The sequence below is a fragment of the Dermochelys coriacea genome, chromosome 15, assembly GCF_009764565.3.
Source record: "Dermochelys coriacea isolate rDerCor1 chromosome 15, rDerCor1.pri.v4, whole genome shotgun sequence".
Lineage (NCBI taxonomy): Eukaryota > Metazoa > Chordata > Testudines > Dermochelyidae > Dermochelys > Dermochelys coriacea.
In genome coordinates, this window is record NC_050082.1 from 7,338,000 (window position 1) to 7,410,088 (window position 72,089).

At 43.2% G+C, this 72,089-nt stretch overlaps 1 long non-coding RNA gene across 1 annotated transcript in view; it reads right to left on the reverse strand.

Moving 5' to 3' along the window:
- Positions 1 to 1,759, reverse strand: part of LOC122456808 — a 9,502-nt gene extending 7,743 nt beyond the window's left edge. The window contains exons 1-2 of the long non-coding RNA XR_006275887.1: positions 1,680 to 1,759; positions 1,244 to 1,374 (exon numbers count right to left, since the gene is read on the reverse strand). This is a non-coding gene — a long non-coding RNA (uncharacterized LOC122456808). The remainder of the gene's footprint in view (positions 1 to 1,243; positions 1,375 to 1,679) is intronic.
- Positions 1,760 to 72,089: the final 70,330 nt, after the last annotated feature.

The following is a 72,089-nucleotide window of genomic DNA, read 5'->3' on the forward strand; positions in this document are numbered from 1 at the left end:
AGACTGGACACGAAAAATATTTCCTCCTTTACAAGGGGGACAATAGACAGGTCACAATATCATTGCTTGGTTAGTTGTGAATGTAACCAAGTGCCAATGGGTTTTAATGACTGCCAGAGAGTAGAAGTTAAGCATAGTCTCATCCAGATGACGAGAACTCAATGAGCTGCTACCCAGCAGCCTGCTTTATCAGCGCCGACTTTCCCACTCAATCACTAACACCATTTCCCACAGCACCTGATCTTTCTATGGAGGCCTCATGTACCACTGCTGCTCAGGCCTGATCCTATTTAGCCATAAGATCAGATACTATCACAACCCAAGATGGCCTGACTGCCGGCTTGCTGGGCCTTCCCTGGCCTAACAGGGAACAGATTTACCAGCAAATGGCCCAATTTCCACTTTTACTTATGAATAAAAAACCAAAAACACCTGAGCAGCTGGAATAACTCAGCAGAACGGGACAGTCAGCATGATTGTGTCCTCTAGGATGGCATGTAAAACAAGAAAGCTAAGTTAGCACAGATAGAAGAGGGGACAGAAAATTCCCCCAGCTTTGGGTTCAACCCAGTCTTATGAACCTGGGCAGGGAGCCCAGTTTCCCTTAAGACATCCTGGCCCCTCCGTTTCCGAAACAGCCAGTCACAGCCTCTCTCTTGAGCCTCTGGAGAAAATGGTCCTTCTGTTAACCCCTTTTACACCAGTGTTTCTGCTCCATCACTGCAATAACTCATTGCAGCATATCTGCAGCAAGATTCTAGTCAAGAGGAATATGCTGCATTAGTGGGTGAAAATAGCACTGTTCCTGCCAGCACTACTGTATGCTTTGCCCCAGTAAGCATGCTCTGTCTCTCTTGGTCACAGGCACTCAACCCAAAAGGAAAGAGTTACTCAGAGGGTGAAACTGTGACTGCCACACCATCAGCATTACACAATAGTCTTCTGAAGATAGAAATCTTATAGATGTTCAACTGGGGGCAGGGAAGGGGGGAGATGAAATTCAACTATAATATCATGAAATACTCAAAGCCATGGCTATACACTGCACAGAGCAGTGTCCCATGCCACGGAGCTAGGAAATGCAGTGAACAGTTGAACTAGGATTTCTTTCTTTGCAGTGCATCTACCTTCAGTGAGTGCTTGTTACAGTAAGAGCGAGAATGAAAGAATACTTTTAACTCCTTGTCAAGCCAGATTCAAATACAAAGCCCTTATTTGAACTTGTAACAGTTCATAGACTCACTGTTCCAGAGCGCTTCCTCGTGACAAACTCCAGCATCATAGCCCCTCTGCTTCCTCCTCTGGACCTCAGTGTTTGTGTAGTGACTTGTCCCTCTAGCAAGGTCAAACAGTGCCACCCCTTCCAGGGTAACTCTGTTTCAATTCAAAAGAAAAAGATCTCTTCCACTCTCTGTCTTCTTCACCTTTCTCCCAGGCTCTACAGAGTTCTTTCTCACACCATTACAGAACACATCGCCTTCCCAGGGCTTTCCCCCTAGAGAGCCCATCTCCTGCCACGCTGCTGATCCTCAGGGCTTCTTTCCTGGAGCCTCTCTTCCCTCTGGTTTGGTTTAGAAGTCACCTGCTTCCCTCTCCCTTCAGGACTGTCCCAGTGTACAAACTCCTTCTTGCAGGCCCATCCATGTTTCCTTTCCCAGAGAGAGGAAACTCACAATTACCTCTTTTCCTGGGTCTCCCCCACCAGTGCACTACAGTCCTAGGAACCATCCAATCTGGTTCTCCCCAGCTCCATCTGATCCTTAATTACCTGTCTCCCCTTCAGGTGCCACAGAATGGACTAACTGATCTCTCCAGCTCCCCTTAACCTTTTCAGTACCAGAGTGGCATTTAAATACCCCAGAACAACATCTGCAGAGGAAGTAAATCCAGCAACAGAATAAACATGCTCCCAAGATGGCCTGTTAATGTCACGAAGTCCTGAGTCACAAAGAGGGATTAATCAAGGCCCTGTTGTTTGAGCTAAAGAGTGGTCCAACTTTTTTTTGCTGTGGGCCAGATGGAGGTGGGTGGGGCCCCTCCATGGGCCACATACAGAAAGATATGCTCTACAAAATGGTGTCCTCCATGCAGTGTGACCTTGCACGTGCAGTGCATGTGAGCTCACGCTGTGCAGAAAATGCCATTTTGTAGAGCAGGTCTGCTGGGGAAGTGGATGAATCCAGGGGTCAGGCAAAGGACAAAAGAAAAGAATTGAGGGTGATGTTTTCAAAACACCTAAGTGACTAAGGAGCCTTAGATACTTAGGAGCCTAAATGAGAGCTTTCAATGAGACCTAAACTATGTCATTTTTGATAATGGGACTGAGGATCCTAAGTAACCCCTAAGCACTTTTGAAAATGTTACCCCAAGTCTGTTAGCTGCAAGAATAATCAATTCTTCGGTTCAGTAACCAAACCAAAGCACTTGAAAAAAAATTCATTTTGGGCCCAACAAAATATTTTGTTTTGTTTTCAAGGTTTTTGTTTTGGGTTGGTTTTGGGTTTTTTTTAACTTTTTCTAAAAATAAAATTCAAGTGAAATTGAAAATGTAAAGCTGTTTCAGAAACAAACACAAAAATTGCAAAGTTTCCTTTTAAAAAATGTTGAAACAAAAATTTAGATTTTTTTCTGAATTTTTTTTGGGGGGGAGGGAGTTTCTGTCTGATATAATTCAGTGCATTTTAATCTTTCAGTGCAACTCCTAATGCAACCCATCTCCTGCTTCCCGTTCACAAACTCCCAAACACACACACACACACACACACACAAACATGCATATTCACAAACACACTGTCAGATCTTTTTTTCAAAGGAAAAAAAAACCCTGCAAATGAAGCTCAGATATATCCTAAACACTTTCCATTTCTCAAGGAGGAAAAACATGACAACACTCTTTAATAAATGCTCCATATTCAGTTAAACGATACAGGATGATGCCAGGCCTATGTAAACGTAATTACCTTGACAAGAGGAGCCATAAAGCCAACAAGAGCCAGCTTATGATGGACAGAGTCAATCACACATCTGAAAGCTTCCTAAACCACTAGCAAAACAAATGCTCAGGGAAAGAATATATGCAATTTGCAATGACAAACTCTGATGTCTCAAATTGGGCCTGCTAAGTACATGCTCAGAAGACAACTTGTGCCGCAAATGCAGTTGTCTTTTGATAGGAATGAAAACACTGAGCTTGGATTTGCTCTGCTGATGAAGTATCTGGTTTTCTTAGAATGTCTATTCCCCACAGCACCTTCTCTGACAAATAGTTCTGATAACTCCATAGAGTCTGTAGCTGACATTTATGGATTGTCCCCTAGTGAGTCCCAGGCAAAAAACTATAGCCATTTGATGTTGTTCTGGGAGTTTTAAGGCACATTGCCCTCGTGCCTCAACATTGCACAGGTGCACAAGGCACTGAGAGGGAACAAAAAATCTACCACACCTTGGTCCCCTGAGACTAAAACTGTGCAAAGCTAGCAATACTACCAGCCATAGCATCTCTAGAGTGGGCAGAGAAAGAGGAGGGTTCATGTGGACCCACACCACACCAATCAACAGAGTTGTCTGGGGAAGAAAGGGTGTATATACTAAATCCCAGCAACAAAGCATTCGTGAGCAACCGCAGAGGCAGTTCAACAGTAATCATAACCCCTTTGACTCGCTTTCCACAAACATTTGTGCCTGCCTCATTTTGTTTGTGGGAAAAGAAAATGCTCTGAGGAGTAAGGCAAATATGTCATTCCACAAGTATTTGCACTGTGCGTGTTCATGTGGCCTTACTAAAAGCACTTTGTAGGCTTGGGAGCCATACAGTCATGGAGCAGAAATAATAGTGACTTAGAAGGCCAGACACCTATCAAAGTATGAATACTGAATGAAGAAGTCCAGCAAAGTGTTAGTAGACAACCTGCAGACTGGCATGGTTTACATAAATAATGTAAATAATTTCCAGTCATGAACAAATTCCTACAAATCAAAATCTGTTCCTGAATTATTTGTAAACAAAAGGGGCTAGGTTTATCAAGTAGTTCTCCCAGTCAATTTGAAGCTAAATTACACTAATAATACATTATCTCCTTGTGTTTATTTGATTACTTAAGGACAGGGAAGTGAAAAATGTTCGGATTCAGAAAGTTTCTAGGTAACTCGTCACCCAGCATCCTGCTGATATGAAGAGGATAGTTTCTTCCAATCCTACCTGCTGATTATATCTATTCTCCAGGGAGTCTCTTGTTTAATGGCCCATGGGTCATTCCTCCTTTGTACAGATGTTGCTGGGGTCAGTAAGAGAAATTAAATGCCCCATTTGGACAGTTAATTAAACTCTAAAGGGGGCCAGCGTGTGTTAGAAAAGTGCTGAGTAGCAACCTCTGGAGAAAGAGGGACAAGCACACAGGAAAAAGGAGTGAAACAAGAAAAAGAAAGAACAAAAAAACCACCTTAAATGTGATTTTCCTTCAGTCATTGCCCAGGTTCTTCAGAAAGGAATACACATTTCAATCAAATAACATTTGAACAAAGAGTGTATTTTTGTTACAATCAACGCTTCAGTTCCCTCAGATCTGGAGGGCAATACTTCCTCTTTCAGAAGTGCCTCCCATTGATTCATAACAGATAATTCCCTCCTTTTGGAGGTGAGTCCTCGCTTTGAAGAAGAATGAGGTGAAGGTTTTTGGTTCTTGTTTGGCTTCCCTGACAATGCTCGGGGGGGGGGGGGGGGAGGGGGCTTGTGCAAAGTACATTCCTATGTGAAATAAGATTTTGTCACAACTGCAGTTTAAATGTGCTAATGGAAATGCTGGAAAAAAAACACAACTTGTACAGCTGCAGCTGCTTCTAAAATAAAACAATGTAACTTCTTCTGTAGGAGTTTGCAGGGTGAGAGGTTGTTTGCTTTTTTCCTCCCTTTGCTTTCAGGTGCTTAAGAAATCAAGTGCCTGTTTCGTGATTCAATGCACCAGCTGGGAACTTGAAGGGATCAGATAGTACAGACTCTGCCCTTTGGGCCTTTATAATCCAAAACAAGTTTTCCTTTTTCACAGTATGAAACAAACATTTTGTGGAAGCACAAATAGCCCTTTTGTGGCTCTCCCGAAAACAACACTTTTATACCTGCTTCCACTCATATGCTTTAGTTAGGGTGGGGAATGGGTCTGAAGTTCAAGTGTTCAGATTCAGGGGTTTGGTTCCAGCCCACCTCTACAGTCCTTAGAGGCTCTGGCTATGCCTGGCTGCCGTGTCTAAACCTTACCCAGCGAAGGCCCATGAAGGCTCCCGGCTAGCATTTCCAGTGCTGCTCAGCACTCATGGAGACACCAAAGTAAGCAACTAGCTTTTCAAAAGAGCTCAGCATATTGCCCCTGAACTCTCTGGAAAATCTGAGCAGAAGTGCCACAGTGAGAGCTGCAGGGTGCAGATCTGTTTGAAAATCTGGCCCAACATCTGTCAACTAAAAACACTGCAGAGGTCCTGTGGTTTTCATACTCTTTTAGCACCTTACTAAAGAACCATATTTCAACATGGTCCTAAGGAACCCAGAGCAAACTCTCTGTAGACCAGGCTTATTTATCCTGTCAAACAGTTGACAATAGCATCTATTGTATCCTCTAATTATAACTACAAGTTATAACTGATCATCCGCTTGGATCAAGACGGTGCTTTGCATGATGGGACTTGTAGTCCTTGAGAGCTCTGTGTTCATCTTAAAGGTAAGGCGGCCAAAGGGTGGGACTGTCAGAAAAACTCAGTTCCCATTTAGGCACCCAGTCTGAGTGGTCAGATTTTGAAATAAGCGCAGCCTGTAGGATGCACGTTGGATGCTGAGCAATTTTGAAAATCTGGCCCTTATTTAGCTGCCTACTTGGGAGCTGAAGCCTTTAGAAAAATGGGTCTCCTGACACCAGAAAGTAGTCCCGATGGACAAATCAGGTGCTGTTTTCTCCAAAGATAAAAGATCTCCTCCATGCTTAGTTTAGCTGAACCAGAATTCTCAGGTGAACTCTGCAGAGTAGGCTGATTGCTGTTAAAAATGTGTTATTAGGAGCATTACTTCCAGTGTCATTGCAAAGTTCTAGTTTTGTAATTACATTCTACCACCCTAAATTACCTTTGTAGTTTCTAATGGATACAGGGTTGTCCTTCACTTCCTGTCCTGAACTGTTGTGTAGTTTTTCTGGGCGCTGTTCATCTACTATGTGTTACCTCAGGGCTGGTTGCATTTTACTGGTGGAAGAAGTGGTCCTTTAATGGTTGCATTCTGTTTATAGTGGCACATGCTGTGGTACCTCCCCTGGAAGGATGAATCATGCAGGCAAAGCTCAGCAAGTGTCATCTCTGCCTCTCATGAGGGGAGAGTATGGGACAGAACAGGTAAGGGAGCATGACTGGTGAAATCTGATGATCCAAAAGGAAGTCTGCACCAACTGCTACCCATCCTGGTGGACAGTGGATCCCTTTCCCTCCCATAGCCTGGGTCTGTTAGTAACTGTGAATCCCTGTGAATGGCTGCAGTTCCCATGCCTTCACACTCTCTGAGACCCAGAGGAGAGTCCTTGCTGGCACTTTCAGCAGTAACGGCCATGCAGATTTCCAGCAGATATTTGGGCAGCACATGGAAGAGCATGTCATAGAAAGTAGCTATTTACCCTGCATTGCGGCCTCTTCTATCCATCCCCACTCCCCCCAACACCCAATGGACATGCTCTCTCCATTCCCACACAGCTTCACACAAACAGACTTCTGCTGTCCCTGGGGTCGGGCACTGCTTCCCACCATCCACATGTCAGGGTGCTTTTTCTGCTCTGTTTGATTCCCCTCCACAACACAAAGCAGAGAGGAGCATGAAGCCTTTAGGGCCCAATCCCGCAAAGGTTTTCTATAAATACTCGTGCTTATTAGTATGAGGAGTCCCACTGAAGTCAGTGGGGTTACTCACAATAGGAAACACTATGACCAGCAGCATGGTTTTTTTTTCATAATTGGTCCAATCGTTTGTAAATCACTTCTGAAGGAAAAGTGCTATATTCAATTATCGTTATTATTGTTTTGTTTTATTTGATGCTACAGACACTGAAAAAGGTATGTATCCTTTCCCTGTCTATTTTCAGACATTCTGTGTCAGAGTTGTAAACTTGAGAGTTGTTCTAGATTTTTTAAAAAATATGTATAAATAAAATAATATCATTAATAATAAACCATGTGAAACTTCATGTATACACAGTCTTAATTCGAGCACAGTTGTGGGCACAAAAGGGACTTTCTGAGATTTGTTATGTTTCGACACATACTGCACTGCTGGACAAGGATAAAGAAAGCAAGCTATTTCCAGTACCAGCAGCATGTAGAAATTAACGTGTGTATATGTGCACAAGCACAAGATTTTCAAAAGTGACTAATGATTTTTGGTGCTGAACTAGATACTTTAAAGGGGCCTCATTTTCAGAGACTGGGTGCTTAGCACTTGCTGAAAATCAAAACTTTTAAAGATGTCTCAGGTTGGCCACCCAAAATCACTAGCCCGTTTTTGAAAATCAAAGCATATATGTCTGTGTGCATGTATGTATTCATGTAATTTTGAGTATGTGCTATGCGTTCTATCTAGTCTCTATATATCATTTTAGTTCTACATCACACTGGACATGTTTCTCTTACTATGTGTCATTTTTCATTAATTACTAAATACTAAAACAACAGTCTATTTAGAAAGAAGCATCTGCCAAAAGAAAATATAATGGAAAAAGAAAAACAAGATTTTTATTTCAGGAGAAAAATTAAACGACACATATTTCACAAAATTTGTTTTCAGCAAATCTCAAGGTGGTAGTGTTGCTGTTTTTCCTTTTATCCCTTCTTTTTTTAGATATATATTTAAGTGATTCTTCCTACAAAACATCCTGGTTTCTGTGTTGTCTTTCATCATGTATTTCTCCAAGATTTGCAAAGTGTCAGGAACGATTTGAAAGGAAAAAGAGAATTTGCAATGCAAATGTTGTTTTAAATCAATCAAACTGGATATCTGAGTAGATACAGAAGCATTTTGCTCAGCAAATAAATATTGAAATTGCTCTAAATAGTCCTGTGTATATTTATTTTCAAATATATTTATATGGGATGTATATATTTTATAAACACACGACATGATCTTGCTCCCACTTACTTCCATAGGAGCAGCATCAGGCTCATTTACGAGCTAACAATAGATAGTCAGGATGGATTTTTAGTCCGTATTTATTTGTATTTATTTTTGCATATTGTAAACAGTGATGCTATTTTTGAATTTGATTTTCTTTCTTTTGCTTGCTTTTATCTGAGAGAGAGGAATATGATTCCATGTCTCTTGTGTACTTTCATGATCCCCAACCCTCACAGATGGGAGATACATGGAGGCAAAGGGTCTGCTTAATAGGAAATGATTCCCTACTATTTTCTACCCAGCTTGGATTTCCTTTCTGTCTAGTATTTTTAGTTTCTGAGATTAAAAAAAAAATCTTGGTTTATTTGTGTTGTAAGACTATCCACCAAATAAAGCTCATTGGGAGACTTTCTTCAATGAAAGCTCCAGTTTAACTGGTTCACTCTGAATTTAATGAATGACTCTTTCCCTCCGACAGCCATAGATATTGTAAAAGATAGAAAAGTCAATACTGGAATGCTTTCTTTCTTTCTTTCTTTCTTTCTTTCTTTCTTTCTTTCTTTCTTTCTTTCTTTCTAGTTTAGTTAGTTTCTTCTCTTAAAACATTTGTTTTTAACTTGAAATGTTCAAAGCAAAACTTGTAGACAGCAGATCCTTCCTTTAGAACTACAAAAGTGTTTATAAACTCATGGCAAAGACACCCTAATTAAATGCATTCATTAATGCTAGTTCTGAATTCAGTGTCTAAAATGCTGTTATTTGATTAAGCCTTAAAATTAAATCTTTATCATATATTGAATTTCTTTCTTTCTCTCCACAGAAAGCTGTGAAATCCACACTGCTTCTCTGCTGCTGTGATATATTGGGCTTCTTACTAAATCTCAGTACAATTTTCTGCCCCGTTTGAAAGCATTTCAACATAAAACACAACCATTTCATGCTATCAGTTGCTGCCTACAGTTTCAGTCCAACTGGTATTTCCTCCCATCCTCATCCTCCAAAATTAAAATGCAAACAGAGCAGACAGCATAATAAAAAGGGAAGGGGAAGAAAATAAAAGAAACAGGCCACCTAATATTTCCAGAATTATTTCTTTAAAAAAACATTTGCAGTGACAACAAGAAGGAAAAATTAATATTTTGTTTTCTGCCTTTCTAGTGGATTATCCTGGTTTGAAATAAAAGATTATAAATGGAAAACAAGCTTGTTTGGTTTACCTCACTCATTTTCTTTGCTGAAATACTAGTTTGGAACAGCTGAAGGGAAAAAGGGTAGCAAAGCTTGATTTTTGTTGTTTAAATGATGAATTAAATTAACCACCAGCATTTGTAGGAGTTTGTGGTGTAACAGCGCCCCCTGAAGATCAGAACAGTTCTGCCTTTCTTTTACTTTGCAGTGTTGTAGCCTTGTTGGTCCCAGGATATTAGAAGGACAAGGGGGTGAGATAATATCTTTTATTGGACCAACTTCTGTTGATGAAGGAGACAAGCTTTCGAATTTACACAGAGCTCTGGTCCAATAAAAGATATTACCTCAACCACTTTATCTTTCTGTGACTTCTCATTCTTCTTTAATTTTAGTTTTCTTATAGCTTTTCAGAGAGAGGAGAGAGAGAAAAGGAACTTTTCAAACATTCTCAGGACATCTGCTGCTCAATGCAGGCCTGGGAAGAGGAGGTTGCAAGAATAACTTCTTAGTTATTTCAGATAGTTTAAAAAAAAACTTCCACTTTTTTCACTTAATCCCACTTTAGTTGAGGTCTGACCTTGGATACTTCCAAAAGACTAATCTCCAGTATGCCTAAATTGCTAAGGGGAATTTATGTTGTGTGTGTGTTTGCGAGTAAGGGAGGGAGAGAAAGAGAGCTGTTTAGAGTTGTTTAAATAGTTATGAACAATTTGGACTTTCCTGATTGTAACCATCTTATTACAGGCTTGCTGTAATTTTTAAAACATTTCATTTTTCTGCAGACAAGTAAATCCATTCATTAAAACTCAGTCAAGGGAACTGCGTGCCATGTAATGAACAGTGCCTGCCACAAGCCGGAATGTGTTGCTTTGAAACAGAATTTAATATTTTTATGTAATCTTCACTTTTAAAAAGTAGTGAGAAACAAACTAATGATCATATTCTGCTCTAGTTACATTGCTATAACTCTGTGGACTTCAGTGGAATTTCAATGTTGTAAGAGAGAGTTCGGGGGGGGGGGGGGGGGTTATCCTAATCGAATTTCTCAAGTTTGTGAAACTGTAATATTCCAGTTTATTGCTTCATTAAAACCAGTCTGCTATTTAAATATCAGAGAGGAATGCAGACAATCTGAGTATGATTCATTTAGAGAAGTGTACATGCATTGAGACTGCTTATTATATCTGATGAAAAGTGACACAAAAATACAAATAATTAATTTACTATTATAAATTTATTATAATTCATTATAATTTATCATTACTGGGTCAAATTTATGATCCATTAATACTGTAGAATGTGTCCCATTATTATTACTATTTGAGCTACTGTTTGCTTAACATTGTGTCAGTTCTTCCTTTACAAACCCCATTTTTTTTGTGTGAGTCTAACTAGATGGTAAAAGTTCACTCCAGCCTGAAATGTGACATTTAAAGTCTTGTAGCTAGTGCATGTGTATTTATAACTAATGGTAAAAGAGAACATTGGCTTGGCAGTTCTTAAGTTATTCTTGTAAAATGTTTATTCTGCTTTTTATTTTATTTTGTTGCTTCTGGGCACTTTTTTTCTCCATGTGTATCACTCAAGAATGACTTTTACAAAAAATGAAATATGTCAAGTGATTCTAATTCTTTGCAGTTTGATTTTTTTTTAATTTCATCACCCTGCCCAAAACATATCTAACAAACTCAATATAAACAAAATATAATGGCTCAGAAGGGGAATTAGTACAAATAACCTAGATGTTCAATGCTGAAATATATGACTATTACTGAGCAATAACAGCATGGTGCAAAACAAAGAGAAAGACACAGTCCTTGCCCTCAAGGGGTTAAAAGTAGCTTCTTGCACTAATGATTTTTCTAATCAGTTTTCAGGAAGCTTTCTAATGAGAATTTATTATGTGATCAGAGGGAATAGCTCCCTTGTAAGTACATAAGAAGTGTTTCAAAATCCTGGAAAGGCATACATAGAAACCAATTTCAAATGTAAACCAATTTCAAATTCTTATTGTGGAAATTATGTTAGATGCAGCAAAGTGACTTATGACTATCAGACAACAGCAGCTGTGATGTATAGATCACACACACATACACAAAGATTAGGCAGCCCAAAGATATTAACTAAAATATTATTTCACACTATATACAGAATTAGAGCCCAGTTCTTCATTCTTTACAACACTGGGTCCTTAGCCAATGTCCATGAGAGTCTTCTTATTTATTTTAATAAGAGTTGGATCCCTAATCATTACTCCTATGAGTAGGCAGAGGGTCTAATTCTGAGCTCACTTACACATATTTTACACCAGTTGCCTCCACTGACTTCAAGTGCGTTATGCTTGGTTCACTCCAGTGTGAGACCAGAATCTAATCTACTGACTGCAATGGGAGTAGAATCAGGCTCTGAAATGCTAAACTGTCAGTGCATTTGAAAAACTAATCTGACCATGTGTTTAGCCCAGAGACTGCTCTATTTTGGGTGGAAATATTCCTTAGTTCAAAGCAACTACCTAGATAATATTGGTCGGAAATTATAAACCAAAATAGGTTTATTTGAAGCTGCCTGGAAACTACAGGAGGTTTTCCTAAGAAAAACTCTACCCAAATTCAAGCTGTATTTCCCCATGTTCTGGCAGGCAGAGATAAATAATATTTGTGCATTTTTACACATTCTGGGAAAGATATTTTCCTTTCTTTAAAAGGACATTAAACACAATTTTTTAATATTGTGACACAAACCAACAAAAGCCAGGAAATGGAGACTTAGGCTGGACACTCCATCCTTGCCTCTCTCATCATTGTGCTTTTTCCCACAAACATATTCACAATAGTGAGAGGCAAAGAAGGAATATCAGCCCCTAACTTACATTTCCTGACTTCTGTCAGCTGATGTCCGAAATCTTATTGTTATTTAATCATAGGCTGGGTTGTTTTGTTTTTCTGGTGTGTTTGAACATAACATACATATAATTATGAACAGGATTGTAAAATACTGGCAAAGCGATCAGCCTTGCATAGTTAAAATAGAAAAATAATGTTTTTATTTCTATGTTAAGAATGCAGGAACAACTAACAGGACTGGAACAGAAAGAGAGAAAAGGAGAGCGAGAAAGATTGTTTTCTGTCATTAATACTATATAATATCTTGTATTATTTAAAACACTCGCACAAAGCATTTTGGTTACATGGTGTGCAAAGGACATGCTATATAAATATAAAGGCATCAATCCTGCAAAGACTTCAGCATGTAAGTAACTTTATTCAAATGCATAGCTTCATTTATAGCTTCTGGACTGAAAATAGTACTAAGAAAGAAAGAAAGAAAGAAAGAAAGAAAGAAAGAAAGAAAGAAAGAAAGAAAGTGGTTCTGGACAGTTTGCAATCTTCTGGTCATTAATTTAGTGCCAAACTTTTCACAATGACTAAGTAATGAGAAATTGAACATACAGGTTTGGTCCATGTTGATTGCAAGTTCTTTGTGCACTTTCTGAAGCTAAGTGTTTAAACTTTACCTGTATTTCAGCATCTGAGGCATGGTGCTTGTACGTGCTCCCAGCATGTAAGCAGTCAGTCATTAAAACAGGCTTTATTGGCACTCACAATTTATTTTTGCATTTTTTTTAAATGCAAGCAAAGAGCTGCTTTCTAAATGCATTTCCTTTGGGGTTCATTGAATCTCCTGTACACCTTGACATCTGGGTGCTTTAGCCAGAGGTTTCTGCACTGGAGAAAAGAAGCTCTTTTTTGAAAGAGAGGTTTAAAGAAAAAAAATCCTTTTAAAAAGGGCTTAGGAGGGCTGGGGGTGGGGGAGAGGGAGAGAGACTATTTTCTAAAGCTCAAATTCCAAAGGAGGAAGACGGGAGAAATAGGAACTGAAACTAATTTACCTGCATTCCTTTGTCACTGCTTGGCCCTTGACTAGTAAATGATTCCTTTCACTAGCCAATAAAACCAAATCAAAAGCAGGCTTAGGGAGCAAGGGGGGTAGGGAAGAGGGGGAATCAACTTAAAGCCTGACAAAAAAGCAAACCCACTGCTCTCTGCCTGGCAGGAGCTCACGGCAGCCTCACATCTACCCCATTCTGCTAACTGCCTGGCATTAGCACAGTGCAGACACTACCTGCTGCCTTGCACAGGGCAGAGGCCATGCCACTGCTGTACATTATCAGGGATAGATCCCGGCTCCCCTCAGGGATCTCCACTTTAATGGCTGTCCCAGAAGTCCTGCTGATTTAGCTATAAGCATCAGCCACATGTGGCTGAGTAAGAGCTGGAGTCTATTGGAGAACTTTTCTTATTCCAGCAGTTAGGCTGCCTTGCCAGTATAAACCAGAGATCTAGTTGACAGTACCCTGGAATCACAGACATGAGATACAGAAAAGGATGATTACTATTATTGTTATTATCACAGAAGTGTCCAAATGACACTAAACTGTCTCCTAAGTGGCTTCAGAGTGTAAATCCTTTTGAAAGTAAGAGGGTCCTAAGTCACAGAACCTAGATCTCCTGAGCCTAAATCACAAGACCAGATCTCGTGAAGTGCTGAGTACACTCCCCCCAGCCCCGCCACTGACTTCAGCAGGAGTTGAGGACACTCAGGATTTTCAGGATTAGCCTCTGGAATTGTTACTTACAAAGTATTTGATAGTATACTATTGCCACAGGGATCTATGCCCTGAAAGCAGTATACCGAATGAGGCCAATAAAGAGTTAGATGGACAATAAAATCAGTTCCTTATTTTCCAGGTGAAGTGTGTGACTCTGGGTCTAGCCAGGTGCTTCCAGGGAAGCCAAGCTATGGATGGTCCATGGGACTTAGAGCAAGAAACAAGTGTGCTCTCCTTCCAGCTCGTGTGACCTTGAAGCATTCACTTAGCACTCATAGCAGAAGTGACGACAAATGGAGAAGAGAGCTCTCCCCATGCAAAACTTTGGCAGAACATGGTAGGTCTGGCCAGCCCCTTAGAGTGGAGGGTGCAGTAGCTCTGGAAGCAAAGGCAACACTGAAGATGAAGTAGTAACTACAGCACAGCTCTGCGGCCACTCCATATCTTATGGGTAGAGGCAGCATTGTGACCGACACTGCACACCCCAAACTTTCCCTGTGTATGGCCCTTCATGTTAGCCATGCACAAGCACCAGGATGTAGCCCATCAGAATGCTGACATTTTCAGTACAACCTCAGCTTGTTTATTTGCTTCTCAGAGCCAACTTGTTTAGAGAACCCTTTCCTTACACTCTTTAGCACAGATCTTTTCTCCTGTTACATCAGCTAATACCCTGGAGATCCCATGGGGTTGTGATATTCCCTTCAGAACGAAGCCTTGGCACTTTCCAGATCATTATTTCCTTCCATTGGTTTGTCCTTAGTGAAATGAATGGCAGCTTCTTTCCAGCAAGGGTTATTTTCCCATTCCCCCAGTGGTGAAGGAAATACCTCAGGAAGGAAGTTAACTGCATAGGCCTATATGCTTGTGGAAGTCTCTCATTGCCATGACCTGGAGTTCTCCAGGCAGATCTAGTGCAGTACACAGTCATTAACAGCTCAGTAACAGCCTCTAGCTGATTTTCCCTCTTCCATATCTTCAGCTGTATTGGCAGGACATAACATTCTGTATTCTGTATGTATGAGGGTCCCATTTCTTACATAGATAGATGATAGATTAGATTACACATTGATTGATCTATTACCCTGCAACCACAGTGTACCCATAATCCTCCAAGGCAGACATGCCATTATATACACTATTTTACTAATGCTGAATACTAGAGAACTTGAATAGAACGCAGATAATATTATTTCACTCTTAAATAGCCCTCTATCTGCACAAAGAGCTCGTCAGTCACAATACAGCCCGAGAGCTTTAAAATTCCATCTGTCTTGCAAGAAGGGATGTCCCACTTCAATAGGAACTCAGTGTTATTCAACAGAACTAACAGCTGAACATGAAATCTCCTGCAAAACAGGTGGGATTTTGAAGCTGCAGGATAGTACTTAATACATAGCACTTGTCATCCGTAGATGTCAAAGTGTTTTACATTGGTGGGAAAGCACCTTTATTCCCATGTTTGAAAGGTGGAAACTGAGGGAGAGGAAAGTGGAGTGGCTTGGCCAATGCCAGAAAGTGGCAGATTTGGCATCAGAACTCCAGGTTTCCTGATACCCAACCCTGTGCTCATTCCTTCAGACAACACTGCATCACATAGTATTAATAAAGGGCATGTCAATGAACAAACTGCGTCCCCAGGAGGCTAAATGTATACATCAGGGCACCCATGCTGCATAGATGTGTTGAAGAGTTACGATGAAGACTGAAAGACTATTACACCTACCTATACCTAAGTTGTTCACCCTTTATTGGTCCTCCTCCAGGAGAAGGAGATGGCCAAGCACTGATTGGGGATATGCTCTTTCATTCTCTTATATATCTTGTCCTCTTAACTAGGCTTTCTATATCTATAAAAAAAGCAAACATTTTCCCCACTGTCACATTACTGTTCATAGGGAGAACTCAACAGGATGATGCTTGGGCCTTGGAACAAAATCCTGTATGGTTATTGATGATCAGTGTAGACTTTTCAAATGCAGCCTTGGAGGACTTGCATCTAGGAAGGCAAATGACAGAAAAAAACTCACAAATATTGTAATTATTTGTATTGCTGTAGTGCCTGGGCGCCCCTGTCATGGATCAGGACTCCATTGTGCTAGGTGCTGTACAAACACAGAACAGAAAAAACAATATCTTCCCCAGGAAGCTTATACTCCAAGTCTATAATTTATTGCAGCAGGTATGTCTCAAGATATTGCCAAGCTCATTCTCTGGTTTTATTAATACATTTGCCTCCAAGGCACACCCATATTACCATTACTACACCCCACCCCCCAAAATATTTTCCCTATGGAAGGCAGACAAAGCACGTTAGCCCCCAGGGACAAAGTTTCAATGTCCTGTGCAGTACAAAGAACAGGTAGGGCATGTCTCACACACACACACATGCTATGCAGCCCAGGCACCAGTGTAACTTCCTGAGTGACAGGTTGTAAGAAATCTTCTCAGACAAGCTTGTGCTGGCCAGGCAAGATGATGTGATTGCTCGGAAAGAACCCCACCTTCTGGATGAGAAAACCATGCCTGTTACATTGAGATGGGGCAATCCCTAACCAAAGCCCAGGCTTCAGGAAGGGAACAGAAAGAGAATTTAACACCTGCTTCTTGGAATATGATACTGGAAGAACACTCACTAGAGCAAAATTTCCACATCTATTGCCTCCTTTCCCTACAGACATTGCTTAAGGGGTGCATCTCATGGTGCATGCATGTGATGGATCATGAGTCTCTCCAAGGAGTAGAGACCTACTTTGCCCCATCTGTGGTTTGCATAATGTATACAAAAAGCTGCTGTATGCTAACCATAATGTCAGTCATTCTTGCTGAGCAAGTCTGGGGTTAGCATTCAGCAGCTACATTTATCTTCTTATCTATCTTGCCCACCGCTGTGGTTTCCGGGGGTGAGAACATTGGAGGTGAGGCATAACCAGGTGTAACCAAATCTATGTGGGGGAAAACCCCAAAGGATTTCTGACCCTCTAAATAACCCTTTGGCCATAACTCTAGTTAGGAATTCACATTCATCGAAAACACCACATAGCCACAGCATTCTGTTAACCTATGCATCTCAAACTGGCCTTGGAAGGATAGCCCCAGCTCCTCCCCGCACATATACAAACACTCTCCCAGCCGTGGCTCTAGCTGAAGAGCAGGTTGGCTCCCAAACACCCAAGGTCCCCCAGCAGCCCCCTTTGTCTTCATTGTAACCAGGTGTGTTTCTTTGCTTGCTACTAGATGTACTTGCTAACTCCTATGTCAACAGGGTATGCAGAACACTGGTCCTCCTTTTTATCCCTTCTGCAGTGCATGATATGGCAGGCCAAGCAAGCTGCACCTCCCTACCCTCTTCCCACCCCAGTGTGGCCAGGCATATCCAGTACATCCTGACAAGCCAGCACAAGGCAGCAGCTCAAACCCCAGCTGTGTGCACAGGCCACTTTTCAAGCATATGGTACTGAACTCTGTACCCATACTATCCTGGGCCTCCTTGATGAGATTGCCAAGGAGGGTTCCTTTACTGTTTCTTATCATATGAACCACTGTCCACTGCGAGCTGCACAGAGGATAACCAAACCATTTCACAGAGGGCCTGGTGAGGGAGAAGGAGAGACGTCCAGTTACTATCTACAGCACCTGGGTGGATGCAAAAGACTCGCTATCCTGTTACCATCCCCCTGAGCTCCAGGGATACATCCTCCCATTTTAAACTGGGTTGGGAGGGGGACTAGATCTGAAGCAAAACTCATCTCATGTAATCTAAACTCTGCCTTCACAATTCTGATAAGACCTTTGCTCTAGAATACAAAGAGCTGGAGCAAAGCAATGCCTTAAAGTAACTGAGTGTACTCCCAGGGTTTACCTGCAGCAGGGGAGGACCCCCAATACTATGCAGTCTTCATGCCTTTCTTTAGAAAGTCTTTCTTTAATAGCAAGGGGTAGCAGTCAGGGCAAAGTAAGGGCTACTTGATCCATGGTTTGGCCTCCAGCCAGGTTCTGTTGGCCCCTTTCCTTCCCTCTCTACCCCCAGTTTTTGTATCGTTCCTGTAATTTGGGGAGATTAAGATGTATAGCCTGTAAATTGGCTAAACTTTTCCAGGCTACTCTAATGAGGCTTCCTATAATGCAGTTGGTTATTTTATTTTTTAAAATATTTTCCTTAACATGACCCATATGGGAATAAAAAGATGTATTTTTAATGTATGCTAGATTATGGCCGACGTTTCCCTCAAATTAAAATCCATGCTTCAGCAGCAGCGTACATTTTCAATGATGTCAAAGATATTTTTTCAGCCAACTGGCTGGGGTCACCCTTATAATTCAAGTTTAAGTGTGTTGGATAATCAGTAGAACATGTGGGTCTCTGTAAGGCAGCACTGCCTGCTAGAAAGCATACTGTACCTATTCCACTCTCCTAGCAGGAATGCTAACAACCGCAGTCGTTCTCCACAAGAATCATTTTAAGGAATGTTGTAAGCACCCTAGGATGTGGCACCAAACTATGTCAGTCCCAGTTTCCTCCAGCAGGAGGCATTATAATGCACTTACCACAAAAACTGCCAGCATTTGCAAGATGCTACCGCACTTATAACTGAGACACAGTAGATGCCATTAAAATCTTATGGTGCACCTCTGCTGCCATGTATAGAAAACCCAGTGACTTCAATGGCAGCAGCTACAATCTAAATAAGGGCACAACTGGGTGCTCAATGTTACTGCATCAGGATATTTACTTGTGTTGGTACCAAAGTATTTGCAGTACTTCCCATTATTAAAAGAGGAATACTCCAGTACCACAGGAAATGTAACTACAGTGAGCAGCAAATGTCAAGATTTTAATGTGCCATGTTTTAACCTTTTCTTTAAAATAGGAAATAGCAGTGGTAACTATTTGGTGATCAGAATTTAAATGAATCTCAGATAACACAGTTGGATTCAGTCTAAATTTGACAATTCAGAGAGGCATTCACAAAACAGGAGAATGGGTCTGAAAACAATAAATATTTTCCGTTGAAAAATTTTTAAGTGTTCATATTTTTCAGTGTGTGTGTGTGTGCACGTGCACGCAGGTGTTTAGAAAATGTTCCCTGTTTAGACAGACAAATGAAAACCAAAAATATTTTGGTTTTATAAAAACCCAAAAACCTCAGTGGTTTTGCTTTTCAGTGCAATTTTTTTGGTTTCCAGGTTTCAATTTTTCATGGAAAAGTTGGGAAATTTGAAATGAAATGAAATTTTCATGCAAAAGTTGTCGTTTAGAAAAATGGACAGTTTTTATTGAAAAAGTTTCAAAGGAAATTTTTTGATCAGGTCTACAAACCAATGTCTTTCATCTAACATTACAACTATATAGAAACACTACCATAATAGGACAGGAAGGTAAGGCTTGGTCTACATTAAAAATTGTCCAACTTAGCTATGTTGGTTAGGAGTGTGAAAAAATCACACCTGTAATTAACATAGCTGGGCCAACAAAAGCCCTAGTATAGAATTATAGAATATCAGAGTTGGAAGGGACCTCAGGAGATCATCTAGTCCAACCCCCTGCTCAAAGCAGGACCAATCCCCAATTTTTGCCCCAAATGGCCCCCTCAGGGATTGAACTCACAACCCTGGGTTTAGCAAGCTAATGCTCAAACCACTGAGCTATAGACACAGGGTTTTTTAAATGACAGCTTATATCTGTTCCCTGAACAAAATAAGCTTTACCAGCAAAAAACACATTTTTGCCCATATACCTGCGTCTCCACTGGGAAGATTTGCTAGTACCCTTTCTAATGTCATTAAGGCCTCAGAATACTGTCTTGACATGATGGGTAATTTAGGTAGATGGAAAGTGACTATCCACACTAGATTTTGGACAGGACATCAGACCCAAATGGCGTTCTTAGCCTTAAACGTTTTCCTTTAAATCCATCTGTGCAGTACCACCTCCTTTCTTCTTCTCACCAATAATCCCCTCACCTGATCTGGCTTCCTCTGTCTGATCTGTTGCCTAGTGTTTTGTTTTGGGTTTGTCTCATGAGCTCTTCAGGGCCGTGAATGTGCCTTAGGCAATGGCTACACACACTACAAACTGCTGCCGACATAGCTATGTCAGTCGGGGGGGCGGGGAGAAGAGGAGTCTTTAAAGATTGACACCCACATTGCTCCACTGCTGAAGGATTTTGAAAGAAGCTTTTCTGGCTAGGCCCCAATCCTCCAACTGACTGCACAGAAAATCCCCTAGCTGCAGGATTAGGGTCTCCGACACTGACACTTCAGTAGGTGCCCATACATACTACAGCTCCATCTGCTCACAATAAAATGGGAGCTGTGTCGTTAATTCCTGGTGCAATGAGCTTGAAGGTCTGCCCCCAAAATAACCTCTGTTATTGCAGTGATACATATATAGCTAAGGAGTACTTGTGGCACCTTAGAGAGTAACAAATTTATTTGAGCGTAAGCTTTCGTGAGCTACAGCTCACTTCATCAGATGCATTCACAAAACAGGAGAATGTAGCTGTAGCTCATGAAAGCTTATGCTCAGATAAATTTGTTAGTCTCTAAGGTGCCAAAAGTACTCCTTTTCTTTTTGCGAATACAGACTATCATGGCTGCTACTCTGAAACATATATAGCTGTCATCTGTCAGGGTACCAGCCCAAGGAGTGCAACAAAGCAAGTGAAGTCTAATCATTAGAGCAGGGAAACTAGGAAAGAGGACTCAGAGGATCAGAGCACTGGGGTCTTGTGAACTCAGGAGACCTGTGTTCTAGTCCTGGTTGGGCCACTTGCCTGCTGCATGAATCTGAGTGAGCCACTGCATGTCTCTGTGCCTCAGTTTCCCCATGAAGAAAATGATACTCGCCTCCTTTGTAAAGTGCTTTGAAAAGCACTATATAACAGCTAGCTATTATTAATTTACTAGTTCTACCACTGGCTCAGTACATGACTTATTCCTGTTAACCCATCTGTACAGAGGGGATAATAATATTTATTTACCTCACAGGATTCAGTTGTGAGAATTAACTCTTTCATGTTTGTAAAGTGCTTTGTAATACTTGTATGAAAGGCACTATCAGATCTCCTTACCAGCAGCCCTCTGTAGCCCACAGTCCATGTCAGTGAACAAGATACCCCATGGACAACAGTTGCTGAGATGCTTGTACTTTCCATCAGCAATGAAGGGGTTACTCTTCAGTAAATGACGTGGACAAGTCTTGTCTGAAATACTTTGGCTGGCTCAGTTCTATGCAAGATGCTGGGTAGGGATGGGACAGGTGGTAGACTGAGAAAAATCAGATACAGACATTTGGGATGGTCCAGAGGGGGAGTTACTGCTGACTCCCAAACTCAGGATCTTTTAAGAGGACACTGCCAGTCCATCCTTAGCTAGTAGACTAGAATGACTCTTGATGGGCCGCCCTATCAGTGGGCTCATTTAGCTGATTACAGTGGAATTTGAGAAGAAAAGGCTGCCAAAAGCTGATCTTCAGCCAACAGTGCATTAACTCCTCTGGCGTCTTCACCGCCCTCCACTGGGGACCGATAGGGATGGTTAATTCTTGAAAAGCAAATCCAGCTTGATGGCTTTCTGTTAAGCTCTCTCCTTGCTTATCGGGAGCACTGGGTAATTTCCTCCCCTTGAAGCAGACAGTACAGGGCCTAATTCACCTCTCATTAGTGTCAGTATATTTGCATTGGCTTCAGTGGATCTATTCTTGATTTACACCAGTCTGTCAGACAGTGAACAGGGGTACGGTCTGAACCCCCTTAGTAGTGGGGCGGGGGGGAGGAGGGGAAGGATGTGTCTAGACACATTCACGAAGATTGTCTAGTGTTAGGGCCAAAATCACAATCTGCTGCTTATTACCATATTTGTTTAAACCCAGGATAAGCACAATGGATAATTAAGATGGACCCCAGAAGAAGACATTTGTTGAAAGACCCCAAACTCTTTTCAAGACCATTGACTCTAGCCTTCTGATATTAACCAAGGAAAGAAACCTGAGAGAATCGGACACAATATTTTGTGTTGCAAGTTTACAAGGCTGAATCATTGTCCCAATGCATCTCCTACCAGATTCTGGGCTTAATGCGTCTAGTGTCTTTGGGTCTGTGATAGTACAGCTTCAGGTATTGGGGAGGGTAGCTATGTGTGTCCCTGAAAGGTTTGGAGATACTCCAGCTCACTTTTCAAGGCCGTGGAGTCTTGATGAGGAGGTTTACAATTCAGAGACGGGGCAGAAAGAGGAGACTTGTCTGTGACATGGAGACTTGTGAGAGTTCCTGGAGGGAGACAGAGGTGCAAGGCAGCTACTTCTGAGAACACGGCAGAGGTGCCTGGGCTCTGGGTTCCACAAAAGGGGACTCCCTATTTGCTATGGACCCTGTTTGAGGAACAGGACTTGTGTGCATTTGTAAGTAAACAAATTACAGCAGGAAAATACCTGACTCCGCATCACTGAGAAGGTGATCTGCAAGGTCTCAAAAATCTGCTACTACTAAGCAAAGGGTCACCACTATCTATGTATCTATCTAGGGTAGTTCTATAATACCCACCAATGTAGATGAACAAGGTAATTTTAATCCACCTAGTATTGTCCACAGAAGACTTGATAGTTAATTTTGCTCTTTGCCTCTCCAGAGTTCTTGGAAACTTTGCTTTCTTTTCTCCTCTTTGTGTTGCTCTTTCCCTGTCTTCTGTCTTACTAAGCTGGCTGTGGATGCTTTTGTGAACATCTTTGGTCTAGCGCAGGGGTTGGCAACCTTTCAGAAGTGGTGTGCCGAGTCTTCATTTATTCACTCTAATTTAAGGTTTCACATGCCAGTAATACATTTTAAAGTTTTTAGAAGAACTCTTTCTATAAGTCTATAATATATAATTAAACTATTGTTGTATGTAAAGTAAATAAGGTTTAAAAATGTTTAAGAAGCTTCATTTAAAATTAAATTAAAATGCAGAGCCCCCCAGACCGGTGGCCAGGACCCAGGCAGTGTGAGTGCCCCTGACAATCAGCTCGCATGCCGCCTTTGGCATGTGTGCCATAGATTGCCCACCCCTGCTCTAGCAGTTAGGCTGGAAATCTCACAAGAATAGGCTCGTTCATGGGATTTCCAGTATATCTGGGTTATGCCCAGTTTAGTAACACCACTAATTTTTCAATGCAGTTTGATCCTTCCATTCCCAGGTGAAACCAAGAGGAGCGGAGATGCCAAAAATGACACGAAAAAATTGGTCAAAGGCTGTTCCAAATCTCAATAGAAGTTTTTATTTTATGTCAGCAACTTTATTCCATAGATTCTGTAGATCCTGCTCTTAGGGCTAACGTGTGTGTCATTATACTGCACTACTGGAAATCCCATTTTGAAGCATCAAAGAATCAATTATATCAATGCCACACTCTAGTTTTCCATGATGGCTGCCCCACCCCTTCCCCAGACTTTCATCATGGGCCTGATTCTGTGAAGTAGAGTCCCTGCTATGCTCCTGCGGAAGTTCTGTTCACAGTGACGGTGGGAGGGTGCTCGTTACCTTTCAGGAGGTTCTCAGCAGCTCACAGGAGTGGACTCTGTGTCACCTACTGGTGAGTAGTGTGGACAACTGGGCTGAAGAACCATGGGCTTCCCGCAGCTGCCAACACCAACAGTCCATGCACCAAATCATAGAAATGAGAGATGAAGGGAGAGTATTAGCTCACCATGTTCTTCTCCTGCCCTGTCTGCACCCTGCAAAATAATTGAATGTTTTGTTCACTGTAATCGTAACTGACTCTAATGGACAAGGCTTCCACCACTCCCCTATGTCACTGTCTAACTGATCTCACCCTTCACAAATGTTTCTGAATACTCAACCCAAATTTTCCTTTGCTTCATTTCCTCCTATTAATCCTACGTATATTCCTACCCCACTTCCCTGTACTACCCTGAGCAATTTTGGTGGATATAAATCTCCAGCACATCCTGCATTTAGGCTAGCTGAGCTGAATGTCATAGGAAGTAGGGTGCAGGCAATAGGAACTCTGCTGTGACTCATGTATACGTATACTAGAGACCCCTAAGAATACAGGTAACTGTACATGACCTTAGTAAGTTACAGAAATAGGCATTGTGGATAGGTCTTCTGCAAGCAGAATGTATTGATCTAAATAGTTAACTGTCTGTACCTCCTCTTAAACTCCCAGCAACCCCTCCTTTCTCATTCTCCTTCGGTACTGTGCATGAGCCATGAAAGTGGCCTTTTTCTCTGACTAGAGCTCAACTAAATTAAATCCTAGTAGTTCTACAGGAAAAGAGTAATAATCTCTAGTCACAGGGCCAAGGAGGGACTGATAGAATCCCTTCTTTATGAAACAGAGGGGTCGTAGTGCACCACATTTGCCAGTTGGTTGAAGGTGGCTTTGTCCCTATGTGGATCTTATCATCAGCACTTTTGAATCACTGTTATCATTTTGGGGGAGGGAAGTGAGGCGGGAGGGCTGGATTTTTAATTAGACACAGCTGGGCGGAGGGATGTCATTTGTTCCTAAAGCTGGGGCCGTCTTTCATACGAAAGCATTAGCATTAGGGGTGGAGGGTGGGCATAGGGGATCACTTGAAGTAATTTCAACAGCTGGGGGTCAAATTAAATGGAGAAGTGGAGAGAAGTGAAATTTATAATCTATAATTTGAAACCAAAATAAGAGTGAGACAAGCTTATGTGAGGGACTATGAGGGGAAAAGATGTGATATATTGCCTGATAGAGTCAAGCAAAATGAACGCTGCCATTTCACCATTACCTTGCAGACAACCCAAAAATCTAGAAGGCCAATTAAGGCTGTCTCTGGGGAAATCTAATTAGATGATGTGGACAGTCCCTGAGGCCATAGGACCCTTTAACATTGCATGGGCTCCCCAGCAGACCTGCGGTATGTGGTGCAGTATGTCTGTAATACAATGTCTGATCCACGAAGGGAATAAGCTGAGGAGAAAGGGAGAGAGAGACCAACAGATTATAAATTGGCTTTGGGATAAGGAAAATCTATTAGAGAGAAGAATTCAGAGTGAAAGAGAGGACTATAAGAACCAAAATTCATCTCTAGCATAATACCTCTGACTTCAGTGTAGTTACATCAGGAATGAATCCAGTCAAATGTGTTGGTTCTTTGGACCTCTTTTGTTTGTAATAAATTAAGGGGATGAGGGTGGGCAATTGCTGCATTTTCAGATGAAAAAAAACTAAAGGAGAAAAAGAGCATGTTAAACCCACATGACTTGGTTACAGTGACCTTATAAGGGGGCATGCATCATACTCAGTAAGATATTGAGTAAGAGGACACAGACCCAATTTCCCTATGGGCTGGAGTCTAAATTACAGAGCAATACAGGTTATATATAGAATAGTACAGAGACGAGTGGGCATCTCAAAGAGCTTCAATAGATTCTTCAAGGACAGCAAGTGATGCTGACTGGTTTATCAGCAGAGTAAGGCATTTAGGAGCCATGGGCCAGATCTTTACATGGGGTAAGTCAGCTGACTTCAATAGAACTATGCCAGTTTATAACAGCTGAGGATATGGCCCAAGAAGCCTTGAAATGAAATTCAGATGTAGCCAAGATGATGACTTTGACGAAAAAGTAAAAGGCAGCCTTGTCAGAGAATTGCAAAGCAAAAAAGAGAGTGCCAACCATCATACTGGGATTTTTTCACACAGCACATAGTCAACCTGTGGAACTCCTTGCCAGAGGATGTTATGAAGGCCAAGACTATAACAGGGTTCAAAAAAGAACTAGATAAATTCATGGTGGATGGGTCCATCAATGGCTATTAGCCAGGATGGGCAGGGATAGTGTCCCTAGCCCCTGTTTGCCAAAAGCTGGGAATGGGCGGCAGGGGATGGATTACTTGATGATTACTTGTTCTGTTCATTCCTTTTGGGGCACTTGGAATTGGCCACTGTCGGAAGACAGGATACTGGGCTAGATAGACCTTTGGTCTGACCCAGTAGGGCCGTTCTTATGATTGAGATGGCTCTCTGTGAGCTGTAGCTCACGAAAGCTTATGCTCAAATAAATTTGTTAGTCTCTAAGGTGCCACAAGTACTCCTTTTCTTTTTTGCGAATACAGACTAACATGGCTGCTACTCTGAAATCTGCACACTTGACTCACTCTTCCTATCCTCAGCTCCCAGGCAATATGTGATTATTTAATATCAGTCACTCCAATTTATGTCCAGATAGAATTCTGAGCACCTTTTTCCTCATCTATAAATGGAAGAAAATGCCTCTGCTATGTTTATTGCAGCACCAATAGTGGGAAAACATTTCTTGTGAATTTTCACTGGAATTTGGAAGGTAATTTGGACTCAGTTGAGTTTACCACTATTTTCTGATTCATTTTCGTAGGCATTCAAGTACTCACACAATTTCTATAATGTGAGCTTCTGTGGAAGGAGAACTTTATGCCTGAATATTTATATAAAGCAAATTTTGAATTGTATATTGAATTGTAAAATTCTCAGTTTCTGTTGTTTTGGTTGGGTCCATAGGTCAGCCAGTCAGGGACCAATAACTACACTACATGACATATGTAACCAACCAACAGCCATGATTTTGACATTCAAATGAGCTATTCATATAGGAGAAAATGTCTCACAACATTTGCAAATAATATTGAATAAAATATGTATCTTGGAATTTCATGATCTTCTTGCAAACAGCTCAGTAGCATAAAAAAATCCCATTCAATGGCCATTGAAATCAGTGGAAATCCTTCCATCAATTTCAATGGGCACTGGATCACACACCAGAAGAGGGAAAATTTGAGGAATAAAATGTCCATAACAACTCTATTAAATAATCGTATTCATGTTACTTCAAGGATCCATAGATTTTACAACATTTAACTGAACCTAATTAATTAATCCTCACAACACTCTTGTGATCTAGGGAAGATACCCAGTTTACAGTGAGTTGACTGACTTGCTAAGGTGACAGTGAATCTGTAGTTCAGCCTGTAAGAGAACTCAGGTGTCCTGACTCCCAGTCCCCTTCTCTAACCATAAAGCAAAACAGCTTTTGAAGTGTTCCACTTGGAAACGTACCCTCTTCTTTCAGTTAAGATTCCTAACCATTCCTACGGGATGCATGAGACAATCCTTAGCAAAATAAGGGTGCACCAGAACCCTGGGCTAATCTTGGATGCTGACACTCTGATGAAGAGATCATGAATTTTAGCCACCCTGAAATGTCTCCATATTAGTGACACAAGGCAAAATTGTTTCAAACCAAGCAAAGTCTGAACAGGAGTTTATAGGTCTATATTCCTCATTATAGCACATTTTCTTTATTCACAAATCTCTCTTTCAGCTTTTTACCTGCAGCTTTTTCCCATAAAGGAACCAGCTAATGAGCAGAGTTGAAGTTAAGCTTGCCATGACTGAGCTGTGTTTCATTTTGGATTGAGTTAAAAGTTATTGACAGTAGGTCTGTGCCCATTGCAGGTGAAAGCTAAAGAGCACATAAGCAAGAGCTTAATGAGAAAAAAACCAAGAAAGAAAAGCTATTTTAAGCCAATAAGCATTTATAAAAATTAAGCAGTATATATGCCGATTATATTCAGACACCCTATCCATCAGCAGGTGCCATCTCATATAGGAAACTGCAGGCAGTGATGTGGTAGGAAACCTAACCAAGTTGGTATGGTTTTCCACTGGCTCCTATGACATCATCATTGCTGGACGTTTCTTTAGAATAAATAACCTCTTCCACATGTCCCTGAGCGCATGGCTCCTGAAATAAATTTCAGTTGATATAAGTCCCAAGGACATCCTAAATCACCTTGGGTTAATAGGCAGCAGAAATAGAAGAGGAGGGGATCCGGTTTTCATTTTCATTATTCCATCAGAAGCATTTCAGATGAGGTCATCATGAAACACATCAGATTCAGCCTGGGGCAATCAGGAAATAAACATATGTGGGCAGGGATGGATGTTTACATCCACATACTGAGAACCCGTCAGGGTGTTGTGCCGTAATTCACATATTGTGAGAGGGGTTATACTTGAAATGAAGGTGAGGCCAGGGGAAGTCTGGGTTTACACACATTCTCTCTCTAGCAAGCCCTTACAGAGCAGCATTACTTGCCATGCATCACTGCAAGGAACTGGGTTGGGGATAGGTTTGCAGAGCAGAGATGGAGGCTGGGTGTGACATTGAGAATAGACTAGGCTCTGTGCAAGGGATGGTCCTGCACTTTGGAAAAAATATGGGAGCACTTACTTCCGAACTGACTAGGGGTGAAATTCTCTCTAGGGTAGACACTCAGTGCAAGGCACATGCATAATGTGATTCCCACTTAGCCCCTGTGGGTGTGACTGGGATTTAAATGGTACCTACTGCTCATACTGACCCTCTGCACAGGGGAAAATCTAACCCCTAGGAGTCTTGAATTACTGCAATAAGGTAAACAAATGGCAGCTGTATGGAGTGTGTCCAGCCTAGTTGGGTGTTTTAGTGAACTAATACTCCCAAATTGCCCTGTCCCACCATGTGTAAAACCTGTAACGGGCTCTTCCAGAACTGTCGATGGTCGCTGATCTAAAGCACACAGGGGATCTTCCCTGGATATTAATATTCTCTCTAAATTTTGAAGGAGGGTCATCAGAAGTAGAGATGGACTATATCTCAAATCTTGGATCTGGACACCACACAACTTTGAGGAAGTCTGAATCCAGAACTAAACTTTGCAGTTGACCTCTATCTGCATAATCTCATTGATAGAGATTATTCAGTAACTCAGAGCACATCCTGTTAAACTGGAGTCGGAAGTTGTAACATGGAGCCCTTGAACCAGAGAAATTTTAGATGCAAAAGGCTTGTTAGGCTATTTCACCCCTACTCCTGCCATGATTGCAGGACTGTCCCTATGGTACTGTACTGTCCCCAGTCCTTTGTTCAGTGCACTTTTAAAAGGCCTAAACAGTGTAGTTTCTGACACTTCCCTTCGGGAGACCATTCCACCATCTAAACATGTTTGGCCATTGGGAAATGTTTCCTGATTCTCTCTTGAAAGGTGCCTTTCCTCCTTGGTTTCATTGCATCACTGCCAGTTATGCCCGCTCAAAGAACTCTCAGCAATTCCTCTTCCTCCCTAACAGTTTACATCCTAGAACATTAAATTCCACCCACCATAGCCATTTTAATAGTTGAAGCTAAGGGTAAGTGGAAAGAATAGACAGACACAGATTGTGGGAGTCCAGGCTGGAATAGCCATAGCTATGGCTTGGTGAAACCCCATTGGCAAGAAATAGTTTAAAGATGCTATCGCCTAGGAACACCTCAGAGACATGTGGCAGTAACTTAACCCTAGACTGATGGAATGCACAACTCCAATGGTTTCACAGTAGCAGCATGTTTATGTTTTATTGCTGTTTATCCATCCCTCCTTTCACCTGCTGCACATTCCTAGAGTCGCTGATTTGATTAACGAAGCTGTTTTGCATGAGATCCCCATCTGTCTTTCTATCCTGTATTAAACTAGAGGAGCTGTGGTGGAGGAGTCAAAGGTATCCCCATCATTTAGGGAGCATGGGCAGATTTTTAAAACCCCTTAAGACCTTGAACCTCATCCCGATGGGTGTGTTCAGATAATATCCAACTTTGAAGGGCGCCACTATCATGTCTTAGATCATAAGCTGGTCCAGCCATTGTGTTAGGAGGTCTACAGTGAGGTATTCCCTGCTTCTTGATAAGAGTCCCAGGACATCTCTCCCCTCTTTTAAAAAAGACCTTAAAAGTCCCCCACCATCACCACGTCCAAGATGCTTATTAGCACAACCCTTCAGAATGCGGGAGTTTCACCACAAGGCAGGTCTGTCTGATGGGACCCTTCCAGATTCCTAGCTACCCCTTGCAAAAACCACTGTGTCAGAGAAAGCTATCTTCCCACCATTGCCAGCAGCATCCAGGCACCCTCAAATGCTTTCAGAACCAAGGCATGGGTGATCTGTTGTTGACACAAGCTTAGGGAGGAGCCTAGTACATTTCCATCACTGCAGCCAGTCATTATGCCAACCTTCCAGCTCTAAAAAAGCTCCTGGTAGCTGTCATGAGGCTCAAGATATAGGACTGCTGCCTATGTATCCTAGAAATCTTGAATCCAGTCTCAGCTGTCATTATGTGCTTGAAAACATACACAAGTGAGCCTGACTCCACAGATGGAGTCTGCTCACGGATTAAGTCTGCTATGCAGCCCCTAACCATCATTTTACAGACACATCAGCAACACAACTGCCTCCACTGAGCCACTTTTTTTTAAACAAGTTCTCAATTTCTTCCCACAAGAGGGTCACATTCTGTGCTGAAGTCAAAGGGTGTCTTGGTTGGGTAAGTTCTAAGAAAGCGCTGCAGGATTTGCCCGAAGATTATGAATACATGCACCCATCTACAATCATTTTCTTAGCAGCACTGTACACTGCTTGATACCCCCAAGCAACCTGGCGGGTAAGTGACCTTTGTGTGCTCTATGACACCCTCTTTCCCCCAGAAAAGAACCCTTGTGAGTCTCTGATAAATCTTGTCCTTCACACCCACAAAGACCTTACCATAAGCATCAGTCTCTCCAGACCAGCTTTGGTAGCAAGAGGAAGGCTGGGACAGAGGACAGCAAGTCCAGGAAAGTTTAGTTTAGCAAGCTATAAATCCCCCTTCCCTCTTTATTGCCTGTCTTTGGAAAACACAATCCGATATAAACCAGAGAGAGTGGAAGCAGGGCAATAAAACTGTACGGCAGGAGTGCCGAGTGTCGCAGGGGTGTTATATTACTGGCATTCCAAGCAGCTGATGTCAGGCAGCCTGCAGCAGGGCCTTCAACCCAGCAGGGCAGAGAGAACGATGCTACAGGAAATATCCCAACTGTCCCTTATGTGGTCTTATGACATCTCTTCTGCCTGGATCCATTCTCAGCCATTACTCCATGTGTCTCCTTTGCCCTTTGATACTTTCAAGTGCTTGAATTATGATACGAAGGGCTCTGGTTTCAAAGCCTTTGAGAGTTGAGCACTCAGCCTTTCGGCCCTTAGGTTTTGAATTAAGATGTTCTTGAAACCCATGGTGCACTGTGCCATACATCACAGCAACAGCATTGTCCCCCTGCACTGGTGAAGATATTTCCTACATTTATTTGATTGACTTAACAAAATATAAGTAAAAATCCAATGGAACTTGGTAGTAGGGATGAGCCCAAGCCAAAAAATTTGGACAAGGATCCAAACTTTTCAGAAGTTTGGGTGTATTCAGATCCAGGTTTTAAGTTTGGACCAATCTCTAAAGGAATCAGAAAGGAAAGTCATAGATGATTTCAATGCAACTGCTTTTACATGAAACCTCCATTTACATATGACCAAGCTTTTCAAAAGTGATTCGTGATTTTGGATGGTTCAGTTTGGATGCCCAACTTGCCCCTCCCCTAACTGTCAGAGGGCAGGTGTTCGGCACTTTCTGAAAATTAGGACCCTCTAAGGTGCCTCAAGTTGGGTACCTAAAATTTGAGACAGCCTAAATCTCCAGTCACTTTTGAAAATCTTGGCCATAGCCAAGTGGTGCTGTGAAAACAAAGAAAGTGACTTCATTATATGTGGGTTCCACTGTATGCACAGATGCTGCACAGAGTCTCAAATCTGTTCATGCTCCCATGAGCTCACACAAGTGCAAACTCTTTTTCACCACTCACCACTGTGTTTTCCAATCTTGAGGCACATATGGCACCTCAATCATTGCTAGCGGAAGCAGCAGGTGATGTTTCCCTTCCCCCATCCTGGGTCGAGAGACACCTAGCTCGGGGGATGGCATATGCCCCATGCCACACTGTGTCTAAGCTACAGTTAGGCCTAAGCCACACAATAGGCTTCTGCAGAAATGTCATAAGGCTTAACAGAAATGACTCTGAACAGCGATGACTCTGAACAGCGAATTATCTCCTTTGTAGAGTTTTGTTGAGCCAGCCTCTAGAATTCAGTAGCAGAGTCTGACTCTCTTAAATTCCATCAGAGGGTTAAACATTGTATTAAGAACCACTGATGTCTATTAAATTCCATAGGACTTTTCCATAAGTGACATTTGGGGTTTCTCAGTGACCAAGAAGGGAGCAAGGGGATATTTGCCTCTTGCCACTGTAGTTCTCTATTTTTCTGTTATCATTCATACCCCCCCACACACACACACACAGCACTTATCTGTAGGTCTGGGGCTAACTTTCGGGTCCAGGCACATGAATGCCCTTCAACATAAGGCTTTGTGATGTAAGCCGGCCATGGAACAGAACAGTAAAAGATGGGATTCTCCTTCCATTCTCTCCCCTTCCTGTTTGTGCATTTAACTAATTAGTTGGTTATGATAATTTTTCATTTTGCTATAGAACACTTTCAATCCAATGATCCCAAAATGCTTAACAAACATTAATGAAAGAAGTTACTAACCTCTTCCTTCCCCTTCCCCCCCTCCAAAAAAAAAAAAGTAGGTAAGTGCCATTATCCCAGGATTGCAGCTAGGGAAATTGAAATCAGACAACAGAGAAGTGAAGTGACTTGCCCAAGGTCAAACAGGGCTGGGAACAGAAGCCAGTTCTTCTAACTCCCTGCTCTACTTTAATTGCAAGATTATCCTTCCTCCATTGTTTTACAACAAGACTGCATTCCATTAAACACCCCTTCCTCCTGACTTCACACAGACATGCACACACTCCTGTCAATACAGGCCCTGCTCTGGAATCCACATCTCCCATCACTGTATGAAAAGAAGGACAGAGAGGTTATTCCACTGCGGTTTAGGCTGCTCTAGCATTTCAATATGGCGGGTTCTTTCTGCTCCTAATCCATCGCATTAGCTTCTGGCAATTCAAGCGCCATCTACTGAATTGCTAGAGGTGAAAGGTCAATGCATTAAGCATAGCAGATTAATACACTGCAGTAAATCCCAGAACCAGCACTTTAAGGAGCCAGTAATATTTCACACATGATTGTTCTACCAATTGATTGCTCCGTCTTGTGAGTGTGTGTGTGTGTGTTTCTTTTACTCCATTTACGAGCTTTCCCAAGGTCCCCTGTTTAGTGGAGATTGCTGTGTCCCACACTGGTTGCACTTTGATCAGGGAAATTCAATACCTGAGGTCTGGGCTTTATAGGAAAGCAAGGTCCAGATTAAGGGAATTAGCCACAGTATATCACAACTAATAAAACGGTGATTGTGCCCACCGCAGTGCTGCCCCAGGGGACAGGAGGGAAGAGGGAGGGCAGTTAGCAGATGAGGGGGAGGAAGACTTGCAAATAGAGCCATGGTCACAATTAGAACGGAACAAATCTGCTTTTCCATAATGCCTCTGCCCTGGTAAGAAGGTTTTTAACATTAGCTTTCCGCTCTGTCATTTGTTTTCTTTTTTCTTTATCAATATGTAGATTCTCTCTCTGTCTCTCTCACTCTGCCCCTTCCTCCTTCTTCTCCTGCCTCCACTAACTATCAGAACAACCAAATTACAAATCCTTTTCATACACTCTAAGGAGAAACAAACTACGTGAGCTGCCCCACAGGAGTCAATGGAACAATTGTAATGAATAAAATCTACAGGATCCAACACCCACCGTAAAAGCAGAACATGGACTGAACTACACCCCAGGCCCAGATTGTAGGGGTTCTCGCAATCTGAGCCTGGATCTTAATTTTACAAAGAGTCCCTTATCTTTATAATGGGTCAGATTGAAGCCCTGAATTCACCCTTTGTTAGGGGACTTAGAAATCAAATCAGGATTTGAGTGTTACCGTTTGGTCTAATCTCTATAGAAAAAGAAACTCTGTTGGTTCCAGTAACCCAGTCACTACTGGGGTAACTTTCTCTGTAACTCTTTGGAGTAATGTGTAAGAAAGGAGGATATTAGCATCTACCACTTCTATTTTTTAAGATATGTAATGTGTAGTATTATATTAAACATAGAAAGAGATTAATTTGCACCCTGCCAAAGAAAACCTGTACTAGCTAATCTAATTGCTGGATGAATAACCACTATTCAATGGCTAAAGTTTTTATACTCACCATCTTCACTCAGTGACAAGCTCATCTTATTCATACTGGGCCAACTTCTGAATTCCTTCCTTACATTTTCCCAGGCTTTAATCCAGGCCACACATCTTACCCCAATGTGATTTCAGTCAGGAGTCTGCTTAAGCAAAGAGTGTATAAAAAGTGAGTAAGGCCTTCAGGTTCTGGCACATTCTTTGTTGTAAATATGCCTAGAGTCTGGGGATAGATATAACATTATAAGCAGGGGTGATAGCACCACCTATTATTCAGGTTGCCCAACACATCCCATTCTAAGACCCTTTTCCAGTTTCTGATAACTTTACCAAACTTTAACCACTTGGGCTGAAATTTCCCATGCTGGTTGTCTGTATGAAGTTGAATTTTTATTTTATTTATTTATTTATTTTTAAAGTTTCAGCCAAAATGGTTCAACTGTTTCCAAGAACAAATCTAGGGAAAGCTATCTTGTTCTGCAATGTTAAAAAAATTTTGGTGTGCTTTTCTTTGAGAAGCCCTAGTGCCCCCATGCTCTGAAACAGGGACTTGGAATTTGGCAGGAAGGGAGGCGGGGAAAGGGGTCTTTATTTCAAGGATGTGACTTTTGCTCCACCTGTGAAAATCCACCCAAATTTGGCCAAGATATAAGACTCTGAAAAATTTCAGTTCAAGCAGTTCAGTTCAGTAGGGACGTCTTCAATTGTAGCAGCTAAAATCTCAGAAAAGTCCATCCTCACTGGGCATACTCCAGCATCTCATAGTTCATACATGTGACTGGACTGTGCATGTGCCATCCCCACAGAGTGGCTGAGCATGCTCCATCCCAAGGCTAGAGAAGCAAAGCTGGACTTCCCCTGCAATGGCTGCTCAGGGCTAGGCATTGGAATGGAGGGCAGAGAGCCTCTTGCTCCTGGGCACCTAAGCAACGTGCTGGAGGAAGCTTCCTAACTCAAATGGAGATGGAGCGAGATAAGGTGGGGGGCAGGAAGAGCGAAACTGTGATTGGGAGTTGTGAAGGGACTGGGAGCTGAGACTGGTTGGAAAAGGAGACTGGGGCTGAGAGTCTGGTGGGAGAGGAGGCTGCAATTGGCTGGATGAAGACTGGGACTGGGGAAGGGAGGGGAGAGGAGAGGCTGAGACTGGCTGGGCAAGGAGACTGGGATGAGAAGTCTGAATTCTGGAGACTGGGACTGGATAGGCACAGAAAAAGGGACTGGACCAGGGGTGCTAGGGGTGGGAAATAGAAAGGACTGGGGCAGGGATATGTTGGAAAGGGCATAGAAGAACGGGTCAAGATTCAGGGAACAGACAGAAGAGTCTGTGACCACTAGATCACATTCCTCTACAGAAACTGGAATGGAACCTAAGATTGCATCATTCCTCTGAGGTTAGTGAAATACACTGGCAAAATATGTGTCTCATCCCATTCTAGTTGTGGTTCACATAGAAGATGATAACTTGCTACTGATATCAGTTACTCCCTTAACTCAAACAGCAGAAGTCTGTGCAGTGCGTCTAAAGGTTCCAACTCTGCTGATGAACCATGTGGGTGGCAATATGATGCCACATGATGGAATTTTTCTATATTCCGTTTCCTTCTTTATAAACTCAGTAAGTTACACAAAAACGATGTCTATGCTAACGGAATGTTAAGATTGCAAAGTCAAGCACTCCAGAAGTTAGGAAATGCCAGATTTATGGTTGCAACCTTAAGTCAGCCCCCTTTTGCAAATGTATTATGATAGAGTCTTTAATCACATACCATTTTTCCCAAAGTTCCCAAGCTGTGTTCAGTGCAAAGGATGGAGCTGCTCTTGGGATGAATCTGTTGTCTGTAGGACCCGTGACTTCTTTGTAGCAAAAGTTGGAAGGTGAGTAGTGAATAAAGCAGAGGATAGCGAGAAGAGAAAGGATGGTGTCATGGTTAAGGCAGTTGAATACTGCCCTGGAGAACTGGATTCCATCCCTATCTCTGCCACAGAGCGCCTACGTGATGCTGAGCAAGTCACTTAAACCAAACTTTTCACAGGTGGTCACTAATTGTGACTTCCTCATTTTCTTGATGCCATGTGTGTTCCCTGCGGTCTGATTTTGAGACACATTCAAAAACAATAAATCAATCATAACACCACTTTGCATTTTTCTAGAGCTTTTCATCTGTCAATCTCAGTGCTTTACAGAGGTAGGTGAGTATTCTTCTCCTCTCATACATTACTGCTAATTAAACCTGCCTTAGTTTTTCAGAAGCACATAAAGTAATAATTTCTCATAAGGTTAGTTTCTCCTGCTTCCCCATCACTTTGGCATTTCTGTAGCAGTGGAAACCCATTAAGTAGCAGCAGATATCCTATGCCAGTCACATTCTCTCTTAAGTAAACCGTATTCCCAGCCTGGTCAGCCTTGATATAATTCCCATTTGGGGAAAAAATGGTGTTAAACTGGAATAAATAATTCAAGGGGAAATGGCTGTGTGATGAGATCAGAAAAAGTTAGGTAATGATCATTCAGTTGCGAGGAAAATTCTTGCTGAAGACAATTGAGACATCTCCTTGAAGCTGCCTCTCAGGAGGCACCACTGTATTAAACTTGAGAAGAAAATTATAAACTAGTTCACAGTGCTGGTGACAGCATGAAATGGATTATGCTTGACTGGGCATTAGCAAACCCACTTTAGTTCGATCTATGAGTTGAAGCACTGATAAGAATATTATCTCATCCAAAAAGACATTGTAAACAATTGGACAAGGAAGATAACGTCACAGAGCTGTGATCACATGCTATTGAGATCTTTACCCAAACATTTCATGCCAAGAGAGGACAATTTATGGAGTGATTTTCTCTATAGCCTGTACCTCCCGGCAAGCAGAGACCAAACTGAATAATGTACTGCAGTGGTGCCATAATTACTATCTTGGTTTATTGACAAAATGTTCATTTTTATAATAATACCTAGCACTTTTTCTTACTGCTCCCACGGTGTTATCTGTGCCATTGTGGTTAGTTGTACTGTGTGATGTTTTGGATCTTTCACTTGGTTTGTTATTTTATTCTCCTGCTAGAGAAAAGAATAAAATAAATGTTTGTAAGAAAAATCATCCAGCTGTCATACCACAAGATATCATTAAACCCAATGTGTCACATATCAACGTGTCACATTGTCTCTCAATCACTGAGTCGTAGCTAGAGAGGCAAACCATTTTAGCAAACACAGGACAGGAACGTGTTTAAGAAGCCAAATATGACTCATGAAAGCTAATGAGATCTCGGCTCCTTTTAACACTCCACCCCAAACTGCTAAAATCTCTCCAGCTGAGAAGCCCCAAGAACGAGTTCAAATCATTGTTCCTGAAAAATGTTACCATCAGCAGTCAGCTGAGATTTTGCTAGTGGGGAGCTAAACACCTCTGAAATTTCTAGGTAAGGGCCTGACACTAAAAATCCACATGCAGCCACTTACTTACCTTGAGTCCCACCATTGAATCAAAGATTCATCTCTTCCAGCATAAATGGAGATAGGGGCCTCATTAGTTACAGAAATAGTATGAAATGGAACTACTGAGAGTAATTGCAAATGCACCAGGCATGCTATGCTTTCACAGAACTTGTTCTCTTGGCTGTTTTTTATTAAGCAAGTAACCATTTACACAGTATGGGCCAAATGTTGATCTAATTAAGGACTGACTCCTGTTCCTATTCAAGTCAATGGTAACGCTTTCTTGATTTGAATGGTGCAGGATCAAGGCCTAAGAGTCTAATCAAAAGGCCATTGATGATTCCTATTGACTTCAATAAGCTTTGGATCAGGCCCTAACATCAGTGCAAATATGGAGAGATCCAATGGAGTTACTCCAGTTTTACGCAATGGCAACTGAAAGCATAATTTAGCCCCATTTCAATAATCCAGTAAAACAAGAATATATTCCTGATGGGCAAACCTCAGCTGAGTCGCTAAAACCCTCAAAGAGGGTTTGGGCTTGAGATGCATCCCCACGGACAGTGGATAAATCCTGCAACAAATAAACTACCAATGAGTCTGGCCAGCCCAGATCAACTCTTTACTGTTTGCCAGAGGAGTAAACTGGTGGTCTGAACATCAGGTTAGAAAGACTGAGATTCCCTCTAACCACATACTGAAATACCGGCAGGGTCAGTTCCTTCCTGAGCCTTCAAATATATATTGTGTACCATGGAATTTACTGCACGAGAACCTTCCCTAAAGCATGTTACGATGGTGTTATCTCTGCCGAGGTATTAGAGGCCCTTTGGTACTTTTTGTAAGGCTAGGGACTCTGTCCCAATGTCCTTTGCCCGAAATCTCACCAACTACACATGCAGTGAAGTTGACTACCATGCTCCAACACCGAAAGAGTGCATTTGCATAGTCTAGCCTCAATTATCCAATAATATTAATGTCTTATTAAAACACTCCCCCCCCACATATCTCAAAGTGCTTTACAAAGAAAGGCAAATATCTTTACCCTCATTCCACAGATGGAGAAACTGAGGCACAGTGAGATAAAGTTACTTGCCCAAGGTCACAAAACAGGTTTGCATTACAACCAAGCTTAAGGAGAACCAATGCTACCTGACTCTCAGTCTAATCCCTCCTCCACTTCCGCACACTGCCTATGATCCAAAAGGAGGATTGTTCCCCCTGGCTTCTGTGAATTATATACAATGTTCCTTCTATGATCCAGACCCTGGTTATCTGAAATTATTGAGTATTCCCCCGACATACAAATAGCGTAGAGCTTGTAAATCAGATTGGGATCCTTGATCCGCAAGTATTAAATATCACACCAGTTTCCCTGATGTTTTGCTGACTGCCTCCCTAACTGTATTATATTGTACAGTACTTCCTATTCCCCCCCTTATGTAGTATTAATCTCATAGAACATTCCTAAAATAAAAAAGTAAGCTTTCATATAGAAGAAACCAAGCATAATAGAGAGTAAAACAATCCCTAACATTTTAGTTTACTTAAGTTGGGGAAGGCTTTTAACCTGCTCAAACCAGAGTTCAGAGTTCTCTTTCAGTAACTGATGATCATGTTCCCTAGCAGCACCTAAAGTACAGCAAATCAGAGATGGATGCTGTACACTGTTATGGGTGTTTGTAGTTTTCTCGACTGTAGCAAAGGAAACAAAATCTTGGAAACAGATCTTTGTAGGTCAGGAAAGGAGGAGGTGGTTTTGCTTTGGACTGACTCTACTTGTATTTTCAAAAATCTGCATCTAGGCCTGTATGCTTCTATCCCATAGTTGACTATAAAGTTATTCTTCCCTGATATTATCACTACTCATAGTGGTACTTTGCTGATTACAGTTACAGACCATCTGATAATGCAGTAGTCTTTCTCACAGCAAAATGTCAATTTGGACTATATTGTCCTCTCTGACCTACACTCCAGGGCTCTCTCTGTTCGGTATTTATGGAGCACCAATCACTGTACTTATCTTGATGCAGATTACTTTTGCATATTCTGCATTTGAGCGGACATCCACGACCCTACTACAGCCAATGCCACAGCCAACTCTTAATGCAACATAATGAACCATGCCCCTTTGTTTGCTCTGGTTTAGGGGCTAGTGAATGGACCCTTAGGTGATCTGGTTTCTGATGGAAAAAGGAAAACAAAATTCAGGCTCATGACTGGTAAAAAGCAAACAACTTCTCATTTCATCTTCAAGTCAAATAAAATCTGGGAGATATTTGGCATTAATATGCTCTCTGTAGTGTGTGATAGCCAAATATTTTCTTCTTGTTATTTAATTGCTAGATAGTGCCATAGTCTAATGAGCATCGGGCTTCATGGGCAACTAAAAAAAAGGAAAGGACACAATCTACAGCCATGTACCATGATAATGATGATGATAATTTGTTGCTGACTGCTTCTTGCTCCTGCCTTGACTCGTTTGGTGCAGCTTCTGTTCACCATCATGCAGGTTTTGACCAACACTGTGTTTAACATGTTCAGGCAGGGCGATGGTGTGATGAAGCTGTGAAAGGATCTCATGCATACTCTGATGTTGCCCAGTGAAAAACTAGATAGCTAGACAGATCTATAGATCAAAACACAGCAGAAGTACAAGAGAAGAAGGAGAGGGTGTGAGACGAAAAGTAAAATGATAAGCAAATGAAGGGATGCAGACAGGAGGAAGGATCACACAGGAGGATGTGTGATTTTGCAAATGTATGTGTATTAATAAAGCTAACCTAGACATGACAGAGGTTTCTGGATGCAGTGAAGCCTCCAATATTAACTCTTTCTGTAGCTAAAGGGGTACAATGCAAAATGTCCTCTTTAGCAATTGTATTAGTTACCTATTTCTATGTAATCCCTATTGTTTATACCAAACTATTCTCTGTGATAACAGAGTATGTATATGAATGATCCACAGCTAGGCCTCCATTTTCTCCTCTCCCCTTTTTCTGAGGACTGGAAGCATAGTGAAGTTTAAGAGAGCTAATCTTTCCTGGGTGTCTGGCTGGTGAGTTTGCCCACATGCTCAGTGTTTAGCTGATCGCCATATTTGGGGTTGGGAAGGAATTTCCCCCTAGGGCAGATTGGCAGAGGCCCTGGGGGTTTTTCACCTTCCTCTGCAGCGTGGGGCATGGGTCACTTGCTGGAGGATTCTCTGCACCTTGAAGTCTTTAAACCACGATTTGAGGACTTCAGTAGCTCAGACATAAGTTAGGGGTTTGTTACTGGTGTTGGTGGGTGAGATTCCGTGACCTGAGTTGTGCAGGAGGTCAGACTAGATGATCATAATGGTCCCTTCTTACCTTAAAGTCTCTGATTTTATGATTCAAAAGCTATCACAAAGAGGTGAGTCTTGCATTTAGCACCTTTAGTCTTGTGGAACAGAAACTGATGAAGGCTGGAAAGTGAGGTCTCAAACAATCTAATGGGGCATCAAGGGGAACTCTGTACAGAGTTTCTGCAGTGGAATATGCAACAGAGATCTCTATGTGGATCAGTAAGTCCTATGCACATAGGCTCCTGGTAGCCAGAATCGCCATTTGCACTTTGCAATAAGCTGAAATAACATGGAGCTATCATTTTACTCCACTATATAAAGAGAGAGGTCTCCTATGGTGCAGATCCAGCCTCTGCAGAAGGCCACTTGGCAATAGAACTAGGCTGGAGGCAGTCTGAACAGAGGGTGTGGAGCCTAGGGAGACCATAATTTCCCAAAGGAAAATGAAACACCACGCAGGGCTGGCCCGAAGCCCCGCACACAGGGCCGGCCTGAAGTCCCCGGCCACCCACCTGCATGGGACTGGCCCAGCCCAACCTGCTCTCCCAATCCTCCCTCCCTCCCATTTGGGGCTGGTGTTGCCGCTCTCTCACCTTCACCCACACATTCCTCCATGCCCTGCTAGGGGTCACATCCTACTTTTTTGGCAAAACCAAAAGCTGATGATCAGTTGGCAAGAGCAAACGGGACAAATGCCTGGTTTTGCCAAAAAAGTCAGGACGGCTGGGACAGGGCTTAAAAAGGGACTGTCCCGGCCACAACAGGACTTATTGTCACCCTAGGAGCCCTACTCCATGTGAGTTCCCTACATAACAGTGAATGGGACCTGGGCAGGCCAGAGGAGAGAGTGAGGTTTGCTGCTATATAGATCCTTCCATCCTCTCCCTGCCAGTGTGTTATGTAAGTATCCTCACAGACTACTCAGCCACTGGGTTACAGTAGCTCTATAATGTCTCCACACCCCCTCTGTGTCAGGGGAGGGAGGATTCTTCTCCCTTGGTCCCCTGGAGATCTGCTCAGTGCCCAGGCTAGCTGCTGGCCTGAGGATTTACCCTGGCCTGACTTTTCACTGGGCACTCCAGCAAATATTTTTACCTACCCTTAAGGCAGCTCCTTAATTTGCTTCCTGCCCTGCACGGTTTCTTGCTCCGTCTTGTATTTCTCTCATTCTTCAGTGGGGTTTTATGGCAGCCGTGTTTATCGTATCCCTGGCGGTCAGTGGAAGTTTAATAAAGCGGGTTGGGTGGCTGGTGTAATTATTTTTCCCCATCTGTCTCTGGAGAAGAGCGTTTTAAATAACTAACTGACTGGAGCAGAGAGGTTGAGGGAGTAAGGTTTCCCTCTTCCCTTCCCCCCCAGCTTGATTTCCTGCTGGGGAGACAAGTGCCTTAAACGATTTTTTTTTTAAGATGTCTCTTTCCAACATTTGCTCTCCTGCTGGGGAGATGAGTGCCTATAAAATATTTCCAAAGGTGCCCCCTTTAAAGGGCTAGTGGGTTTCCCCACTACACACACTCTGTCTATGCTGCTGCTGTAAAGTTGGTGGATATTTATTTTTCAGTGTAAGAGACTGGGTGGTGGAGTTGCAAGGAAGTTTCTTTTCTTCCCACCTCCCGATTTCTTTAAAGCAGTTTACTTTACACCTTGGTCCTCCAAGCTGATCTGTGCAGGCAAAACCTTGAGCCAACACTGCACCCAACACCTTTAATGGGGCTCTGCTTCAACTCAGGTTTCTGCCATCCAGATGACTAGCAGGAGCAAAGCCTTAATTTTTAAAAATAGCAGCAGTGCATGTTGTTGGAGCAGGGCCTCAATCATTTAAGCGTTGGGTTTAAAAAACTTAAACTTACTGGATCCACAAGTTTGATTCCTAGTTGGTCAAAGATTTTGGTCCTTTCAATTCAGGTCATGTGAACAGTATACATTCTACTATGTGAGGATCTTCTGGTGGAGACATCAGACAAAATAGAATCATAGAATATCAGGGCTGGAAGGGACCTCAGGAAGTCATCTAGTCCAACCCCCTGCTCAAAGCAGGGCCAATCTCCAACTAAATCATCCCAGCCAGCGCTTTGTCAAGCCTGACCTTAAAAACCTCTAAGGAAGGAGATTCCACCATCTCCCTAGGTAACCCATTCCAGTGCTTCACCACCCTCCAAGTAAAAAAGTTTTTTCCTAATATCCAAACAAAGTTTTTCCTAATATCCAAGTAGGTCCTCTCTGGACTGCACGGACATTAAGGATTCCCATAGCACTTAATTTGTTTTAAGAGCAGGCATTATTTACTCCAGTTCCCTTTGTCAACATTTCCCACCTTGCTGACCTATGTGCTAGTTATACACCTGCCTTTCCCACAGAGACTTAAGTGCTTCAATGATGCTCTGTATACACACTCCATATCCTTAAGTGAGTTGATTTTCCTGCTTTGTGAAGTGCTTCTGGATTAATCAAGCAGCATACATAATGAACCTTCCAGAAAGGGGGCGGGGCACATTATAAGACTGTGGCCCAGAAAACCCCACGCTCCGCACCTCCAGAGCACTGGAGGTGTCACAGCATCCTGGTGCTTGATGCCATCCCAATGCAATCATCATGACATGACTACGCCTATCACCACAGGTGGTGTACCTCATCCAGTGCACTAGCTGCCCCAACAACAATCGTTGAAACCAGACAATTGTTACACGCGCCAAGGAACTCGCACAGAAAAGTTACACCATTCACAAATACCCTATCACCTGCCCGTGAACACTTTTCAGGATCATTCCACATCTGACCTCTCAGTCCTTGTCCTCAAAGGAAACCTGCCGGGGGAGCTTAAATGCATAACTGTGCAGAGGTGTTAATGGGCCTCTTCACCTTGAACGGTCTCTGAGAATGTGTGTTAACTACTCTTACACTCAACAATCTGTTCCACCTGCTATTTAGCTGCCACACTTGGAATACCTTCCCCAGACCCCCAAGAAGAGCTCTGCCTAGCTCAGAAGCTTCTCTCTCTCCCACAGAAGTTGGTCCAATAAAAGATATTCCTTCACCTCCCTGGTCACACTGATATGCTGGGACCAAGGTGGCTGCAGCAACAGGGCAAACATCCACCCTGTGTCAGCCCCAAAGCTGTTGGGGGTGGAGGGCACAGAGGAATCCACCTTGGGATTCATCCACTGCGAAGTCTTATGGGTCTGAGGTGCAGGGCGTGGGTTGGGCAACTTCCTGAGACAACAGGATTTGGTGTTTACAGAAGAGGATGGGTCGTTACTAGAGGAAAACGAGCAACACACACACAGCGCGTTACCCCATTTCCCAGGGAACACACACACATAGAGCTACCCCATTTCCCGGGCCTGGGAACAACCCTTCGTGCTGCAAGCACCGCAAGACAGCCTCACCCCCGGGGGTCGTGTCTCATGGCTGCCTGCAGTTCCTCTCAGCGGCAGCAGAGGTCGCCCGAGCGACCCTCCCGGGACCCGCGAGGCCTCCCTCCACGCGCGTCTCCAACTCCCCCGGGTGGAGGGCGCGAGCCAGCCCTGCTGAGGGGGAAGCACAGCGCGCCCCCGGCCTGGCTCTGCAGAGGAGCGCGTGACTGGGGAAGATTGTGTCACAGGTAGGGGGGCCAGGCTGCTGAGGGGGCAATGGGGGGGCTAGGGAGGGCTAGGCTGCAGAGGGGGTAATGGGGGGCAAGGGGAGGCCAGGCTGCTGAGGGGGTAATGGGGGGGTCAGGCTGCAGAGGGGGTAATGGGGGGCAAGGGGAGGCCAGGCTGCTGAGGGGGCAATGGGGGGGCTAGGGAGGGCTAGGCTGCAGAGGGGGTAATGGGGGGCAAGGGGAGGCCAGGCTGCTGAGGGGGCAATGGGGGGGGCTAGGGAGGGCTAGGCTGCAGAGGGGGTAATGGGGGGCAAGGGAGGCCAGGCTGCTGAGGAGGCAATGGGGGGGCTAGGGAGGGCTAGGCTGCAGAGGGGGTAATGGGGGGCAAGGGGAGGCCAGGCTGCTGAGGGGGTAATGGGGGGGGTCAGGCTGCTGAGGGGGTAATGGGGGGGTCAGGCTGCAGAGGGGGTAATGGGGGGCAAGGGGAGGCCAGGCTGCTAAGGGGGCAATGGGGGGGGCGAGGGGGCTAGGGCTGCTAAGGGTTGGGATGACTGGATGAGGGGAGTTGGGATGACTGGATGAGCAATGCCCGCACCCCTGGATGAACCATAGCTGGGACCATGGTGTGGTCTCCACCTGCCTGCAGTACTGCCCCAGCCGCTTCATGGGATAAGTCTAATACCAGACCAGAAGGAGACCGAGCCTTTGCTTACATGCACACACAATTGTTTTACAAATATTTTATACCCTTCTGCCCTCACAGTTCATATAGGTGACAACACACAAACGAACAAACAGAGGGGGCAGGGATGAGGAAAGGAGATGGAGGAGAAAGCATCAAGTTGGGGAGCTGGTGAGGAACATATAAGAGAGGGGGGAACACGCTGCCTGAAGGCTGAAAGGGCAGGGAAAGCAGGCAGCTGTTGACCTTAGGTAGGGGCTGCAGTGAAGCTTTATAAGGCCCATGTGTATGTGTCTTTGTCTGGCTGTTACTGAGTTGCAAGCAGGGCTGGATTTAGAGAGTTGCTGAGAATTGGTTATTTTAAACCAAAATTAGGGGACAAAGAGAGCTATTGTTGATTTCAGTTTGAGAATTTGAACAGCCACAAGTGAGCAAAGGACGCACTTGGTATTTTCATTTCAGTCCATTGAATGCATCCGATGAAGGGAGCTGTAGTTCACAAAAGCTTATGCTCAAATAAATTTGTTAGTCTCTAAGGTGCCACAAGTACTCCTTTTCTTTTTTTGCGAATACAGACTAACACTGCTGCTACTCTGAAACCTGGACTCAGTGGTGAGGCTGCACCCTACACAGCACAAGGCCTGGGCCTGCCCCAGAAACACCCTGGGGCCCTGCCCCTCTGTCCCAGGCATACCAGGTGTGGGGCAGGCAGGCTCAACCAGGCAGGATCCAAGTGTGGAGGGGCTCAGTGGGCGGGGAGGGAATCCAGGTGTGGGGTGAGAGGATTGTGTTGGACAATCTGGGTGCAGGCAGCTCAGTGGGGGGGGTCTATGTGTGGGGGATCTGGATGCACAGAGGCTTGTTGGGAGGGTTCCAGGTGCAGGGGCTTCCAGGTGAAAGCAGTTGGGGCTCAGTGGAGGGGTCTGGGTGTGGGGGTCTCAGCAGGGGGGTCTGGATTCTGGGGTAGTGAGGTTTGGTGGGATGAGAGTCTGGGTGCAGCCAGTTGGGGATCAGTGGCATGGGGGGCTGGATGTGTGGGCTCAGGTTGGCACAGGGGGTGGGGCTCATCAGGGTAGGCGTTTGAGTGCAGGGAGCTCAGTGTGGGGTGGTTTGGGTGCAGGGGTGGGGGTCCAGAGGCAGGGGGCTCCAGATGCAGGGGTTAAGGTTCAGTGGGGTGGGGTTTGGGTATGGAGGTTAGGGGGGTTCTGGGTATATAGGGTGAGTTTGCTGGGGGTGTAGCTCCCCGTACAGTGACCCTCCCCCCTCAGCTGAGGAGCAATGGGGCAGGAAGCAGGGGAGGATGCTGAGATTCCTGCAGTGGCAGGAGGTTTCTGGGGCTCAGTCTGACACAGCCCAGCCACTCTTTGCAGGGGAAGAGGAAATCCCATCCTCTCCTAACTCTAGCCCAGCTGGGACTAGCAGGTGATCCCGGCTCAGGGTAGGAGCCACTGGCTGGGGAGTCCCCAGTCCTGTGGTGATGTACCTCTCCGCTGGCTGCTCCAGGTGCCTGAACTGATGTACTTGCACAGCTAGGGAGTGGTGTGTGACTGCTCTTGCAGCTTCCCTGACAGAAAGTTGTTATTCTGCGGGGAAGCAAATCAATCTGTGGGGGACATGAATTCTGCACATGCGCAGTGGCGCAGAATTCCCCCAGGAGTAAATTTAGTTCACTTGAAACATTTCCTCCTACACGTTGCATTTCTCACGAAATACGGCTGATGAATTTTGTTTAGTTTGCCAGCTGTGCTGAAACTATGCCAGGGCTGAGCTTGAGAAAGTTGCCCTGCTACCTGTGAACACTGGTGGTCAACTTAAATGAAAATTAGATCCTTCCTAGCAGCTAAAGTCCAGTGTTGGTTACCCTGTTGCTAAGGTGTGATGCTGTTGGTTAATGACACCAGCTCAGTGAATAATACTAAAGAGACCTGTATGCTATTGTTTGTAAATGTAGGTATGCACATGCCTAATGTCTAACCTGTTCTTGTGGATCACCAGTTTGGAAGAATCTTTTTCTCTTGAGCAAATTAGGTGCTGGGGGTTGTGTCCAGCTTGCAAAAAGGGAGTAGACAGAAACAGCAGGGAGAATTACTGCAAACCCAGTGTCCTGTGTGTTTGCACACACACGTGTGTGCTTTGATCCAAAATACTTGTGTTGCCACTCTCACCTTGCAGGAGGAGAGGTGAGGTTTGGGGTTTTTTTCCTCTGAAAATCAGGACAGTGTCATAGAAGATGCTGTGTATCATTTTTAAGGCATATAAAAATTCTGGATCCAACATCCTTCACCAAAAGTTCATATGTAAATTAAGTTGTCATGGGATAAGAGGGAAGATCCTTTCATGGACTGAGAACTGGTTAAAAGACAGGGAACAAAGGGTAGGAATAAATGGTAAATTTTCAGAATGGAGAGGGGTAACTAGTGGTGTTCCCCAAGGGTCAGTCCTAGGACCAGTCCTATTCAATTTATTCATAAATGATCTGGAGAAAGGGGTAAACTGTGAGGTGGCAAAGTTTGCAGATGATACTAAACTGCTCAAGATAATTAAGACAAAAGTGGACTGTGAAGAACTTCAAAAAGATCTCACAAGAGTAGGTGATTGGGCAACAAAATGGCAAATGAAATTTAATGTGGATAAATGTAAAGTAATGCACATTGGAAAAAAATAACCCCAACTATGCATACAATATGATGGGGGCTAATTTAGCTACAACAAATCAGGAGAAAGATCTTGGAGTCATTGTGGATAGTACTCTGAAGACGTCCACTCAGGGTGCAGTGGCAATCAAAAAAGCAAATGGGATGTGAGGAATTGTTTAAAAAGGGATAGAGAATAAAACTGAGAATATCTTATTGCCCTTATATAAATCCATGGTACGCCCGCATCTTGAATACTGCGTACAGATATGGTCCCCTCATCTCAAAAAAGATGTACTGACCTTAGAAAAGTTTCAGAAAAGGGAAACTAAAATGATTAGGGGTTTGGAACGGGTCCCATATGAGGAGAGATTAAAGAGGCTAGGACTTTTCAGTTTGGAAAAGAGGAGACTAAGGGGGGATATGATAGAGGTATATAAAATCATGAGTGATGTGAAGGAAAAGCTATTTACTTGTTCCCATAATATAAGAACTAGGGCCACCAAATGAAATTAATGGGCATCAGGTTTAAAAAAAATAAAAGGAAGTTCTTCTTCACACAGTGCACAGTCAACCTGTGGAACTCCTTGCCTGAGGAGGTTGTGAAGGCTAGGACTATAACAGGGTTTAAAAAGAGAACTGGATAAATTCATGGAGGCTAAGTCCATTAATGGCTATTAGCCAGGATGGGTAAGGAATGGTGTCCCTAGCCTCTGTTTGTCAGAGGGTGGAGATGGATGGCAGGAGAGAGGTTCACTCCCTCTGGGGCACCTGGCATTGTCCACTGTCGGTAGATGGATGGACCTTTGGTCTGACCTAGTATGGCCCTTCTTGTGTTCTTATCCTTGTTGTTGTCTCCATTTTGAATTGGTTAGCTGCTTATGAAGAATTGTGACACCACATTCCAATCACAGCTATGCTGGGGTGAATCCAGAATATTTCCATTAATGTCAGCAGTTACCTATGTATCTTGAAATCAGAACCTTGCCCGAAGTTTTAATAACTCAGTTCTTGTTCAGTAAAGCTCCCATTGACTTCAATGATTGTCTTGACTGAGTGAAGACAGAGTAAATACATCAAGATTTGGCCCAGAAAAATAAAGATAAATTAGAGACAAACAGAGGCATAAATTACCTATTTGTTTATCAACGGTCTGATCCTGCATCCACTGAAGTTAATAAGAAAGCTTCTATTAGACTTCAATCAGACAGGCGCAAACTCCAAAACAATCATTCCTATGGGTGTCAAAGCACTATTTGTGTTAAGAAAGTAATGAACAATAAATAAAAAGGCAATATTCAGATATTTTCCCTGTTCAGTCATTGGCCCTGAGAGTCTACATCTCAGTGCAGAGCATCACACATCAGATCTTAATTGTTCTAAGTATATTACAATGATGCTAAATGGAATCTGTGCCAGTCAAACCAGTTGCTGGATAGCTGACCTTTGTTTACTGATAAAAGTTTTATCCCTTCAGGAGCAAGTAGACTAAAAAGAGAATTATGTTTTAAAAGCTGCATTTTTTTTTTTTTATAGCTAGAACTGCTTTCTCATTAGAGGAAGCCCATAGTGACATTGCTTCAGATATGTTATAGCAGTGTAAATTTGGAGTAACCTCACTCAAGTCAATGAAGCCCAATGAGCCTGCTTCCTAAGCTACTCTGAGGCAGCTATGTGAACACTTTGTATCAGCAACCATGTTGTATGGATAACGGATGAATCACTTTAGTCTGCCAGACCTGCAGAAACTTTCTTCCTGGGAGGATGTCAGGAACTGGAAAACGCCTGAAAGTTTAGATCCCAGGTTGGGTTTCCAGTGTTTCAAATTTAAAAAAAGAATAATCTTTTAACTTTATAAACTGAGAAAACTTGATCTGGAAACTATTGGTTCCCTTTAATTATTCTCTCCTCACCATGTCATTTTTATACAATCTCTCTTCCAGCCACTGTACTTTAACATCACACTCTGTTTGGTGTCTGTCTGAGCTGGAGGCTTAGAGGTACAGGACATTTCTGACTCCACAAATTCCATATACAGTCTGCATTTCCTCCTCGCCTCAGGAAGAAGCCATTCTTTTGAGTCACATCAATGGATGGCATAGATATCTTCTTCAATGCTTTGCATATTTACTTCCTATAGTGGTTTTGCAGATAATTCAGTGTTTAGGATGTGAGTGGTGGTGGGGGAGGGGGGAAGTGGGCTTATCTCTGTTTTGCTTTTCTCCAAAGTTTCTTTTCAAGAAAGTTTAAGGCAACTCTCTCGAGGTTTTTATAAGCTGATGGAACAGGCTTGTCAAATAGTCTTTATGAGAGAAGAAACAGGAAGATGGCTTGTTTTGCAGACAGAGGGTTATTGGGCAATTATGTTTTTTATAGAGCTGTTGTAGGACAAATCACGGGCCTGTTCTTGCCTTTGATGCGACAAGGCAGACGGCCCAATAAAGATCAGAAGAAGGGAGGGCAAAGGGGGTCAGGGATAGAGCCTTCCCTTGGGGTCCCGCTTCTGCCTCTTGGCTCAGAAACCAGACGCCCTGTCCAGATGCACCATTGCCACGCATCATGGAGTTTCAGTGTGAGCTTGCTGTGCTTGGCTATCGGTCTGTGCTCTGTGAAAAGTGAGGAGCGCTTCCAAAAGTTAGGGCCATGTACCACTGTTTGGAAGCTTGCACTGGTAGGCAGTGAGAGCACTGCCCTCTCCTGAATCCCAGAATCAGCATTCTGTTTGGATAAGACATGCAAAAGGCCTTCCTGCAAACTCTAAGAAAACTTCATCCAATAGTTTTGGGTACAGGGGATGAAACCTCCCCAGACAGGCAATAGGGCAGGTATTATAAAGAAGAGCATGCCAGCACAATCATCTCCGCCCAACCCCATTACATGTTTGATTAACCTGATGCCTCAGGGAACAAGCCAATCTCTAACTATAAGGGGTTAGGGAGAACTTTTCCTTGGGGGCAGGTTATCCCTAGTGTCTAATGCTAGATTTCTTGCCATTCCTTTGAAGCAGCTAGGGCTGGCCACTGGCACAGACCGCCCACTGGGGTTACGTGGAACACTGGTCTGGTTCAGTATATCAATTCCTATTAAAATTATGGCTGTGAAAAATGCATCAGGGACCATGAAATATGGTCTCCCCCGTGAAATCCGGTCTTTTATACTTTTACCCTATACCGGGGTCAGCAACCTGCAGCACTCATACCAAAAGCAGCATGCGAGCTGATTTTTACTGGCACTCTGCTGCTAGCCGGGGTCCCGGCCACTGGCCCCGCTCAGCCTGCTGCCGGCTTAGATGGACAGAACCCCAGATTGGCAGTGGGCTGAGTGGCTCAGTCCACTGCCGGTCTGGGATTCCGTCTGCCGCCCGGGCTGCCAATCTGGGGTTCTGTCCGCCGGACCCTGGCTGCCTGCCCTGCTCAGCCCACTGCCAGTCTGGGGTTCCAGCTGCTGGCCCATGGCACGTGAAATCTTAAATTACAGTAAATAAATGAAGACTTGGCACACCACTTCTCAAAGGTTGCTGACCCCTGCCCTATATTATACAGATTTCACAGGGCAGACCAGTGTTTCTCAAACCAGGGGTCCTGACCCAAAAGGGGATTGCAGGTATGTATGTTGCAAGGTTATTGTAGGGGGAATCATAGTATTACCACCCTTACTTCTGCACTGCCTTCAGAGCTGGGTGGCCAAAGAGCAGCATCTGTGGTCCGGGTGTCCAGCTCTGAAGGCAGAGCTCCACCCGCAGGGGTGGAGAAGTAAGGGTGGCAATACCATACCATGCTACCCTTACTTCTGCACTGTTGCCTTCGGAACTGGGCAGCTGGAGAGTGGGAGTTGCTGGCCAAGGACCCAGCTCTGAAGGCAGAGCGCAGAAGGAAGGGTGGCAATATTATACCAGACCATCCTGTGCTGCTTTCCGGCTGCCCAGCTCTGAAGGCAGAGCTGCCGCCAGCAGCAGCGCAGAAGTAAAGGTGGAAATACTGCAACCCCCCTACAGTAACCATGCAACACCCCCCCCCCACACACACACAACCTCTTTTTGGGTCAGTATCCCCAAGTCACAACACTGAAATTTCAGATTTAAATATCTGAAATCATGAAATTTACAGTTTTTAAAATCCTGTGATCGCGAACTCAACCACAATGGACCATGAATTTGGTAGGGCCCTATGTATAAATGATGCTTTGGAAGATGGGATGTTTATTCTGGTGAGTCTGAAGTTTGTGAATACATCATTGCTCCCGAGCTGCAGTACCTTTGGGAAAGGGTATTGCTGGGGATGATGCCACAGCTAACGATCCTGTATGTGTGAGCCTTTCCAGCACACATTCCTAGATATTCCAGCTGCGTGAGTTATTTTCCAATAAGAAAATCAAAAACATGGCTGCACACTCGGGTGTGAACAAACACAGCACCATCTCTTCCCCACTGTTCACAGCTGCCTGCAGAAGGAAACTGAACTTCTCCAGTTCCTCTAGCTTATTAGTCTTTGGCAGATCTTGCTGGCATTAGCAGGGTGGAACTTTCACATCAGAATTTTAGTCTTCAGCTTGAGGCTGTAACTGCTGCTAAAGGATGTTGCCGGAGAATATTATGTTCTCCTCTAAAACAGGTAATGAGGATGATAAGCATCAAAGCTCAGGATTACAAGGGGTGGAAGCCTCATTGCTTGAATTAGTTGACTGGACAAAGCAATAGAAAATACATGTGTGAAGGGTTAGATCACAGAAATCCCCTGGGAATTGCCACCTGATGTGCCAAGACTACTTCTGCCCCTGCTTTCCCTGCCCTCCCAGCTTGGGACTTCAATGCCCTGCCTGGTTTGAACCAGACCAGGTAGCCTGCTGCAAACCCAGACCCAGGTCTGAACCACGTCTTCTAACAGCTATAGGCTTAACTGAAAGCAGCTTACAAGAAGTGTGCCTGTCTTTAACATTCAGATGCCCAACTCCCAATGGGGTCCAAACCCCAAATAAATCCCTTTTACCCTGTATAAAGCTTATACAGGGTAAACTCATAAATTGTTCGCCCTCTATAATACTGATAGAAATATGCACAGCTGTTCTCCTCCCCCCTTCCCCCAGTATTAATACATACTCTGGGTTAATTAATAAGTAAAAAGTGATTTTATTAAATACAGAAGGTAGGATTTAAGTGGTTCCAAGTAGTAACAGACAGAACAAAGTGAATTACCAAGCAAAATAAAATAAAACACACACCAGTCTAAGTCGAGTACAGTAATACAAACTGAATACACATAAAATCTCACCCTCAGAGATGTTTCAATATGTTTCTTTCACAGACTGGAGCTGGACACCTTCCTAGTCTGGGCACAATCCTTTCCCTGGTACAGCCCTTGTTCCAGCTCAGGGGGTCGCTAGGGATTCCTCATGATGGCTGCCTCTCTTTGTTCTCTTCCACCCACTTATATATCTTTTGCATAAGGCAGGAATCCTTTGTCCTTCTCTGGGTTCCTACCCCCTCCTTCTCAATGGAAAAGCATCAGGTTAAAGATGGATTCCAGTTCAGGTGACATGATCACATCACTGTAAGACTTCATTACCCAGGAAGACTTACCAGTGAAACAGAACCATCTACAGACAATTGTCCTGGTTAATGGGAGCCATCAAGATTCCAAACCACCATTAATGGCCCACACTTTGCATAATTACAATAGGCCCTCTGTGTTATATTTTATATTTCTCATTTCAGATACAAGAGTGATACATTTATACAACTAGGATGACCATACTCAGTAGATTATAAGCTTTGTAATGATACCTTACAAGAGACCTTTTGCATGAAGCATATTCCATTTACATTATATTCACACTCATTAGCATATTTTTATAAAATCATATAGAATACAATGTCATAACATCATAGGGACACCCACGAAGTGCTCAGATTTGTTAGAATGCTTATTTCATAGGGTTAAAACATGTCTCCCTTATTATAGGACAGTTCCTGTATCGAGAATTTGGCAGTGGGTTTTAAATAACTGTGTTGTGACCAACACCACCACTTCATTCCATGCATATAAAATATGACCTACCACCAAGAGTGGAAAATGAAGAGTTGTCAAATAGGAGGCTTGTGAGAAAATAATTTTGGCTTCCTCAGAAACCACACAGCTACTCTCGGACAGCAGAGGGATCCTGATAGTGTCTAACAGGTGCATTTTAAGGTTTATCTTTTCAGCTGAGGAAAAAAAAAATCTCTCCTCTCACCCCCCAGTCTTGCTCCTGTACTGCCATACCACTATCAGTTTAGTATGAACTGCATTTAACTGGTATGTTGTCCCTCATCTTCCTATTTAATAAGTTTTTTTCCAAAATGTATATATTTTGTACATATAAATGTATATATTCAGATTATACAGTCTGAATATCAGGAGCGGGGGTTCGAATATATTATCTGATGAATCTCACTTATTTGTTGAATACTATATTTGCCAGATACTATTTAACCAGCTATAGTGTCAGGTTTTTTAAAAATGTATTTGTCAAATAAATTATCCAAAGAATGATAGGGAAATTAAATGTATTAATCAAATACCATTTGACCAGCTCTGCTTACAACTCTCTTGCTTTTATTATAGCTGCTTTGCCCTCCTGGTATCTGCACCTCTTCTTTTTTATGATCAGTTGTGATGTATCTTGTCTTGATTTATCTTCACTATCTGTTTCCTCTCTGTGCGCCACCCTCCCCTGTAAATAGCTCCAGTGCCTTCCTCTGCCACTGTTCAAAGCTTTCCCAAGCAGCAGCAAACTGAAAATGACCTGATTCTTGTCAGTTTCAGTGCTGTCTGTAGGGTTCTGAACATGGCAGTGAAAACTGACCAGTCTTTTCAGTTTTCACTCTGACATCTTGGGAAGAATCTGTGCAGCTGCTCTGGAGTGTCTGTCTGAAGGCTCCGGCATACATCCCAGCATCTGTTACACTTGGCTCATGTCTAGAAGGCGTTCTTCATGCCCATAGGGCCTAGGTCCTAAATTATTTTTATATGAAAGCTTGGATCCTGCAGAAGTTAAGGGCATTTGCTCAGGAAAACTTCCTACTTGAGATGGGTGGATGAAGTTTTCAGGCCCTGAGGATGCCTTAATGTAAACACTTCAATCTGCAGTTTCCAGAGCTGAGAAACTGCTGCATAACTCAGCGAATGAATGGAGGTCCCCAATAATCTACAGGAGAATTCTAAAACACTGTCCCATCGGCCTCTCCCAGGAGTGCAGCCATGGGCAACAGCTAGTCAGAAGTCCCAGACGTCAGGTCTGAGACATCTTGAAAACGTCAAGAAATTCGAAATGCACATGCCCTGCCCCCTTCTTCGAGCCCCAGTCTCTGCCCTGGAGTAACGTTTGATTCTGTAATTCACCTGCCTACGGAAACCTGCAAAATCTCACCTGTGACAGCTCTGCTGACAAACAGGGAAGATCAGAGTCTTTCATCTGGGTGATGAACTGCCAGCCTGTCAGAATGGTGGAGCATTGTACTCTGCTGAGACACGCAAGAGATGCCGCGGGGGGCGGGGGGACGAAGGGAAACTGGCCTGCATTCTGACCTTGGGGGAGCTTTGTGGAGAACTCTTCTTTGCACCCAGTGCTGACTCTGAGGGTCTATGGGAGAGTATATGTATGATGGAGAGAGACTGATGGTATGTGAGAGATGATGTGTGCACACATGTGACAGAGGCTAGCAGAGAGAAATTGGAGCCTGATTGTATCCATGAGTGTCTAAGCAGAGTTTTCAAATTTCGGCACCTTAAAAGCAGGATGGTTAGATAGGTAGGTGCCTAAAACTGGTATTTAAGCAACTACATGCACATTAAGGTCTTTCCCTTAAGGTGCCTGAGTCTGAAAACTAGACTGTCTCTGTGAGGCTGTGATTCAGGGATGGGGGTGGGGGGAGGAGAGAGAATGAGAATGTTTTATTAAGGTCACATTTTAAAAAGCCAGCATTTCCCCACTGTTGTTATACACTACTCCCTGACACACTGTAGTATTTACCTTAAGGTTAGAAGAAGAAATGATTACAGTGCCCCAGATTCTGCAGTGTGAGGAATGGTAGGTAAGTGACTTTTTGATGGTGACTACCACATGAGAGAGGATATGGGTGAGACTCTGAGAGTGTATACGTGAGTGTCTGTTTGTGTTGCTAATACAGGAATAGTGGGGAAAGAGTCTTTAGCTTTTTAATTTTAAATTATTTGAACTTGTTATATATACACACACACCACCACACACAAAGATGTTTTCTGCAGGAACTCATCATACTGCACTAATCACTCCCTGTGCTATAACCTAATGCCCAAGTGCTTCAACTTGCATTCCTTAGACCACGTTGAAACACAGTAGATAGTGCTGTTGTCTCTAGATATATATAGTGTAGCAGATAGAGAAGGAGAGGGAAGACATCTACTGCTAATGGACAGAATTTTATAGCATATAAAATAAAAGCTAAGCTTTGCTTTATTGCTGAATCACTGTACTGTTTTATTTTTGTTTTAATATTCAACATTGCAGTTACCTTGGCTCATTCCCATAGCTCTGTCTCTGGTTTGAGGAGGTTGTCTATATACACACCTTATCAGTTAAACAGGGACATAATCCAGTTAAAAATAAACCTGTTGGCCTACAGTTGTTGGAGGTAGGATGGGAAGCACTTAAATACCTTTACAAGTTTGGCTCTAGGTGCGTAAAGATGCAGATAGGTGCCCAGTGGGATTTTCAAAAGCACCGAACTCCCAATCTTGGTGCCTGTCTGCATCGTTGGGCACCTAAATATCTTTACAAATCAGAGCCTTAGAGCTTAAGTCAAGGGCTGTGTCACTGAGTAGCTCCAACTGGATGGACACTCTCTTGCATTGTTTTTCCTCTGCATTTCTTTGCACTACTGTTCTGCAGTTTGGATACAGTGAACCAAAGGAACCTGTGTGTGGGATGATAATGGATGAGCAAAAAGTCTGTTTTAAGTATTGTGACCTTAAGCATCAGAAGTCGGAAACTGATATTCTAAAAGATAAGTCTAATTATTATTTTACAGAGCTCTAACAGTTTATTCTTCACTGATAAGTATGAAGACAGTCTAACTAGAACACAGAAAGAAGAATTAGCTTTATTGAACTCATCCATTCAGGATGAGTTTCAGCATAGAACTAATTAGAGGGGAGGCTCATTGGAGCAGGAATTCAGCTATTCTGTAGAGCACTGCTCTGTAAATAATAGTTCTCAAAATCTCCTGTCCCAGAAATAACTTGATCTTAAGAGTATTAGGTGTACTATCCTGGCTCAGATACAGAGAAGATCTTACTGGGATATTACACTAACCATTTACAGGTGCCCAGTCCATATCCAAGAATGGTAGCTGCCTCCAGCAGTCAACAGACTCCTAAAAATGTGAAGTGCAGTTTGTCTTTATGCGCACATGCTATTGTCATAGGTGCTATAGAAACACCTAAGATCGTTAGGTACAGTTCACAGGAACCAAATATACTAACACTTAAGTAGCTGTTTACTCCCTGTAAAGGTTCTGCTGGATATTGGGTCTGAATTAGGGCTTGAGTTCAAGTTCAGAATTGCCATACTGAAACAGACCTAGGTCCACCTAAGTATTCTTGGGAGGTTCCCCCCCGCCCCCCGAATGATGTGGCTGTTGCATTGTGGGTGGCAGAAATGGTGGAAGTCTACCAACTTGGGCCAAAATAGGCTCTTTCAGACTTTAGATCCAACCCAGAATGAAAACCTGTTTGAGCATAGGGATTTGTATTCAAACCCTACCCCTTTACCCTTGAAATTCCAAGGAGTTAAGATTTAAGTTTCTAGTTTTGGCTCTTCTCTGGCTCTTGTGTTCTGCAAATCTGCTCATGGTGTCAGGACAAGATGAGATGCCCAGCACTGCTGGCTCTCATACAAGAGGAGTGGAATGGAGAAAGACTGAAATGCAGCAGTCACTCAGTATCATGTGTTGGATGCTACCAGTGGGAGCTCTCCAAACCCTCCAAAAAGTTAGGAAGTAGAATTTCTCTAATGATGATAGTAAAAATTTTTGCAAATGCCTTGATATGGGGTCGGGGGGAAGAATCAGAATTAATGAGGAAAGCAGGAGATCTCTTTCAATCAAAAAGCTAATTATTGGAGCTACAACCATCTGTAAGCATGATGCAGGCCCCAGGACACCACGAGCAGGTTCCTACTCAGTGCATTGCTTCTTCAGTTGGAGAAGATTTGCAAAGGCAAAACAGCCTGGATATGAGTAGCCATTGAATCTGGTTGGGTACCAAAATCCAAGAGCAGAAGATGCTATCATAAAATGGAATTGGGAGCCCTCTCTGTTAATGAGCAGCAAGTGATGTAAGTTGTTCTTTTCTCCCCCGTCCCCTCCAAATAAGGAGTTTTGAGACACTGCACTGTTAAGGTTAGAAGCCCTGGGTTAGAACGGTTCCTGAGACCACAATAGAGTGACCACTTCCCAGGGAAAGTCCCAATGTCTAGTTAGTGCTGCTTCTGGTGCTGGTGATTTATTTGTAGTAGGAGAAGTCAGGAAATCCCCTTCCAAGCTCTCTGTACTAGCCAGGTAGTCCCACCCCAAGATTTTCCTTTTCTTTTTTTTCCTATATATTTGCTAAATATATTAGGACATGATCTTTAGCTCACTCTGCTGCGTCAAGACCTGTGTGTGTCTTCCCATGACACCTAGGAATTTCACAAATAAATTACTGCCTAGCATGAGTATGCAGGGTTAGCCTGGTCAGTAGTTAACACAAGAGAATGGGTATATGGAAGTTTTAGGCAAGGTGGCAGGGTCACTAGGATCAATAAAGGGGAGACCTCAGGGATAAAGAGGGGAATGATAAGCTTGGTGCTTCTTCCTTGCACAGTTGACTTTTCTGGTTGGGTATATTGGGCAAATTTGGAAGGGAGTCTAAACTGGTTTAATTTACAATTACTTCTAGGCCTCTAAGTGTGTAAGGTATACCAACTTAGATGTGGAAGGCAAGACTCTTCAGTCTGTTTTGGCCCCTCTGTGCCATTCCAGTAGCTAAAAAGGCCCCATAAAACTGATGAGATGGTGCTGAGAGTCTATCCCCAGTAGAAGGAGGTTCTCACTATTGTGCAAAGCTGCCAGAACAGCTCTATGCTGGCCTCACTTGTGGCCTTGGCATACGGGGTACGGTGGGGACGTGGGAGAGGATGTTGCTGGAGTGCTTCTAAAGATTGGCTATGGAACAGCCCTTAGCAGCCTGTTGCAGCTGAGTGTAAATTGTAACAGCCGGAGGGCTGGACAGACAACATGGGAGGCATAGAGATGGCTTCAAGCCCCCACTGCCCTCCCCTCTATTAGTGCATGAGGGTTAGCTTGATGAGAACAGAAAATTTGGCCCAGCTTCCCTCATACCGTTACCCATGTACTGATGCATCACAAACTCCATAGCAGAAACCTTCCGAATTTGGCCCATTACAGAAGTCTAAGTTGGTGCCACTTACATGTGGTCCAAAAAAGAGGGGATGGCAAGGAACATACAGCCACTTACACACTTCAGTTAGCTGCTTTCCCTGCTTATCCACCCTGCTTTTTGGCCCCCCAGCATGTACTTTACAAGAAATTAGACTCCTTTAAGCTCTGGGGGCCAAACAGAGGTTGCATACAAGGTCAGTTATATTCACACTCCAGTTAGGTAAAGGAGTCTAAGTTTGTGCATGGATGGGGCAGGAAGAGGATGTAAATTACACAAGCTTAGTCATTGGGATTCCTTTCTGAATTCAGTCTACCAGGACTGAAACCCCTGATTTCAGTCTCTTGAGCTCTAGCTCAGCACTGCTGGTCTCTACCTGCTCCTGCTGCCTTTGTTGGTATGTGCGTGTGTAAAGAAAGGTTTTCCCTGTGAGCTGCCCTGAACCTCTTCCCTGTCCTGTCTGTCATAGGCTCTTTTTATTGGCACAGGTATCTCAATGGGCCACAATGATTTACTGCCCAAATAGCACTGTTCCTTGTCAGAGATTGTGATCGAAAGGGCTTATTTTGCAGCTAATAAGAGTCTCTTTTCTCCTTCCCTCTGTGTTCTTTTTTGCCCCTCTGCAAATATTGTTTTATGAGCCTGGTGCTTACTATCTCCTTGACACAGAAGTTTTGCCTGAGGGGATCGTTTTCTCACCTCCAAGCCAGAAGGTTACTCCTTTGATGCTTAGTTTGAAAAACTTGGAACAGCTCCACATAGGGTGTCTTCTTCCTCACCCCAAGGCAATGTACTACTGCAAGGTGAGGCAAGGGGTCTTGTGGTGTTGTAGCTCACATTTCAGGCTGGCTTATCCAGTTGAGACAAAAGGAAGGGAAATTCTTGTTTATAGGTCTTAGCTAAGCCCTTAGCATTTTGATCTGGGAATTCTGATTCAAAAGAACAATGAGAACTTGGCAAAATTAAATAGGTTACAGTTTCTGAAAAGAGCAAACAGGGTACCATTTTCCCTGTAACCAAAATGAGCTCAATGTAGAATTTACAGGGTCTTTTAAGGATTGGATGCATCTAAACAAACAAACCTCAGGCTCTTGTAAGTGGTTGCCAGGTAGCTACATTTAGTTTAGAAACAGGTCAAGTCATGAAGTCCTCATCCAGGCAAAACTCTCATTGGCTTCAATAAAGACTTTCAGATTAGCTCCAGATGCAAAATTTGGATCCAGATCTGTAATGCAAACTCCAGCTGCGGGTGTTTAGGGTCTGTCCAGCATGACAGTAGCCATTTGCAAAATATGGAGCTGGGTCTGGATGAGAAATTTGAACACCACTTACTATGTTTAGGGCTGGGGTGTAGAGATTTGGTTAGGTAGCTTTAACCCCTGAACCCCAAAAACCAACCAGCTGAACAAAAAGCAGTGCTAGCATCACACAACAACAGGAGGAGCTCCAACAGCTACCTCAGTGGCAATTCTAATGTCCATTTGAGACAGGGCTTGGAGAAGTGAAGAATCAGTGCAGACAGGTTTACATAGCCTGTTCAGTATTGCCACAACTCTGCTGGGCTTCATTTCTCTAGCATTTCAAAGTGCCAGCATTCTGTATTTGGTCTCCCATGCTATTTTGGGAAATGCTTTAGGTGTCTGTGCTGGGTTTGTGTGTATGAGGCTCACATCAAGCATAATGGGGTGAAATAGGGCCTGAAGTGAGCAGCAAGACATTTTGCAGTGACTGACCCTATTTCACATCTGTCAAAGGGTGAGGAATGACAATGCTAATAGGGAAATGCCTACAGTTCATAGCCAAGTTTAAATCCCAAAAGGTAGGGCTGATACTATGTACTAAGAGCTATGTAGTGCCCAGCAAGTAGAAGGAGTGATTCTGCATCTGGGTTCAGTTCTAAAAGATAAGAACCCTTACTTTGCAACAACCACTAGCCCATAATCACATTATTACTGATTAAATGCTTTATCTTATATGCACACTGTATAAATAAGCTGTTTTTGTCACATCTATCACAGGAGATAAAAGATTCCACCAGTTGATTTATTTTACTATGTTCTTTTTACTTCTGCTGTTTTGCCACTATGACCCAACCCTGTGTTTTTGCTTAAAAAGTTACATCCCTAATCATAAAATAAGATCCCTGCCTCAAGAAGCCTACAGTCTAGTGGCTTGATCCTGAAGAATGCTGAGAAGGAAATGATAGTTTCAAGTACTTAACGCTCTTAATTGACCAACAGGCAAAGGGTTAAACACTCAGTGAGTGATGGTTTAAGAACGAGGCAATGGAGATGTCTAGACTTTTAATTCCAGTTCAGATAGGAAAAAGAGAAAATCTACCATTCCTAAAACAGGACAAATGCATATTTTGTTATCTTCAGATTTAAACTAAAACACATATTGTTAATCTTCAGCTTTCTTAAATGCATATTATCCCCTAAATGGTGATTTTTGACAGCTGATGATTTTGTCATGTTAGAACATCTTTTAAAATTTATTAAGAGCCTTTTCTTAACACCACCTACATCACTGTTTGGGAGGATCATTTATTAATCAGAGTTCACAAAGTTGTTTCCTTTGATTGTCTGTCTTGAGAATGACAGGTTTCAGAGTAGCAGCCATGTTAGTCTGTATTCGCAAAAAGAAAAGGAGTACTTGTGGCACCTTAGAGACTAACAAATTTATTAGAGCATAAGCTTTCGTGAGCTACAGCTCACTTTGAAGTGACCTGTAGCTCACGAAAGCTTATGCTCTAATAAATTTGTTAGTCTCTAAGGTGCCACAAGTACTCCTTTTCTTTTTGTCTTGAGAATGTTTGTGCCACAAAGGGCAAAAAGGTAAAGGTGGTAAGGAGAGTCTTTGAAATGCAGTTAAGGGAAGTACAAGTGTAACTTGCATACTGTCTCAAGCGATGGTCTTGTTAGATTGACAAATTAAGTAGACTTGGATATGGAGAGTGCATGAAGGGGAGAACTCCAAAGAAAACAAGGTGCTCTAGAAAGTAATGCTGATAAGGTATCAGTGGGTGGCAGGGCTATTAAATATCCCATGGCAGTGTTTGAGAGAATAGAGGTGTTTAATTGTGGAATCATGGCCAAACTCCAACTGTAATTACATTCTGCCTTTCTCAGAACTCCCTTGAGTTTCAAATGGATACAAGCTGCTTCTTTGCTTCCTGTCCTAAACAGTTGTGTAATGTTACTCGGTAATGTTAAGTAGCTGCCAGTTTCCATCCTAGCAGTAGCTGCAGCTGTATTTGAGAGGTAGGTCAATGCTGCTCCTTACTTGACCAGAGAGTTTGCGGCTGAATGAGGAGGAATCATTCTCTGACTACTCTATTGTGTCCCATAGCCCTTGGGGTGTCCAGAGACCGATTGTCAGCTGTGGATTTCCCACATGGCAATGCAGAGGACTGATGTTAGGCAGGTCTAGATTCATTATACCCCTTTCACCGGAACCCCAAAGCACCACCCACTGTTGCATAACCTGAACACATCCTCAAGTGAGCAAGAATATAAATGACAGAGGGTTGTTGTTTAGACATAAACAGCAGAGAGACACGTTATTTTAAACTTTCTACCAAAGCGGAGGCACTCCATATGTGAGTCACAGAGCAGATTACATGGGAAAGAAAACTCACACTGACTGATTTATTCAAAGCTAGGGCTTCCTCCAAATCTTATCAAGGTCAGTAAATCTTTTGACTTCAGTGAGCTTTAGGTCAGACCCTTACTCTCCAGCAAAAATATTGTTCCGTTTCATCATTAAGCTACTGAAGTTGTTATATCTAGCACAAGCTGCATACTGCAGTATATATAAAGGACAAGGTCACCTTACCTCTGTGCCTCCGTTTCCCTATCTGTGAAATGGGGATAATGGTACCTTTATGAAATGCCTTGAGAACTACGGATAAAAAATGCTAGATAAGCGCTAAGTGTTACTGCCAACACATGCATGTAAAGGCCAGTGTAATAAACCTACATGAAAGGAACTCTATAGCATTTGCATGTAACTATTTTAAGCCCTTGCTTCAAGAGGTTATAGTACACAAGTCAGAGCAGCACTAAAGTAATTAAAGCAGCTGGAGCTGATTGGGATTTACTGTATGACCTTTGATAAATTTAAGTAAGTTACTCAATTAGAGTGAGAATAATTTATGGTACATATTAAAGAACAAACTATATTTGTATTTCTTGGTGTGGTGCATGAAGGAAATTTTGATTGGAAAAAAAAATCCCAACTGTACATACAAAATGCTGGAGTCTAGATTAGCTGTTACCACTCAAGAAAGGTCTTGGAGTCATTGTGGATAGTTCTCTGAAAACATCTGCTCAGTCAAAAGGGCTAACAGATTGTCAGGAGCCATTAGGAAAGGGATAGATAAGACAGAAAATATAATGCCACTCTATACATCTATGGTACAGCCACACCTTAAATACTGTGTGCAGTTCTAGTCTCACCCCCATCTCATAAAAGATATACAGTATTGGAATTGGAAAAAGCACAGAGGAGGGCAACAAAAATGATCAGGGGCATGGAACAGCTTCCACATGAGGAGAGATTAAAAAGGCTGGGACTGTTCATCTAAGAAAAGATACAAGTAAGGGGGCATATGATAGCGGTCTATACAACCATGAGTGGTATGGAGAAAGCAAATAGGAAAGTGTCATTTATCCCTTCACATAACACAGGAACTAGGGGTCGCCCAATGAAATTTAATAGGTAGCAGGTTTAAAACAAACAAAAGGAAGTGATTCTTCAGGCTATGGACAATCTGTGGGATTTGTTGCCATGTGATGTTACAAAGGAGAAAAGTACAACTGGGTTAAAAAAAAAGAATTAGATAAGTTCATGGAGGATAGGTCCGTCAATGGATATTGGCCAAGATGATCAGGGACAGAGCCCCATGCTCTGGGTGTCCCTAAACCTCCAGCTGCCAGAAGATGGGGTTGGATGACAGGGGATGGATCATTCAAAATTGCCTTGTTCTGTTCATTCCCTCTAAAGCACTTGTCACCAGCCACTGTCAGAAGACAGGATACTGGGCTAGATGAATCACTGGTCTGATTCAGTATGGCTATTCTTATAATTAGACTGAAAGCATTATCAAGCAGGGCTAGACTTGCCTGATGCAGTATCATGACTCAACTTTGGGAGAGAATCAAGAAATATATTATTGAAACCCAGACAGTGAAAACTGTTGCTTTGTGTTCATAGTATATAGTGATGGCGTAGCCTTACCAGGATGCCTCCCTTCCAGCATTGTCCAGTGCAGCAGCCATTCAGCCTCTGTTTCCCATCTGTTCTTCCACTTCTCCAGCACCTTCCGGGTTACACAGATCCAGCTCTCTGGCTACGTCACTTACAGTTCTACTCCTGCCAGGACATTCAAAGTCCAAAACAAATGTGAAGCAACATAAACTCTTCCCATTCCTCCAGGAAATTGGCTAGGTAGCAGTCTTCCCCAGTCTCTGCCCCTCGCCAGCTTCCTCCCACAGTGAGGGCCCCCACATCTGCTCTCTCTATTTACTCCTTTCCAGTTGAGCAGGGTTCTTCTTTTTATGTCCTTCCCTGGAAGTCTGCTCCAGGTGTCTCCATTAGTGGTTGATTGGTTCTTCAGTACCCCATTAACCCCTTCCTGCCTTGCATGGAGGCTTGTGTGCCACATTACAGTGCCGACTGTCGGAGCCAGACACTGGCTTCTGCTCTTTGAGAAAATGTACATTGCCGGGAAGGTGGCTTATATGGGAGGGAAGAGACACAGGAAATGCAAAACTGTGAAGGGGAAATTCCAGTATGCAATCCTGGGTAGGATTTAGAGCTGTGTAGAGAAAGGTAATTCCATTTTGCAAAGGATTTCAGTATTTCACAATTCGGTTTTGTTTCATTTAGGAATGAAAAACAAAAACATTGAAATGCTCCGCAAAAAGGAATTGTACCCCTGTTCCAGGGCAGTCCAAATGGCTGGCTGCCTTGGAGGTGTGTAGCCTGGAAGCCCTGGAGTCCCTAGCCCTGTTGGAACTTAGATGAAATCAGATCACCCCTGCAAAATGTCCTGATTTCACTGAATTGGCAAATACCAATAAACAGGGTTTTGCAAGAATTTCTCCAACCTTTTAGTCCTGATTTACTCAGTCATACCACTCTCTGTATGTGTTTTTAAGATATATTTTGTAGCCAAAATAATAATAGATTTGAATTTAATTACTCTGCCCTTCTAGTTTACTTTGTAATTATTACTTGTTTTCAGCAGTTGTGCAAGAGTCAGAGCAAGGTGTTTCTCAATGATACATTTTCCCTGTGGAGATGAATGACTTGCTATAATAAACCTGAGACCAGTAAATCAGGGGCAGGAACACAGAAGAGAAAGGAAGATTCCACCAGTGATCACCCACCCACGTGCAGCCACAGGAAATGGAAAATAAGAAATATGCCCACCTGAATTTAACGCATGCTTCAAAGGAAACTACAAAGACCCGTACAGTCCTGGACATGTGTACTAGAGAACATATATTGCCAACCCCCAAATCTTGCTGTTATGGAAGAACAAGCCTTAGGGAGTTTGTAGGTTCTGGAGTCTTTTCAGCTTGTTTTGGGTTTGTCAAACTAGAACTGATTTGATGGTGGGAAACTGTTCACCCTCTATTTACAACAATGCCTCTCGCCACCCTCCTCCACCTGGAACATTTTTCTAGCTATTAAGGATAGAAAAAAACCTCCAAAAGCTTGGCTTGCACAAGTGGGTGCCCCTGTTTATGCTCAAGAATTTCAAATCTGGCTGCCTAAAGTTAGGTTCCTCAAATCACACTTACACACCTAAATAAGTGGCCTGATTTTTCAGAGGTACTGAGCTGAGCACCCAGCAGCCCCCATTCTTTTAAACTGAGTGCTCAACATAGCTGAAAATGAGGCCACTTATTTAGGTGTCTAACTTGAGGTACCCAGGTTTGAAAATCTTGTACAGTATGTTTTTTCATTAAACGTTTTCCTCTGACTCTTCTTATCAAACTGCTTCACTCTCTTGCAAGCAGAAGATGCAGTATCCTGCACTTTCGGACCAGTGGTATTCAAGTGGATTTGAAATTCAGCAGACTGAGTTTTTCCATCGTCTGTGAGCAGTCGGTACAATGTGTGTAATGTGAGAATAGTTAACCCAGTCCCCCGCTATACTGCCGTTTGTATCCAAGTGACAGTCAGTTACAAGTGATTGAGGATTTTGATTCTGATCCAACTTGAGAGACTTGGACATCGTAGAAGATGGGATCGTAGAAGTGAAATCATGTTGGCCATTTAAAAAGTCTGTATTTAGCAACTCTTACCACACAGTGGTATCTGTGACACTGTCATTATCTCCCGTTACAAGAATGAGGAAACACTGTGTCATCTCAGACACTGTTCTGCATTAACTGTTGACTTTTTAATGGTGACCACTGCTATTAATGGTCCTGTTATCATAGGCTTTTTAACATCCACTAACCTTGACTTAATGGGGCCATCTGCTGCTGCTGCTGTTGTGGCAAGTAAACTGTAGACTTCTGCAATGTAAGTAACAGCTCAGTACTGGGCTGAACACCGCTGTGAGAAAATCAGCCGTACTGTACTCCATGCTTTCCCTTCCTCCTCTAATGGAAAGTCACTTTGCCACAGGTTCCTGGAAAAAGCCGCCTCTGATGTGTGGAAGTCTTTTCAACCTTGACTCAGTAGATATGTCTAAGCCCATGCAAGGAGTGACAATTCCAGAATGCATGTTGGCAGATCCACTCTCGGGCGCCAGTAGAATAGAGCATCCAAGGGCCCTGCCTCTTGACTTTTAGGGGGTGTGTGTGTGTGTGTGTGTGTGTGTGTGTGTGTGTGTGTGTGTAAAAATACCCAAATTAGTTGCAAGTAGTCATAATACCTGATTCCCCTCTTATCAACAAACCATCTCTCCAAAAAGAAAAGGAGGACTTGTGGCACCTTAGAGACTAACAAATTTATTTGAGCATAAGCTTTCGTGAGCTACAGCTCACTTCATCAGATGCATTTGGTGGAAAATACAGTGGGGAGATTTATATACACACACAGAGAACATGAAACAATGGGTTTTATCATACACACTGTAAGGAGAGTGATCACTTAAGATGAGCAATCATCAGCGAGAGGGGGGGGAAAGGAGGAAAACCTTTCATGGTGACAAGCAAGGTAGGCTATTTCCAGCAGTTAACAAGAACATCTGAGGAACAGTGGGGGGTGGGGGGGGAGAAATAACATGGAGAAATAGTTTTACTTTGTGTAATGACTCATCCATTCCCAGTCTCTATTCAAGCCTAAGTTAATTGTATCCAGTTTGCAAATTAATTCCAATTCAGCAGTCTCTCATTGGAGACTGTTTTTGAAGTTTTTTTGCTGAAGGATAGCCACCCTCAGGTCTGCAATCGAGTGTCCGGAGAGATTGAAGTGTTCTCCGACTGGTTTTTGAATGTTATAATTCTTGACATCTGATATGTGTCCATTTATTCTTTTACGTAGAGACTGTCCAGTTTGACCAATGTACATGGCAGAGGGGCATTGCTGGCACATGATGGCATATATCACATTGGTAGATGCGCAGGTGAACGAGCCTCTGATAGTGTGGCTGATGTGATTAGGCCCTATGATGGTATCCCCTGAATAGACATGTGGACGGAGTTGGCAATGGGCTTTGTTGCAAGGATAGATTCCTGGGTTAGTGGTTGTGTTGTATGGTGTGTGGTTGCTGGTGAGTATTTGCTTCAGGTTGGGGGGTTGTCTGTAAGCAAGGACTGGCCTGTCTCACAAGATCTGTGAGAGTGATGGGTCGTCCTTCAGGATAGGTTGTAGATCCTTGATGATGCGTTGGAGAGGTTTTAGTTGGGGGCTGAAGGTGATGGCTAGTGGCGTTCTGTTATTTTCTTTGTTGGGCCTGTCCTGTAGTAGGTGACTTCTGGGTACTCTTCTGGCTCTGTCAATCTGTTTCTTCACTTCAGCAGGTGGGTATTGTAGTTGTAAGAATGCATGATAGAGATCTTGTAGGTGTTTGTCTCTGTCTGAGGGGTTGGAGCAAATGCGGTTATATTGTAGAGCTTGGCTGTAGACAATGAATCGTGTGGTATGATCTGGATGAAAGCTAGAGGCTTGTAGGTAGGAATAGCGGTCAGTAGGTTTCCGATATAGGGTGGTGTTTATGTGACAATCGCGTATTAGCACCGTACTGTCCAGGCCACGACAGTGGTTCCCATAACCCATCCAGCAATATTGTTAATCTATCCAACTATCCTCTTAACCCAGCAGAAGAATCTATCCTATCTCGGGGCCTCTCCTTTTGCCCCTCCACCCCCACGAACATGATACAGTTCTGTGGTGACCTAGAATCCTATTTTCGACGTCTCTGACTCAAGGAATATTTCCAACACACCTCTGACCAACATATTAACCCACAGAGATCTTCCTACCAACACTACAAAAAGAAGGATTCTGGGTGGACTCCTCCTGAAGGTCAAAACAGCAGACTGGACTTCTACATAGAGAGCTTCCGCCGACGTGCATGGGCTGAAATTGTGGAAAAGCAGCATCGCTTGCCCCATAACCTCAGCCGTGCAGAACACAATGCCATCCACAGCCTCAGAAACAACTCTGACATCATAATCAAAAAGGCTGACAAAGGAGATGCTGTCGTCATCATGAATAGGTCGGAATATGAACAAGAGGCTACTAGGCAGCTCTCCAACACCACTTTCTACAAGCCATTACCCTCTGATCCCACTGAGAGTTACCAAAAGGAACTACAGCATTTGCTCAAGAAACTCCCTGAAAAAGCACAAGAACAAATCCGCACAGACACACCCCTAGAACCCCGACCTGGGGTATTCTATCTGCTACCCAAGATCCATAAACCTGGAAATCCTGGATGCCCCATCATCTCAGGCATTGGCACCCTGACAGCAGGATTGTCTGGCTATGTAGACTCCCTCCTCAGGCCCTACGTTACCAGCACTCCCAGCTATCTTCGAGACACCACTGACTTCCTGAGGAAACTACAATCCATTGGTGATCTTCCTAAAAACACCATCCTGGCCACTATGGATGTAAAAGCCCCCTACACCAACATTCCACACAAAGATGGACTACAAGCCGTCAGGAACAGTATCCCCGATAATGTCACGGCTAACCCGGTGGCTGAACTTTGTGACTTTGTCCTCACCCATAACTATTTCACATTTGGGGATAATATATACCTTCAAATCAGCGGCACTGCGATGGGTACCCGCATGGCCCCACAGTATGCCAACATTTTTATGGCTGACTTAGAACAACGCTTCCTCAGCTCTTGTCCCCTAATGCCCCTACTCTACTTGCGCTACATTGATGACATCTTCATCATCTGGACTGATGGAAAAGAAGCCCTTGAGGAATTCCATCATGATTTCAACAATTTCCTTCCCACCATCAACCTCAGCCTGGACCAGTCCACACAAGAGATCCACTTCCTGGACAGTACGGTGCTAATATGCGATCGACACATAAACACCACCCTATATCGGAAACCTACTGACTGCTATGTCTACCTACATGCCTCTAGCCTTTATCCAGATCATACCACACGATCCATTGTCTACAGCCAAGCTCTACGATATAACCGCATTTGCTCCAACCCCTCAGACAGAGACAAACACCTACAAGATCTCTATCATGCATTCTTACAACTACAGTACCCACCTGCTGAAGTGAAGAAACCGATTGACAGAACCAGAAGAATATCCAGAAGTCACCTACTACAGGACAGGCCCAACAAAGAAAATAAGAGAACGCCACTAGCCATCACCTTCAGCCCCCAACTAAAACCTCTCCAACGCATCATCAAGGATCTACAACCTATCCTGAAGGACGACCCATCACTCTCACAGATCTTGTGAGACAGGCCAGTCCTTGCTTACAGACAGCCCCCCAACCTGAAGCAAATACTCACCAGCAACCACACACCATACAACAGAACCACTAACCCAGGAACCTATCCTTGCAACAAAGCCCATTGCCAACTCTGTCCACATATCTATTCGGGGACACCATCATAGGGCCTAATCACATCAGCCACACTATCAGAGGTTCGTTCACCTGCGCATCTACCAATGTGATATATGCCATCATGTGCCAGCAATGCCCCTCTGCCATGTACATTGGTCAAACTGGACAGTCTCTACGTAAAAGAATAAATGGACACAAATCAGATGTCAAGAATTATAACATTCAAAAACCAGTCGGAGAACACTTCAATCTCTCCGGACACTCGATTACAGACCTGAGGGTGGCTATCCTTCAACAAAAAAACTTCAAAAACAGACTCCAACGAGAGACTGCTGAATTGGAATTAATTTGCAAACTGGATACAATTAACTTAGGCTTGAATAGGGACTGGGAATGGATGAGTCATTACACAAAGTAAAACTATTTCCCTATGTTATTTCTCCCCCCCCACCCTACTCCTCACTGTTCCTCAGATGTTCTTTTAGAGTAGCAGCCGTGTTAGTCTGTATTCGCAAAAGGAAAAGGAGTACTTGTGGCACCTTAGAGACTAACAAATTTATTTGAGCATAAACTTTCGTTATGCTCAAATAAATTTGTTAGTCTCTAAGGTGCCACAAGTACTCCTTTTCTTTTTTCAGATGTTCTTGTTAACTGCTGGAAATAGCCTACCTTGCTTGTCACCATGAAAGGTTTTCCTCCTTCCCCCACCCCCCGCTGCTGGTGAAGGCTCATCTTAAGTGATCACTCTCCTTACAGTGTGTATGATAAAACCCATTGTTTCATGTTCTCTGTGTGTGTATATAAATCTCCCCACTGTATTTTCCACCAAATGCATCTGATGAAGTGAGCTGTAGCTTACGAAAGCTTATGCTCAAATTTGTTAGTCTCTAAGATGCCACAAATACTCCTTTTCTTTTTGCGAATACAGACTAACATGGCTGCTACTCTGAAACCTGTCATCTCTCCAAAGTCTCCAGTTGTGAACTATTACAGAGAAAGGTGCAGAGCCCAGTAACAAATTGGATTTGAGGTGAAAGTGAGAGTTGTAGGTCCAGCGAATTCCTTAAAAGAAATCATCCTGGAGGATTTAGTTGGTTGTATGCCTTTTTTCCCCCTTTGCCCATATACGAATCCTTGTGGGAAAAGGGGAGAGTTTATGTAATTTTTCATTTCCTTGAATTAGGTTTCTCTCTGGGGGAACAGATGTTTTATACAAAACTAGGATCCTCCCCATCATTTTCCTTCCAAAACCAGTTTCATCAGGGTCTGAGCTGGAAGCCTTCACTAGGGTGTGGAAGGTGTAATTAATGAATGTTTGTGAAGTACTTTGACGGCATTGGGACAATGCAGAGCTGGTGCAGCTCTCTTGCCTTCAGTGGAGCTCTGAATTTGTATCATTAAAATAACATGTAAGTGCTACGTATTATGTGGACTGCATGACACCACCCACAATATTTAGGGATTTTGCCTCTAAGATACAGCTGCTTTCATGGCCCTCAGAGCCGCCATCAGAGAGACAGCACTTCTCACTCTTTACTAATTCTGAGCAGTGTTTGAGCATGCAAGTTTTAATTAGCAAAGGCATCTCAGAGCCAGCTGCTAGTGGCTGCCATCTTGCTGCAAAGCAGCTTCCTTGGGGACACTGAAAGAGACCAGTGTGTTCAAGATTGTAAACCCATGTTCCTGCTTTTAATTATGGTTTAACAGTTAAAAGAACTGTACCGTTTAAAAAATTCAACAGCCCCAAAGTCTAGTCTTCTAATTGTTGAACCAGCTCCTCAGCATTTTACAGTCCGCTCTGTGGAACTTTCACGTTGCCAGTGTCAGAAATTATGTCACTTGTCAGTAAAATGGCCACTGGCACAAGCAGCAAAAGCCTCCAAGATGCCAGCTATTATTAAATGCTTCTGCTGTGAAGAAAGTTGCATGGTTTGAACATGGTGACAACAGCCATTCTCGCCGTGTGAACCTTCAGATCAGGGCATTGAGCAAAACGGGTGTCGT